Raw genomic sequence first — 69,451 nt, 5'->3', positions numbered from 1 at the left:
CATGTAGAAATAGTTTTCAACATTTGTTTAGATAAGATTTCAAATTTCAAATTTTTCTCCCTCCCCTTCCCTTCCTCCCCACCTCCCCTAGACAGCAGGTAGTCTGATATAGGTTATATATACACAATAACATCAAACACATTTCTGCATTAGTCATGATTTACGAGAAGAATCAGAGCAAAAAAGGAAAAACCTCAAAAAAGAAAAACAACAGCGCCCAAAACAAAAGAAATAGTATGATCCAATCAGCATCCATATTCCACAGTTCCTTTTTTTTCCCTGTATTTGGAGAGCCTTTTCCATCATGTGTCCTTTGGAACTTTCTTGTACTGTTGTATTGGTGAGAAGAATCTTGTCTATCACAATTGATCAACACATAATGTTGATGATACCATGTACAATGTTCTTCTCACTCATCATCAGTTCATGCAAGTCCTTCCAGGTTTCTCTGAACTCCTGCTCATCATTTCTTACAGTGCAATAGAATTCCATTGCATTCATATACTACATCTTGTTCAGCCATTCACCAATTGATGGGCAACCCCACAATTTCAAATTCCTTGCCACCACAAAAAGAGCAATTATAAATATTTTTTTACATGTGGGTCCTTTTTCCTTTCCCTCTCTTTTTTAATTTAAAAAAGTGTCAGGGATGCCAATTTGTCTCGAAAGAAGAGCCAAGAAATATACTTCCCTCCCTTCTTAGCAGAGGTGGGGGCCTATGGATGTGGAACATTGCATACCTGGTCAGTTTTGCCAAATGGCTCTTTTATCTCGTCTTTCTTTTTTAGTGTTTGTTGAAGGGAAAAGGAAGGGATACATTCAAAAGTAAAGGTGTTATAAAAACAAACTACACAGCCTCAGACACTTGACACTTACTAGCTGTGTAACTCTGGGCAAGTCACTTGCCTAAACACACACACACACACACACACACACAAAACAAAACAAAACAAAAAAACTAACTATATAAATTAAAATACATAAAAGGCTATTTTACTGCCTTTTTGTTTGTATAATCACATTCATTTCTTGATATATTCCTCTACCCTCCCCCTCCCTTGATCAGTAACAAAGGAAAAAAAATCCAGTTAACACCAAACCACACATCCATATCAGGCCATGTATGTAATATTTCACACCTATAGCCTTCCACCTCTCCCACAAAAGTACCTTCCCGTTATCCATCTGAGGTCTTTTTAGGGAGATGGTCCTTAGTCCTTTGACTTCCCTTCTCTCTGGATTCCCACACCAGAGTCTGGTAGGACCTGAAAGAGACCCACAAACATGGCGGACATGATAAAATCTGCTGAGTAGAGAGGAACCTGCCTGTCTCCTCTGAGCGGTTAATGCATACCCCACCACTCAATGACGTGGTTCTCACTCCATCTCCCTCAGAGATCAGCACCCAGATTCCCCCCTGCCCCTCTGCCCCCTTCTCCTCCAGGTCTTCTCTGAAAAATTCCCCAATGGGATGGGCTCAAGGTGCAGAAAAGAGATGCATGTTTCCAGACACAGCCAAGGTGGGGATTTGTTTCCCTTGGCTGCGTAGATCTGTTATAATAGCTTTTGGTTTTCCTTCTTTTTTTTTTTTTAAAGTGAGAGGAAGTGAGAGGGAGGGAAGAATAGTGATAGGGCTGAGAAAAATGAGGGTCATTGAAGCATTTTTTTTAAATGTGAGGAACAGAAGGCAATAAACAGGCCAGCTTTGAAAGGGACATGCTGGATTTATTGTGAAATTAAAAGGAAAACCCAGAAGGTCTAAGGGAAGCTTCACCTACAGTCCTTCTCCACCCTGCTTTCTACCTTGTATATGGAAATACTAATTTTATTTTATGTTTGTTAAGTGTGGAGTAAACATTTGTTTTTTTTTTTTAAAAGCCTCCCCTTTCTCCCTTCATCTTCCCCTCTTTTTCCAGTTTCTCAGCTGGGCTGGCTTTCTCGCTCCCATTGTTTCACAACACCTGGGGGACCTGGGGCCCAAGATTTCCTCTCTGAGCCACAGATTTCCCAAATGAGTAATACTTGTGCCAGTGCTTTCTAATGTGAGCATGGCAGCTACTGATAATTAGGGTGATGATAATAAGTGAAGACTGACGTCCGGGGCAGACACAGGGACAAATGAACTTAAACAGTGTCTGAGAATAGACAACTAAGGACATGTGAACATAAATCATAGGTGAGCCAAATGTCAACTGCCTGCTGCTCCTATATTCTGTCAGAGCTGGGAGGGCCCTTAGAACAAGGGATGTCAGAGCTGGGAGGGGCCTTAGAACAGGGGATGTCAGAGCTGGGAAACACCACAGAACAGAGACTGTCAGAACTAGGGGGATGCTCAAGATATTCCTTAATTTTTGGGGGGAGGAAACTAAGGCCCAAGAGAAGAACAGATCATTGCCTCAGGTCTCACAATTAGTGACTCCCAGTGGAGGATGCCAGTCTCTCCCCTCCCTAGATATCAGGGGACCCTTGCAGTAGGTGACGCCTGTGGACACAGGCTGGAACCCAGCACGAGGCTCTTTTCTTTGTAGAGCTTTGATTTAGAGCAGGGATTCTTCTTGGAGCAGGAGCAGGCATCTGGTGAGGCCAGGGACACCTTCTCAGAATCAGGCTTTAGATGCAAAAAAAGTACACAAGATTACAAAGGAAACCAATGATGTGAAATAGTCATCCATGCAGGTGTGTGTGTGTGTGCGCGTGTGCATGCTTCTATACTGTGTGCATGTGCTTACATGTGCATACGTGTGTGCGTGTGTGGGTGCATTGCGTGTGTGTAAATACATATAGTTCAGGTAAAGAAGCCCTGAGAGGGACCAGAGGTTGCAGGGAACAGGATGTGGAAAGGAAGGGGTCTTGCTTGTGGGACTCAGTAGGTCTATAATTGCTCTGCATTTGGAGACGACACACCCGGGACAGTTTTAGAATACAGCCTTTGTGCAGCAGCAGCTCGCTCCCCAGAATAGAGGCTTCTGATCCTGTTGGGGCCAGCCCAGCCCCAACCCCAGCTCAAATGAATGCACACCTCGCTTCCCCCTCCCCTTAGTGCTCTCCTCCTGTTGGCTTTGAGGCTCCTAAAGCTTCCTCTGCTTAATATCTCCCAGCCATGATGGATTACTGAGCTCACAGGATTCTAGCTCTCTATCTGTGGCACCTTGGGCAAGTCACTGCTGGGCCTCTGTTTCCCTTATTGTAAAATGAGGGTTGGACTAGACTGGCTTCTGAGATCCTTTCCAGGTAGCACATTTCCATCATTCTTTCCTTCACAGTTCTGCTCAGGCCTGGCTCTGAACCAGGGGGAATTTTTAGTTTTCCTATTAATTCCTTTTGGGGGGGGGCAGGGAAATAAGGGTTAAGTGACTTGCCCAGGGTCACCCCGCTAGTGTCGTGTCTGAGGCCAGATTTGAACTTAGGTCCTCCTGAATCCAGAGCCGGCATTTTATCCACTGCACCACCTAGCTGCCCTTTCCTATTAATTCCTGAGCTTGAAAGCACAATGTGCTTAGAACAAAATCAAGGCAATGAATGACCGACCATAATTCCAAAGGACTCATGGTGAAATATGGTATCCACCTACAAAGGGAGAAGAGATGGACTTATCCAGATCAAAGCATGTGTCCTTCCTTCCTTCCTTCCTTCCCTCCCTCCCTCCTTCCTTCCTTCCTCCCTTCTTTCCTTCTTCCTTCTTTCCTTCCCTCCCTCCTTCCTCTTTCTCTCTTCCTTCTCTTTCTTTCTTTCCCTCTTTCTTTCCTCCCCCTTCCTCTCTCTCTTTTTCTCTTTCTTTTTTTTGAATAAAGCTAATAAAGGAATTTCTTTTGCATGACTATACATATGTAATGAACTTTTTTTCTTTTGTTTTCTCAGTGGAGAGAGAATTTTGAGCCAAAAATAAAAATTTTAAAGAAAAAAATTGAGGAGGAAGTTTAGGTGATGTGAAAACAGAAGGTATCAATAAAAAATGTATTTTAAAAGAAGGGAAAGAATTGTATCTTGCTCCAGAGTGTTTCTGTGGTTGATCAAATGTTCTTTCAGCTGCTCAGACCTCTTCAAGTATTTCCCTCAGGTTACCAAGTAGAGTTAAGATCCCTTTGTCTCAAGTTCAAGGCTTACCACAAATTTACCCTTCCAGCATTATTTCCTATTATTCGTCTCAATACATTCTACACTCCAGCCAAACTGGACAACTCTGTCGCCAAGGATTGCATTTTCCTACCTCCCTGCTTTTGCTGAAGCTATTCCTGGAGCTTGGAGTGTCCTTGTTCCCCCTCTTGAATTTCTACCCATCCTTTAAAGTTCAACTCACATTCTACTTTCTCCAGGAAGCCTTCCTTGATTGTTCCAGCTAGCAAAGATGTTCTTTCTCAGACAGGAGGGTGTACCTTGTTTCCTGCTTCTCTGGATGTCTTCTATAGTATTTTATATTCTATTCTCTGTATATTTCTTATCCTGTTATTAGATTATAAGCTCCTTGAGGGCAGGGAATATGGCTTATTAAACCTTTTCTCTTTCTCAGTCCCTAGGATGGTACTCTATATGAAACTGAAAATTAATTAATTGAAATGAGTCCCAGCTGTCTTATTGGGGAGATGACTGGCTCTTTGGGTGGAGTTAACCAATCAATAGTCTCCTGGTGGTGTATGGTGTGGGAAGTAGTTCATGGAGAAGGTAATGTAATACACACAGTATTATACACACAGGAATACTCACAACTGGGGAACCAGGATAGGTCTCTTGAAGGAAGCAAGGGGTTCTTAAGAAGTAGAGGTGAGGAGGGAGGACATCATAGGTGTGGGGAACAGACTGTGAAAAGGCCTGGAGATGAGAAGGGTATTTGTATACATGGAATCATAAGTAGGCCAGTTTGGGGAGCCGCTAGTTCAACCCAAGGGACAGTTCTTAACTCTTGGGAACCTCATGTCCCACTTCTTGAGGGTTCTGAAAAGACCAGACAGGTAATTAAGGCAACAGAGGGCCCTCCAGGCTCACCCTTCCCACAGTAGTGAAGGCACAAATTCCAAATTCAGACTATGTTACTTGGAGGTAGTATAGGAGAGAGCTTGTGGGACTTGGGAGTCAGGAAGAGCTGAATTCAAATCCAGTCTCTGACACTGACTAGCTGTGTGACCGTGGGCAAGTCACCTTACCCTCTTTGCCTCAGTTTCTTCATCTGTCAAATGAGCTGGAGAAGGAAATGGCAAACCACTCCAGTGTCTTTGCCTAGAAAACCCCAAATGGGGTCACGAAGAGTCAGACACAACTGCAACAGCTGAACAATGACGTGCTAAATACATGGGTTTTGTTGGTTTTGTTTTGTGTTTTTTTTTTTTTTGCATGCCACAGCTCAGCACGAGAGCCAACAGCATTTCCTGGCTGTTGGCTGCAACCTTGAGCTTTAAAGCTGTCAATAGCCATCTCTTGGGACATTCCCCTATGATAGTCAGGTTGCCTCTAGAACACAGTCTAGTGCTCAGTGTCACTTTTTTAAAGACAAAATGTCCCAGAGAGGGGGACTGTGTCGATATAAAGTCCGGAAACCATAAGACCCTTGGGATATTCAGATTGGAGAAGTATCAAAGTATATGAAAGTATAAAAAGTTAGCTCCAAGGGCAAACTTCTGACTACTCTTTCTGTCCATGTATCTTTCCTTTGGATTTTCTTATTTGAACCCTTGGTGAGATCTTTGATTCTGGCCTTTCCCGCAGTTCTTAAGTTAAATCTTGTGGATTCACCATTCTAGAGAGCAATTTGGAACTATGCCCAAAGGGATATGGGACTGTGCATACCCTTTGACCCAGTAATACCACTACTAGGTCTGTATCCAAAAGAGATCATAGAAAAGGGAAAAGGACCCACATGTACAAAAATATTTATAGCAGCTCTCTTTGTGGTGGCAAAGAATTGGAAATGGAGGAAATGCCCATCAAGTGGGGAACCACTGAACAAGTTGTGGTATATGAATGTAATGGAATACTATTGTGTTGTAAGGAACGATGAGAAGGCAGATTTCAGAGAAACCTGGAAAGACTTGCATGAACTGATGATGAGTGAGATGAGCAGATCCAGGAGAACACTGTACACAGTATCAACAACATTATGTGTTGATCAACTGTGATAGACTTGATTCTTCTCACCAATGCAATGGTACAGAAGAGTTCCAGGGAACTCATGATGGAAGAGGATCTCCAAATCCAAGAAAAAAAAAGAAAGAAAGAACTGTGGAGTATAGATGCTGATTGAACCATATTTCTATTGTTTTTAGTTGTTTTTCTTTTTTGAGGTTTTTCCTTTTTGCTCTGATTCTTCTCTCATAACATGACTAATGCAGAAATATGTTTAATGTGATTGTACATATATAACCTCTATCAGATTACTTGCTGTCTTGGGGAGGGGGGAGAGAGGGGAGGGAGGAAGAAAAATTGAAATGAAATTTTATAAAAACAAATGTTGAAAACTATCTAAATGTAACTGGAAAATAGTAAAATATTTATATGGAAAAAAAAAGAAATGATGAGCAGGCAGATTTCAGAAAAACCTGGAAAGACGGCAAAGTGGACTGATGCTGAGTGAAGTGAGCAGAACCAGGAGAACATTGTCCATAGTAACAGCAACATTGTGTGATGATCAACTATGATAGACTTGTCTCTTCTCAGCAGTGCAATGACCCAAGACAATTCCAAAGAACTCATGATGGAAAATGTTCTCCACATCCAAAAAACCCTGAAGAACTGTGGATTCTGAATGCAGATTGAACCATAGTGCTTCTATTTTTTTTTGTTTTCGTTTTTAAGGTTTTCCCTTGTGTTCTGATTCTTCTTTTACAACATGACTAATGCAGAAATAAAAAATATATTATGGATTCTATCTCCATGATTTCTGTTCCATGTGTTAATTCCTTTGTAGTCCTACTGCCAATGGCTTCATCCAGATCCTCATCGTCACCACCTGTTTAGGCTCATGCAATAGCTAACAGGTTCTGCTTCCTCTACTCTTTCCTCTTTCCAACCCACCCTCTCCTCACTATCAGATTTATCTCCCTTATGTACCTCTATTGCTTGGCAATCAGAGTTTTTCATCTCACAACACTCCACCTTTCCAACTTTATTTTATATTGATTCCCCATCTATTCTATACTCCAGACAAACTGAACTGTGCAGTACCATGTAGAAAATTATTTTCTTTCTTCTTTTTTTTTAGGGTCACATTGTTTGTTTAAAAACTCATTTTCTACCTCTGTGTCTTTGCTTAGGTTGTTTTCTATGCTTGGAATGTTTTCCCTTCGCTCATCTCTGCCTTTTGAGATAAGCCAGTCATGGAATGGCTAAACAAAGTGTGGCAATAATGTAATGGAATATTACTGTATTGTAAGGAATGAGCCTAATAGTATTAGTTTAATGGATAAAAAAACCAAACTGGTTTTAGCCTGAGGAAGAAGTGGGTTCCTGTCCCACCTGTGACCCCTATTGGTAGCAAGACCCTGAGCAAGTCACTTCTCTCAGATCCAAGCAACTTCTCAAGATTATTCTCAGTTGCAGAGCTGGTGTTGATTTGCATGGGTAGGGGGAGTTCTTTACCAAGAGTCCCCTAAATTTATGAAAAACAAGTCTGGTTCAAAGGTGAAGAAATGCATCGGCTTTCTGTCTTTAAGAAGTGCCAGACTCGAGGCAGCTAGATGGCACAGTGGTAATGCACCGGCCCTGGATTCAGGAGTACCTGAGTTCAAATCCGGCCTCAGACACTTGACACTTACTAGCTGTGTGACCCTGGGCAAGTCACTTAACCCTCATTGCCCTGCAAAAGAAGAAGAAGTGCCAGACTATGTGGATAGAGCACCAGCCCTGGAGTCAGGAGGACCTGAGTTCAAATTCGGCCTCAGACATTCAACACTTACTAGCTGTGTGACCCTGGGCAAGTCACAACCTCAATTGCCTCATCCAAAAAAAAAAAAAAAAGAAGTGCCAGACTATTGGTGTGGAGCATTGCATACACTGTCAGACTTGGCTAGTGTGTCATCTGGTTTAACTGAAGTGCTCCCATTTCCCCTTTTAAATTCTTTGTTAGGAGGTGGGGGATGGGGGGGGGAAGGAAAAAGGGATGTGTTTGGAGATGATGTAAAAATGAAAGATTTTTAAACAAGAACTCTGTTTAAAAGTCCAATTCAAGTACCATCTACCCCATCAATCCCTTTAACCAGTAATCTCATTATATATAATATATATATATATCTATATATCTTGTGTATCATATTTTGGTTATATGTGCACGATTGCATTCCCCCTACACTGTGTGGCCAGGGAGCTTGTCTTCCTCTTCTGCATTGCTTTGTACATGATAGGTGACTGACTGATCAGTAAATGGGTAGACTTGTCCTGAATGACTCCAGAGGGCTCAGCTGGACCCCTTTGGCTCAGTCTAAGAAAGCTCCCCAACAGTGGAATACTCTGTCACATTATCACTGTGTAATGATTAAAAAGTTTGAGAGATGTCATTTCTGGGTAATTTAATCATTTTATTAATAAGGCCAAAAGGTTATTAATAAGGATGGTCGTTTGACTATCTCTCTTAGACCAAAGACCCCTAAGGGTGGCGTGGTCACAGTTTATATGACCTTGAAGGAGGTGTCCCCTAGGGATGCCTACTCAACTCTGATTGGTTAATCAAAGAGAAGGTTGGCTATCTTGGGGTAAGTGACTTAGGTTACTCAAATCTTGGTCAGAGATTGATGTATCATAAATTTCCATATCACCTGTCTTGATAATAGGGAGAATCAACATTTTCCCAGGACCTGTCTGAGCAAACACAATGAGCAGGAATATATCCATTAGCCCAAACTTTTCTTTTACTGTCTGATTAGATCTTGGCCTGGGTAAATTTGTTTCTTTCCAGGGAAATGGGGGTTAAATGACTTGCCCAGAGTCACACAGCTACTAAGTGTCAAGTGTTTGAGGCTGGATTTGAACTCAGGCCCCCCTGAATCCACTGCGCCACCTAGCTGCCCCCAAGCCTGGGCAAATTTATACAAGAGATTTCCTACACTAGTTCTTTTTTGGGTGAGGAAATAGAAAGGGGAAAAAACCTTGGTCCCAATACAATATTAAATATAAGAAATGTTCATTTTTCATGACTGGGACTGAAATTTGAATCAGTGAGATCATGACCTGTCAGGGATGCTATAAGAACCCACACACCAATAAGCTACTACCAGTGTTGCTTCCATGTGAAGTCCTCCCAGGCTCTCTTCTGGTCACATTCCAGTACCAGTAGAGCAGCTGGACTTTATATGGTGGTTACAAAGGACCTTATAGAGGTTGCCTTGTCTAACCACCAATCTTGTGAGGTAGAGATATGGTACAGGCATTATTATCCCCCATTACTCAAGAGGAGCCTGGGGTGGAGGTGTAATGACTCATTCAAGGTCACATAGTTTTTGAATGATGAGCCTAGATATCAACCCATCTCCTCATACCAAGCACATTGCACCGTCCAATATAGCATGACTCTCTAACCAGTTTGTATGCATCTTGGCACACGGTGCAGTAGAAAACATGCTGAACTTGGCACCCGAAGACCTGTGTTCAAATCCCAGCTCTGCAGCCTGGCACTTTTGTGACCTCAGCCAAGTAATTTAATTTCTCTGAGTCTTAGTTTCATCTACAAAATGAGGAGGTTGGACTACCTGGTGCCCCGACATCGTAATCCCATGATGCCTGCAAGAATGTAAACTTTCCAAGGTCAGAGACTGTCTCATATTGGCCTTGAATGTCCCAATACACCTAGGGTAAGACTGAGTATAGGGTAGCTACTTAATACTTAAGAATTTATACCTTCCCTTACACTTCAGAATTAGCTATGTGTATCAGATCATCAGCTAATTGGAACAAAGGTCAAAATTAGCTCTAAATTAGGATAAAGATGATAAGCTATTATCTTGCAAATAGCCCCAACTCAATCCATTTAAACAAACTGTTGATTCTGAAAAATTGGCAATGGATAGAATACATTGACTATTATGACTTCTCAGGAAATTTTAACCCATGTAAATGTCACCAGAATGCAGAGGCCCAAATGTGGAAACTATCCCAGATGACAAACTGGTTCTTGCCAAATGGAGAGCCTTGGGTGGCACTGGTTCAGAGTACAAGTTCATTTGCAGCCCTTTTGAGAGGACGATGGAAGAAGGTGAGTCGTATCACCTCACAATAGCAAGAAGCAATAAAAGAAGAGACATATTGATAAGCAGTTTGCTGTGGGAGTCAACTAAGCTAGATGATTTCAAGATACAATAGAAAGACACTAGAGGGACGTGAACTGTACCCTATTTGCCAGCTCTAAGTCTATGTACTGAGGGTAACCTTGATCCAAATGTGAGAAGGGAATAGGTTGGTGTTTAAAGAGTTTTCTATAGAAAAGTTGCACAATGAACTGCTGGAGGTATGGAAAACATTACACCCCACTGAATTTGTTACCCCCCCCCATACCCTATATCTGGTTGTATATGTATGTAAATATGGTCTGGCCTTGAGTTCTTTCAGAAAGGTATGCATAAGAGACGACCACAGGGTGTTCCTCTTTCAATGCAACCACAGAAACAGCTTCATTACCTATCAGGATCAATCGGGTCATCAATACCACACTTGCTAAAGGTGAGCCCCATTTTCATGATGCATGTGTTGCATAGAATTCAGATGAAAGAGGGATTTCCTATGGGAAGTGAGGTTCTTCAGATACTTCAGTGACATGTTCATTTCATCAAGTCCTAGACTCCTACAGGTTCATCTCAATGCACAACGTGTCCATTCAAAAGTAGTTCTGAAATGCACACAGGAAAAACGAAGTGGTCCCCTCCCCCCCCCCCCCGCCCCTCATTGGATATTGCTCTAACCATAGGAGAGTTGGAGGGGTAGTCTGCGGAGTCAACCCAATACTACATTCGCCTTAGGCAAGAACCATGCAGATATACAAGCTAGACCTGTCAGTGGAAGCAAGATTGGGTCATGGAGCATTTAGAAAACCATGCATGATTTCCAACGGCTCCAAGCTGCTCCTTGGATAAACAAGCTGACCTTTTATACAATGGAAATGCTCTCTGGCACCAAAGCAGAGGATATTACAATCTCTCAAAGCTCCATTTCAGGCTCCAACACAAAAAGTGATGGCTTAGGCTTGAGAAATGATTGGCTGTAAAAGATAATGCCCCAAAGACCCACATGCTTGGAAAGAGGCAGACTGGTAGTGGACAGACGGTGTTATAACAGATGGAAAGGCCAATGCTTTAATGACGTCCACAGACAAGGTCTACAAGATCTTCCATCATATTGAGACAATCCTCTATGGAGGTTAATGGAAGGTATGGACACGGTTGGGCTGAAAGCATGGATAGTTGCAGCTGGCCTGGTGAAGGGAATGTCCTTACTATTGGGGTCATGAAGCTGTCCTTGCATTGAAGATCGACTCCTTGTTGGCACAATCCTCATCACAGCCCCAAACCAAATGATGGCTATCCTCGGAGGGCCTCAGGGAAGTCATCCCTCATTACCATCCTGCCACTTCCCCGACTGCTCATCCCCATTGCCTCATTTTGCCTTAGTTCTACCTGCGGAATCTGAGGAGCCAGGTCCAAACTCTGGTCCTGCCATTTACTGCTTGGGTGACCCTAGGCAGGTCACCTAATCTTACTGGGGTCCACTTGCCCATGTGTAAAATGACCTTTAAATGTGAAGTAGATCTAGGAAAACACACACTGACCAAGGCAACATAAAACCATGGAAAGAACTCTTAAAAAGTAAAACAAAGGTGCATGATCTTGGCTTTGAAGAGACAGATCAGCAGGCCTGTCCTATAGATGCCACAGGAAACGACCAGGTGTGGAGTTTGCTAAATTGAAATAAAAATGTCTTTGTTACAAGAGATGGTTCCCTTGGTGGGGAAGAACTTTAAGGGGAAACTAAGGCAAAAGGAAAACAAAAGGCTTCACAAGACATTACCTTGCCACCCTCCTTGTACTCATCGCATTACCCCTGGATCGTAGTAATTGGGGTCTTAAGAGCAAGGCTGGCACCTTCCCTAGCTCTGTGTACCATGCAGTGGGCAGACCCTTAGTTTGGGCTGAGGAGGGTCTCAGAGGGAGATGAGACAGCTGCATTTAGTCTTATCTAATTCCTTCGAGATCCAGATTAACCTCAGTAGGAGGCAGGAGTCTGGGATGGCAGTTGTGGGAATTCACTGTACAGTCAAGGCTGATGGTGGTGCTCTCCAAGGTGACCAATCTGAGATGAAATGGGCTCTGAAAGGTTGTGACTGTTTTAACAACAAATGGAAAGCCCATTTCACCATGACAAAGCCCTGTGGTCTGGCCCAGCCAGTGACTTACTGTGACTGATGCAGTCAATTCCTGTCCTGGCTCCCCCCATTACCCAAGTGGGCAGGGGCTGTCTAGCACCTCAGAGCTTCACCTCATCTCCATTTTTCTCCTTCAGCACCTGTCAGGAATGGTCCATGTCCACCTTCATTCTCCATCTACTCTAGGCCCTCCCTGCTCTGGGAGTGTGTCTGCACTGCCCTCAGCCCTCATTCTTCTGTCTCATCGTCTCCAATAGTCCATAGAGTTCCCATCTCCACACTGGAGACCACGCTAAGTTGAGATTTGTGTTGTCCTCTCCCCTAGCAGCAAGAGCTGACATCTACTCAGAACTCTCAGGCATACAGATGATCTGAGGCCTCACAAACCTGGGAGAGAGGTGTGACCATGCCCCTCTTACAGATGAGGAAACAGGGAGACGGCCATGCTGCCCCTACCTTGCTCAGGATGGTGAAGGCCTTTGCCAGCTTGAAGCAAAGCCACACAAATGCCAGCCCTTATGGCCTGGAGTCTTCTTATTGCTGTGGCTGAAGAACTCTAGCTGAGTCCAACCTGGGGACGGAACTCTTTCCTCACAGCTGTGAGACGCTGGGCAAGCTCACTCTCCACTCTGTGTGTCTTATCTCCACTGGGGCAGGAGTTTCCATGTTGGCAGGCTCCTTCATGCCTGAGACCGGCCGATAGCCAAACTGCTAGCCATTTCATACCAGCGCACGCTCTACTAGCACATGGATTCTCACTCACTCACACATGCTGGCTCTGCAGAGGGTCTGAGGCTCACAGCATGGCCACTTACTGCCCACGACCTCAGACAATCTCACCCCCAGCCTCGGTTTTCTCTTCAGTGCAATGGGTGTTATCGCAGATGGCACCCCCCGCCCAGGTCCTTTCCAGCCCTCTATCTATAATTCTCGGTGGGTGACGTCTCCACCAGAGGGCTGTGTTGGAGGACAACCAGCAGGGCAGTCAGTGAGGCTGGGTCAAGAGGTCAGTAAGGGGCTGCTGGGGGAAAGACAGACAGGCAGGAGTGTGGCCTACTGGCAGAGGCTCTCCCTCTCCCTCTCTCTCTACACATATGTACACCCCCCCCCCCGCCCCATACACACATACTGCTGCTCTTCAGCAATGGTTACCTCCTGCTCCCACCCCCTACCCCCAAGACTCTCCACACAGGTGACTAGCAAACAGCAAAGGAGGGCACGGATGGCGAGCACACTCCTGGAGTCCAATGCCCCAGGCTGGACACTCAGAAGGGAGGGCTCAGGGGATGGTCCCTGGAAATGCCAGAGCCCCGTGGCAGCTCCCCAACCTCAGCAGTTCTAAAAGGGTCCAGGAAAGAACTCTTTATTATAACCCATAAATACACCACATTCAAAGCAGCACAACATCCCTCTGACCACAGGTGGACACGAGCCACCTGTGGACCCTGGGTGGCAATCCTGCAGGCCCACGGCACAAGAGGGACAGGGAAAAGGCTGCTTCTGACCCGAGCCCATCCACGGGGAAACCCCCAGGCTAGGAATGACCATTCTCCCACCAAGGTAGAATCTGGGCCTGGCCATTCCTTGCCCAGCCCAGCCCCTGGCCTAGACCCCCTCCTGCGAGCTCCTCTCAGCAATGATGCAAGGGAGACAAATGGGAAGTGGGAGACGCAAGGTGAGCAGCGGGGGTTCCTTCCCCAGCCATCCTGTCCGCCCAGACTCAAACAAAAGGAAACAAAGTCAAACCCCACACCAGAGAAGTGCAAACAGTTGGAGGTGAAAACCCCCAATTCAACCCGGTTCCTGTGGGAGATGCTAGCCCCTGCATCCCCCAACGGGGAAGGGAGAAGGGGAGGCTCTGGGCCTGTAGAACAATCCCCACTCCCTAAGGCCACCCCTGGGTTATGGCTAGTCCTTCCCATAAGGCATAAGAGAGCAGGCCGCCAGCCCTGCCCAGCTCCAGGGTCATCCTGCGGTGCCTCAGCCCGGCCCCTCCCAGGCCTGCTACGGTGGTGCTGAGGGCTCCAGGACACTCCAACCCTTCCCAAATCCCTCATGCACCTTCCTGCCCCGTCCTCGCATCTCGACAGATCCGTGCGGGACGTCCCTGGCCAAGGGATGGGACTGTTGTGTTGGGGGCAGGGGGCCCTGGCCTCGGTCTCTCCTTCTGGGTTTTAGCTCGGTGAGGGCAGAAGAGGAAGGTGGGGAGGAACCAGTCATTGGAGGGACACCAGGGAGAGCAGCACCGGACCCCAGTGTGGATGGCTGGCCCCCTGCTGTCTGCTGGGGAACGCAGGCTTCTGAGTGAAGTCCCAACCAGAAGATGGGGGGATGGGAGCAGCTGAGGCCCTGGGGGGCTGCCCCCACCCTGCAGGATGGGAGACCTTGCCTCTGGTAGCCTTCCCTTGCTCAGCCTGCTTCTAGAGGCTTCCCCAAGACTCGGGTGGGGGGAACTGGTCCACATCCCCCATCTCGTTGTAGGTCTGGTCCCCCATGGAGAAGGTGAGCTTGTACCGAAGGCGGACTTTCTCCTGAGGGAGGGGAGGAAGCGTCACGGGCCTCAACACAGGGAAGGGGCTGAGGCAGAAATCCCCGGATAAGGAAAAGGGGGCTTTGTGCAGCTGAATGGCAGGGCCAGGAGCTTGGGACAGGCTCAGGCCTTCTGCTACCAACCCTTCCCAGGTCCCCAAGGCTGCACTCTCACCTTCTGGGGGTTGGCGAGCAGCAGGACCTGGGTGATGGCCGTGGGGTGGACGATGGGGTTGAAGGCGGGCAGCTCAGTGCCTGAGGGGGGCTGCAGTTTCACTTTCATCACCTGGGAACAGACGGTGACAGGACCAGGGCCTGTGATGCCCACGTGCCACTAGGCCAGGCTACCCAGCACCAGTTTCAAGGCCTGGGTCCCCTTGCCAACCCCTCCAACCTCAGGCTGCTTCCCTGTCCATACGTACACACACACACACACACACACACACACACACACACACACACACACACACACACACAGACACAGACAGACACACACACACACACACACACACACACACACACACACACACACACACACACACACACACACACACACACACACACACGGCAAGAGACGCCAGAAGGCTCTCCCCATGTGAGCGGCAGAGCTTTCTCCCGACTTCTGGGTGAAACTCTGGGCCAACGTCCTCAGTGAGCAGCCTCAGTCTGAAGTCCCCTCCTCCCATCCCCCTCCCTGACCCTTCATCCCCGCCACGAGGAGGTCACCTTGGGGACAGCGGACTGAAACACAATGTTCCGGATAGGCTTTGGGGCTGTGCTCAGCATAGAGACCACCACGACCAGCACGTCAGGCCGGCCGGGCAGAGGGTCCCGGGCAAAGTGGAAGAGGACGCGGAAGCCATGCCGGTCATAGACAGTTACGGGCAGGATGCTGCCTGCAGCCAGGGTGGGGGAGCGGGGAGAAGAAAGAAGGGGCAGCCATTGGGGAGGGGGCCACCAGTCCCCAGGGGGGAGGGGACACAGCTTAAGCCTCCAAACCTTCACTGTCCTGTGGGGAGGGCCGGGCTATCACCACCCCAACCACCTCCCATCGTCTGGACAGCACATCACAGACCAGGGCCACAAGCACGAGAGGAGGGGATGGAGCGTCACGGCCGCCTGGGCTGGACCCCGCTGGCCCTGCCAGCTCCACCCCACAGACTGGCAGAGTCCTTCACTCACTGGGCCGGATGGACTCCAAGGGCACAGTGACGTTGGCCAGCGAGACCTCGTGCGCTGGCTCCGGGGGCCGGGGGAGCACGGGAGGCTCATAGGGGCTGCTGGGGAGTGCAGTCTGGGTGCTGGGCATGGGCGAGCCGGCGCTGCTCTTGTTCTGGAGGTCCCGCAGGGTGAGCCGAGGGGCCGGCGGCTGCTTCTCCCTTCAGGGGAAGCAGAGGGAAGTGAAGGTGTGTGTGTGTGTGTGTGTGGGGGGGGTCCTGTCTGCCTTGGCCTGAGGCCTCAGGAAGCCTCCATTCCTTCTTGCTCCCCTCGGCCCTGTGCCAGGCAGGGGCCGGCTTCTCCTTTCTCACCCCCACCCCTCCCCGGCAGCACCAGGAGAGGCTCAGCCAGTGCTGCAGGATGCCCACTAGTGCCAGGCAGTGGGACGGGCATGGAGGGGCTCGGGCCTGGTCTCTCCCCTCCCATCCTCACCACCGCACTTGCTGAGACTCTGGGGGTAGGGATTGCTGCAGCAGTGTCTTCCCTAAGAGGTCCAGGTCATCGAGCCCACTGGAGGATGACGCAGGTGTCGGGGGTGAGGGCTGGCTATCCGCTCTGGGAGCTGCGCTGGAGGTCTCTGAGCTTTCGGAGGACTGCGTGGCAAAGGCAGAGCACATGGAGGATAAAGCGGGGCTGGAGAGGAAGCCGGGCCCCTCACCCGCTCCATTCTGAGTGGTCGCTGCCCCCCTCAGCCGGGGTTGGTCCCCAAGAGGCCCGAGCTCTGAGGAGGATTTGTCCCAGACCCCCGGCCTTCCTCCGACTCCTACCTGGAAGCTATTCCATCCTCCACTGTCCAGGCCTGGGGCCGAGGGGGGTGTGGGGTCACTGAGGCCTGAGGACAAAAGGAAAGGAGAGAGGAAGAGCAGGGCCTGGCCCAGGAAGGCCGCATTGGCTCTTGGGCTTCCCGGCCCTTTCCTGTCCTCCAAAACTAGAACCTTGGTGTGGAATGGCAGCCTGGAATAGCCGATCCCACCGAAGTGGGGCGGAGGGCTGGGGGGGAAGGGTAATGACTCCGACAAAGAGATGCCTGTTTTTAATCATGTGAAGGACACGGCTGGGGAAGGGCCTCATCATGCTGGGCTCTGCCAGCCCCCAGAGCCCAGGAACAACGGACGGAGCTGCCAAGTGAAGCCTGAGGTTAGCAGGGGACGCTCAGGGAGAGCTGCCCCCTGAAGGGGCAACCAGGGGCCAAGGGAGATGTCACTGCCCCCCCCCCCCCCCCCCCGCAGTGGTAGCTGGTACACAGAGCCTTCTGCCCATGTCAGAGATGAGGCAAGAGCCTCATGAGGCATGAAGGGACTTGTTCTGAGCCACCCAGCCACAAAGCGGGGGCTGTGAGCATCCCTCAGAGGCAGGGCCCCCAGTGCTCCTCTGTGTGGGAAGGCCTGGTCGAAGCCAGAGCTCTGCAGGGGTGGGGGTGGGGGCGCTGGAAAAGGTCCCTTCTCAGCCCCTTAGGGCCCCGGAGTCACTTCACCTGTGCCTTCATTTCCTCATCTGTGAAATGGACACAATGACAGCCTCTACTGCTGGGATCCTTGCAAACCTTAGGCACCAAACAGACGCCAGCTCTTGTGGGGCTCAGTTGCTATCATTTTTCAGGCCCAGGGCTCTGCCTGCCCTAGCACCCACAGCTTCCTCCCTCCTGGCTGAGCCTCTGAGAATCCAGCTGAACCACAGACCTTCCCCTTTCTTTATTTCTACTCACCACCAACTCAAGAGCAAAAGCTGGGGGGTTGGGGCTGGGGGAGCAGAAGAGGAAGGGGAAGCAGAATGGCCGGGGTGGGGGGGGGTGCTGCCTTGGCCCTGGGCTGCAGGACAGAATCCTCCTGCAGGAATGCCACCATCTACTCCCCCTCAAGGACAGCCCAGTGCTGGGAGGCAGGACTGGGAAGGGAAGGGGGAAGGGCGGGCTAGTTTTTCACTGGCTCAGAGCAGAGCTGGGCCCTGAAGGTCTGGAGCCTCCCTCCTCCCTGGACAGATATAGCAAGGCCCGGCCGGGCCCGTCCCGTCCTAGCCCAGCTCTGCTCCACCAGCTGCACCAGGTCTCCAGCCCTGTTCAGTCCTGAGCATGTGAATCTCATTTAGAACTGAAGGATGGACTCAGGTCTGACTCCCCCTCTGCAGGCCTTGGTTTCCTGACCTGTAAATCACCAGAGCTGAACCTGACAAGCTCTGCCTGCAGGTCCTTGACAGAGCTTTCTCCCCCTTCTCAGGCCAGGGGGCCAGGCCCAGGGTCCTGTCCACAGGGAGTGGGCAGGCAGAGAGGAGAGCCCAGGAGACAGGCCTGCCCCTGCCCACACTGTCCGTGGCACCTGCCCCACAGCTTCCTAAGCACAGGCCCCCCTGTTCCTTACCCCGCCTCCAGCGGGAAGGCCTGGCCTGGCTCTGCCCCCTCTGGTCGGGGGGTGGGCATGTAGGTCCCTTCCCCCAGGCTGGCCTCAGAGCTCACGGTGGGGAGTGAGGGGCGGCCGTCAGGCCCCCCTCTCTTCTGGTTGCTGCCCCCAAGCCGGAAGCCTTTCCTGAAGAGGAGCAGTTTGGGGGAAACTTTCCCGTGGGCTCCTCAAAGCCCCCGGGGGCTTGTTCCAGACCAGGCTGGGGGGCTGCAGCTCCGCCGCTAGCGTCCCAGGAGGCAGCTCCCCTGGCCCTGGCTCCCCCCTCAGTGCCTGAAGCCTGAAGGGGGCCCAGTCTCCTTTCCCACTCAAACCCTCCTCCCAAGTCCTCTCAGGGCCTCTGTGAGCGGCTGCTCTAGCTCTGAGGCGCAGCACCACACGGGTGGGGCTGAGTTCTGGGGTGCAGCCCCGAGGCACCCCCCATCCTTACCTAGAGACATGAGCTCATCGTCAAGCAGGGAGAGTGAGGTGGGCTGCTCTGGCCTGGCCAGGCTGGTCGAGCCTGCCGGAGGCACGTCCAGTCCAGAGAGGTCTAAAAGAGCCGAGGTGCTACCTGGGGGAGGAGGGAGGAGAAGCAGGGCCCTGAGCAGGGAAGCTGTGTGTCCTAAGAGAGTGAGTATGGGCAGGAACAGAGTCCGGGAAAGCCTCGGAGATCTCAGGCCGTCCCCCCCTGCTGCCCCCTCTCCCCCAGCTGTTTGCTCTGAGCTGTCTCCTCTCCCCTCCTCTTGCCCTGGCTCAGCCCCTGGCCCCTGGCCCGGCTCACCTGGGCCCGCCCCTCACCTGGCAGGGGGCCGGAGGCCGTGTCCCCATTGGCCTCTTCTCCCTTCACCAGCTGCTGGTAGAGGTTGATCACCTGGGTGAGGTTGTCATTGGCCTGCAGGATCTCGGCTGGGATTGGGCGAGAGGGAAGGAGATGAGTAAGAAAGCCAGGGCTAGCTGCTGATGGGGGTCCCCGGCTCCCTCCCCTCCAGCATACAGGGCCATGCTCTGCACGCGGTAGGTGCTTGGATGTCTGCTGACCTGGACAGGAGTGTCCAGGCCCCCCGCCGGGAGAGCTGGGGCTGACAAAGGCCCAAGGCCCCGGGCTTCACACCCTAGTTTCTCACAGTGGGGTCAGCAGTCAGTGCTGTTTGGGCACACCCTCCAAACTTGTCTTTGCCACCCGTGTCCCCCTCATGATGACGACGTACGCCACAGAAGGCACAGGAAGTGGACTCCGAAGGGAGTCCTAGGACCCTGCCGCAGCCCCCTCGGCCCCCAAAGGCAGGTGGCAGGTGGCAGGTGGGAAGGGCACCCCTGGTGGCCGCTCTCCGGCAGGGCGGGGCTCACCCAGGGCCTCGTCGTTGTCCTCGGTGTCGCTGGCCAGTCGGAAGAGCATGGGCCTCATCCGCTCACAGCGCTGGTACAGCTCCTGGGGCAGGGGGGGAAGCAGAGACTGAGAGGAGGCCCCCCCCATTCCCCTGTGGGTTGCCCAGTGGCCCGGGGCGGGGCTTCACCTTCATGAGCTCGTCATTGCTGACCGAGGTCCCCCCCTGGCTGTGGCTGGTCACCATCTCGGTCAGCAGCCTCACATTGTCATTCACCTCCTCTATGGCGCTCACTCGCTTGGAGATCTTCTCCATCCGCTTCTGGTCCTGGGGATGGGCCGGACAAAGGGTGGAGGGGTGTATGCCTGGGGGCCTCTGAGCTCCCACATCCCTCCTCTGTCGGTCCCATTGGGGTGGCCTCTCGGCCAACGCCGGGGGCTCAGGGTCACTCGGGCTGGGGGTCTGGGCCACAGGGCCTGGGTTCAAATCCTGGCCTCTACATTTTCTCTGTGGAACCGCAAGCAAGTCCCTTCTCTCTGGGCCTCAGTTTCCCGATGTGTAAAGTAAGTGTGGTAGAGATGGGAAGTATGGCAAGGCTCTGAGCGCTGGGGCTGAGACGGGGGAGGGCATGGCCGAGGCAGGATGCCAGGCTGGCCCTTAGGGAGCCCAAGGCCTCTCGTTCCCCGTGGACTCTCTTCCAGCCCTGCCCCATCTGTGGAAGCCATGCGCACCTCCTGGACCATCTCCTTGATCAGCTTGTTGGCAGCTCGCAGGTCCTCGGGGTGGGAGCTCTTCAGCAGCCGGGCCAGCATCTGGGGACACAGCACGAGGGGGTGGGGGCAGGGCAAACCCCAGAGGACCACAGAGTCTGGAGACCCAAAGGAGCCTCAGCCAATAGCAGCTGAGAAGGGGGCGGCTGGGGAGGGGGCTGCCACATGCTGAGCACTCCCCCCCCCCCAGGCCTCATGCTCTGACAAGCCCCGGGAGTCCCGTCCACGGCCTGGGCAAACCCTTCCCACCTTGGACTTCTCCTCATCTTCAAAGATCCCATTCTTGGGCCGCGTAGGGGGTGCTGAGAAGGGGATGTCGTCAGGAAGTTTGGGATCGAGCTTCACAATCCCTGTGGGGGCAGCAGAGATGGTGGCTGTCCCTGGGCTCAGGCTGGGTGGTCCCCAGGCCCTGCCTAGGGACGAGCGTCATCCTGCCCACCCAAGAGGGTTTCAAGCTATCGGCCCAGGAAGGGAAGGATGGAGGACGGGAGGGCCGCGCACCCTGCTTCTTTAGCATCTGGTAGGCCTCGGCGATCTTCACCTCCTGCGGCAGTCCCAGGGTCCAGGTATAGAGCAGCTCCAGAATCTTGTCCTTCACCTTCTCTGGGGTGCGGGTGCCCAGGTACTGCCCAGGGAGGAGGAAGAAGAGCAGCCCTGAGTCCTCGGGCCCCGGCCCAGCCCCAGCCCCCGACCCCAGACCTGGTCTCTGCCCCCAGAGGGCAGGAGCCCCGTGGTCCTCGGATTTGGCTCATCCCTCAGGGCCATTCCTTCTCCCAAGACGAAGGAGAGAAAGGAGGGAGCTGGAGGTGCTTAGGTCATCTCTGCTGATGTGTGGCAGGCCCGGGGGACCCAGGGTAGGCACACAGAGGGAATACGCGGGATTGGGGCAACAGAGTGACAAAGACAGGAAGGCAGGGGAGGGAGGGAAGAGAAACAAGGTCCCGTCTCAGCGCTGGTTCCCGTGCACCAGGCTGTCATCAGCAAGCAGGTGTGTGCACGGGGGGGCGCCTGCTGGGGGGCGGCCCACCCCACGGGGCTGGGCCGGGGCTTCCCCCCAGGGCCCCGTGGCTCTGGAAGGACAACCAGGGCACCCCAGCCCGGGGGACAGATGTGGAGAGTTGCCCAGGTCCCCGGGGACGGGGGAGGGAGGGGGCCCACACCTGCCTCCTGGAGCCCACCTTTGGCGACACCACCTTGATGAGCTCGTTGAGAAAGCGGAACTTGCCGACCTCGTCATGAAAACGCTTGCCACAGTTCTTCATGCACGTCTCCAGGACCTGAAGATGGGTCAGGGTCAGAAGCTGCCCCCACCCCTCCCATCGGAGCATTGAGGCATCAAGGGTGGTGGGCGCCTCATGGCCAGGCTCCAGAAGCCCCTCCAGGCAGGGCGGGGGTCCCAGGGGAAGGGGGGGGGCACCTTCTTTCCTCTCCTCTACCTCTGGGCTTCCAGCCCAAGGGGCAGCAAACTTCAGGGCTTGTGAGCTTGGGACAAAACAGAGAAGAGGAGAGGTGGGAGAGGCGGGGGCTTGGGGTGCGGTCACTGGGCCGGCTCACTCGGCTCCACTGTTTTTGTCTTTTTAAGTCTCTGTCATGAAAGAAGGGGTACAGGGTTGGGAGGAGATAGGATCTCTCTTGATGATTGTGACGTGAAAAGAAAGGCTCTGCTTGTTCTCCTCACCCCATTGGGGGGCTGTCCCCTAACTTTTCTCAGAGCTTAGCCCCTACCTCCTGCCCCCTTCACTATCACACTCAGAGGCCGGCCGCTCTGGCTCTGGCCCCAAGCCCCAGGTCTGGCCAGGGGTCAGTGGTGGGGGAGGGTGGCAGGACCTCCCTTTCCCTGGCCCCCCTCACCGTCAGGGCCTGGGTAGCTTCCCATTCTTGTGGAGATTGGATCTTGTGGGCCAGCAGCCGGGTGGCCAGTGGTGGCCTGAAGAAGAGAGAAGGCGTCAGGGCTGCCTGCATCCCACAGGGGGTGGGCCCCAGCACTTCCTCAGCTCTGCGGCGGAAGGTGAGAAGCCTTGGAGCCCAGCATGTTGGGGGCCCTAGTGGGAGGAGCCCTTCTCTCCTCCTAGCCCCAGCCTCGGCCCGCTATCTGGGGGTCTCTTACCCTTCCAGCTCCTTATTCAGCTGCTCGCAGAAGGCATCGATGCTGTCCCAGTCCAGCTCCTTGTTTAGCGGGTTGGTAGCTCTGTCTGCAGCCCGGGGAAGAATCAGAGGGGCTTAGTCAGAGACGAGGATCTCCCCAGGGCCCCCTACACAGAGGAGGGGCAGTGAAGACTGGCCCCTGCCACAGCCCTGGGGGCCTTGTCATGCTCCCCCTCCCAGACTGGCAGGGCCTGGGTAGCAGAAACATCTGGGCAACGGAACGTTCAAGAAAATGGTCATGAGTTGAGAGCCCTGAGCCGGAGCCCATGTGGCCCTGGGTAAGTCCCCTGACTTCTCCTTGTGGATAAGACCTGACACTGCCTGATTAGTGAGACTTGGGAGCTTCAAGGATCTTTATCAGGAGGGCCTGGCTCCAAGCTGGTGAGGCCAAAAGGGTTATTCCTTTGGGGTGGTCAGCCATGCAGTGACCAGCTCAGCCTCAGCAAGAAGGAGCTACAAAGATGGACACAGAGAGAGGGGGTGGAGGCCATGCCCCCCACGGAGGTGGAGCCGGGCCTCAGGAGCCAGCCCCGGCCCCCCGCTGAGCCTCAGGTCCCTCTCATCTATAAAATGGTGAGGGTGACCTTTGCCCCAGGACCTCGGAGGGGAGAAGAGAGGCATGGTTTACTCCTCTAGAAACAGGAGCTGCTCCCCTCAGCTCATTCAGGCTCAGCCCTGAGGCAGGGGCTGCGAGGAATGCTGGGATGGGGGGGGGCGCTCTTGAGGCCTTGCCCTGTTCTGCCCAGACAAGGTACAGGGGCACAGGGTGGGAGAAGCCACCCAGGCCATCAATCCGGGCTGGCCAGTGCAGAGCAAGGAGCAGCTTCTTTGCACCCCCCTCCCCCATGAGGAAGGCAGATCCCGGGAAGGGGGAGGGCTAGCCCATTCCAGAATGGGCCAGCCCAAGCCCAGACCCCAGGAGGAGACAGGTAGCCAAGGCAGAGCGGGCAGTGAGGTCTTCTCTTGGTCTCCAGCCCACAGGGCAGGGAGTGTGGCATGTGGACACGTGCTTCAGGGGGTGGGGAAGGGAGAGACACAAAGATTATGTCACCTGCTCTGGAACGAAGGGACAGAAATGGGGACAGCAGCTGCCGGGGCCCATAAGGAGGGGGGAAGCTCCAAGTCCTGGGGGATGTGGCTAAGTTGTAGATTTGGGGGATTGGTCACAAGGAAAGTGGCTGGGGCACAACTCAGAGGGTATAAATGGGGGGGGTGAGGGGAAAGGTCAGACCCAGGCCTTTCCCCAAACTTTCATTTGGCCCAGTCTACCCCTGCACAAGGGCTCCCTTGGTACCCCTCATGCCTGTCAATCTAGCCCACCTCCATCTCCCCCCAAATGCTTCCCTTGAAAAAATACTTGGGGGTCTTCCCCAATCTATTCTCCATATGCCTCAGCTTCCCAGGCCCATCCCCACTAATTATGGGGCCCCCTTGCCCAAACAAGCCAAGACCTCTCTGGGTCAGGAACTCCCCCAAACCTATCTTCTCCCCATTGCGGAGATGCAGACAGTGTCCGGTGCACAAGCACCTGGCAGAGGTTGGGTTGGGGACTGGGGGGCACAGAGGAAGATGTCATGGTTTCTCAGGGAGCCACAGAACAATTTAGAGGGGAGGAGGAATTTGGGGGGGAGCCTGGAAGCCGATTTTGGCAGGAGGGGTGTGGGAAGGGTGTGGACCCAGGGAAGGTGGCAGAGTTTGAGGCAACAGCAATTTAGGGAGCATTGTGTGTGTGTGTGTGTGGGGGGGAATGAGGGTGTTTTGGGGTGGCCAGAGGAAATCTGGGGCAGATAGGGGGTACCTTTTATGGAAGATTTGTGATGTGTCTGAGGGAGATGGTGAATTTTGTGGGGATAAGTGAATTTTGGGGAAGATTTGGGGACACAGAATTAGAATATCATTTGAGGGGCGGGTTATAGGGACGGCCTCAGGGTTGCAAGGGGAGCATTAGAGGTGGACTTGGAGGAGGGAGACAGGTTTTTTTCCGGGGAGCAGCCCCCCAGCTAGGGATTTCTGAGGGTGGGGGCGCATTCAGAGCACTTGGGGGCAGATTTCTGGGGGAGATTTAAGAGGGTGGGCTGGGATCCCCGGAGGGGCTGGGAGGGTGACCTTGGAGATTGGGGGGGAGGGGGCAGAGGTGTCAGATGGGGAATTTCGGGCGTTTCTGGGAGTTGAACCGAGGTCAGGGGCCAGCTGTGTCAGGAGGGGGATGGGCTGCGATCTTACTTTAGGACGGCCCTAGAGGCAGAGTTGGGGGGTCCTGGGGGACACGTTTAGGGGGGAAGACTGAGGGTATCGGGATAGGTTGGGAGCAGTCACGGGGCACATTTGAGGGGGCAGACTTGGGGGTGGTCTGGGGTCCCGGGGTCAGGTTTAGGAGGCTCGATAGGCGCTTCTGGAGGACAGCTTGGGGGGTCTGGGGACGGATGGGGGAGCACTTGGGGGCGTTCTGGAGGCAGGCTGAGGGGAGGGGACTGCGTATTTCTGGGGGCACCTTTGGGGGCTGGCACGGAGAACTTAGGGGATCCTGGAAGCAGTCTAAGGAGGAGCTTCCCTGGGGTGTCAGGAGAGGGTTGGGGAGGGGTCCTAGGGCCGTCTCAGGGACCCGCCCAAGGGGTGGGTGGGGGAGGGGCACGCCCCTCGGTTCCGGTTCCGCTTCCGGCCCGGCCCGCGCGCCCGCCCCCCAGGGGGGGTCACTCACTGATCCTCGACTCTAGACTCTCCGGCTCCATCTCGGGCTCCGTCCGCCGTGGGAGAACGCGCCCGCCCCCTCCAGGCTCTCGCGAGACTGCCCCGGCCCCGCCCCCGGCGGATTAACAGAGCATAGAGCACCCCGGGCGACCCATGAGAGCGCGGGCCTGCCTGCCTAGAGCGCCGCCCGCGCGGCCATCGAGGCGTGCCGGAAGCAGCTCAGAGCGTCGCACTCCAAACGGCGCCCGCCGCCTCTCAACGGCTTCCCCTCCCACCCGGTGGCCCGGGCCTGACAGGAAGCGGAGGTTCCGGGGGTCGACACGGGCACCATGGACAGCCGCTGTGGAAAACCACTAAAGCGTCGGGAGTGGACAGTACCCCTGAGACCCCCGGCTGCCGCTTCCGGAAGAGCGGCCGGCAGCCATGTTGGATGGGGGTCTTTTTCAGGCGCACTTCCGGCCGCGGGTGAATCGCAAGTTCCGGTCGGATAACACGGGGGGCGGGGCCTAGGGGCGGGGCTTCTTAAGGAGGCCATGACGTCGCCACCAAGGTCCTCTGATGTATGTTTTCTTAGAAAGATCGGGACTTGGGATACCTGGAGCTGGAAGGGCCCCCGGGAGGTCGATCATCCGGTCCAGCCCCTTCCTCTTACAGCTGGGGAAACTGAAGGCCAGGGAGGCTAACTGACCTCCCCCAAGTAACACAGCGGTCAGCACTCTCCCCTACTGCCTGTCAGTCCTACACCATCATTCCGCGCATTGGCTTCAGCTGTTAGCAAGAGTGCCGGTGTCAGGGGAGGGGGTGCTGGGCGTGGATTCAGGAAGACCCGGGTTCAGATTCGGCCTCAGACCCTGAATAGCTGTGTGACCCTGGTTAGGGCCCTTCACCACTGGCTGCCTCAGTGTCGTCACATGTCAAATGGAGATGATCCTAGCAGCACCTTCCTAGGGTTGTTGTAAGGGTCAAACGAGATAAAATTTGTAAAGGGCTTCGCAAACCTGAAAGTGCTATAGAGATGATGATGGTGGTGGTGGTGGTGAAGGAGGAAGAGGAGAGAGACTGGCAAAGGAGAAGAAGAAAGAGAGATTGGCAAACATCAGCAGGAACATGGCAGGAAGACTCAATCTCTGGTTGTTTTGCCATAGCAGCCTCCCTCTTGGGGCTGGAGCTGGGATCAGTCTTTTTCTGCTCCCCTTCCATGGGGAAGCTCCCACTCTCCATTGCTGCCTCTTGGCGGGGCTGTTTCACAGGTGCCTCCTCTTCCACTCCTCCCTTCCAGGTTTCTCCTCCCCTCTCTCCTCTGGCATGCTTACACCTCTTTTCTCCAATGTGCCCAGCAGTGGCTTCTGCCATTCTTTGGAGGAGAGTGACACTGGAGAAATTTCATTCCTGTTTTGCAGGCAGCCAGATCTCCTTTTCAACTCCAAGGGCTATTGCATGTAAATTAATGGGGCCATGCTCAAACATTTTTAACTTGGATAGCCTCCAGGGTAGAAAGAAGATTCTCTGGGCTGGCAAGCAGGTGAGGGAGAGCAGGAACTGACTGAGGCTCAGGACTGCTGGGTCTGGGGCAGAAACTTCTCCAGGGCAGAGAATTTAAGGTGTGTTTAAGAGAAGAACCCAACTTGAGGAGGGGGCAGAGCTATGTTGAGTCAACCCAAACCAAACTAGAAGACTAAGCAGTTGGGCATCCCTACCCCCAAAGTGGGCATAGCTGAGTGCAGAAAGGCAGCCAGCTATGAAAACCCAGCTTTTGACCCTGAGAGCCCCCTGGCGTTGAGTGATGCACATCGCCAGATGGCCTGGCTAGCATTGCTCCACAGGCCCTGCAGACTTTTGTAAATCTTAGTGTGCAGTGGAAACGAGCAGTTATTACCTTTTAACTGCTTTGGCCTGACGAGGCCTGGAGGCAGCTCCGAACACTTCCCCCAGACCCACCTGGGGATTCTAGCAAGATTTAGAGGGCTGATATTTAGTTGGGATTGTGTCCTGCCTCCCACACACACTGGGACCCCAGCCAGGCTGAGGACACCTGCACACCTGAAGGTGCAAAAGGTGCAAATGGCTGCTCTGATGGAGTGGTCCAAAGTGGTCTAAAGTGGTCTGTTCTCTTTCTGTCTGAGCCTTAAGAAAACTCCATTTGGGATAAAGAGGACAAAGGAGATGCCCTTGGCAACAATTCAAGGCAAAGGTAAGGGCCATTGTGGTAGAGGGACCTTTTAAAATAGAATTTCAAAGTATCTGTCCAAAACCCAAAGTAAGCATCCTATGCTGTGGGAATAGACAAGGAGATGGGTAACCTGGGAGATAGAATGCTACACTTGTAGCCAGGAGTCCCGCTTCAGACTCCTATGAACCAAGGCAGCTAGGTGGCACAGTGGATAAAGCACCGGCCCTGGATTCAGAAGGACCTGAGTTCAAATCCAGCCTCAGACACTTGACACTTACTAGCTGTGTGACCCTGGGCAAGTCACTTAACCCCCATTGCCCTACAAAAACAAAACAAAAAAACCCCAAAACAGACACTTATGAGCTGTGGGGCCCTTGGCAAGTCACTTCACATCTCTCAGACTCAGTTTCTTTATCTGTAAAATGGGGGTAACAGTAGCACCTACCTCCCAGGGTTGTTGTAAGAATCAAAAGAGTTAAGATGTATAAAGTGTGCTATAAGCCTTAAAGCCCTCAAAAATGCTATTAGTGGTATATGCTTTCCTGGTAAGAAGACAGTAAACAAAAAAAAAGATGCCTTTTCTCCTTGTTTTTATTTGCAGTATTGTAGAAATGCTAGCAGTAGCAATAAAAAAGAAAGAAATTAAAGGCATAAAACAAAGAGAAGACAAAACTATCCCTTTTGCTCATGACATGATGACTTATATAGAAAATCCCCGGGGATCAATAAAGATATTCATTGAGACAGTTAATAACTTCAGCAAGGATGCAGGCTATAATATAAACCCACAAACACCAGCAGCTTTTCTATATAATAACAAAATCCAAGAGGCAGTAACAGAATACCTACAGAATACATAAAATATTTGAGGGACAACTAACTAAGGCATACAAAAAACTTTTATAGCTTCAATTATAAAATGTTTCATAAAGAAATAAAGAACAATTTACATAGCTGGAGGAATATTCAGTGCTCATGGCAGGGCTGTGCCAATATAATTTTTAAAATGTCAATGCCCAGTTCTGAAATCCTTCTGTTACAGCCTCATGAAAGGTCCAGTCCCTTTCTAAAGGCTAACAGTCTAAGTTCAGGGAGGAATGCCGATCTGGTGGTGACCAGACAGGGGTCCAACATCTTTAGTTTCATTCACTTAAGAGCTTTACTGTTTCTCCACAAAAACCTGAATCTGATGGGTTTAGCAAAGAGATTCTTCAGGGTTTTCCAAGTTAAGCTCCTTTAATTTTGTCCAAACAACTCAAATTCTTCAACCTCAACTTTGTAACCTTATTTAATTTTAACTTTAGAATTTTGTCTTTGTCTCTTGAGTTCTAGAAGTTGTTAATAGACATGTATTGGATCAGAGAGATTTAGTTAACTGGGAAACTGTGTTTCTCCCTCTCTAAGCAGAGATGGTTGAATTTAGATCATGTGGACAAGGGGCCAAATGAGCAGAATACTGAGGGTTTTTTCCTACATCCTTAAAAGAAGCCGACTGAACTAAGAGGTGCCTAGGCCCCTAGTTTGAGAGCTAGCAGGGACCTCAGAGGCCACGAGGATGCCATTGTTATTTGTTGGTGTTCATGCATTTTTCAACCACGTCCAACTCTTGGTGACCCCATTTGGGATTTTCTTGGCAAAGATACTGGCGTGGTTTACCATTTCCTTCTCCAGATTATTTTACAGATGAGGAAACTGAGGCAAACAGGATTAAGTGATTTACCCAGAGTCACCCAGCTAGTAAGCGCCTGAGGCTGGATTTGAACTCAGGTCTTCCAGGCCTGGCACTGTACCACTTAGTTTCTGTGCCGGATGTTAACAAAGATGCTAAACAGTTATCCCTATTTTTAGAGAGTTATAAACAGCTTCAGCAAAGGAGCAGGAGATAAAATAAATCTATGGAAATCATTTGGTTCTGAAATGTCCTAAGACTAAGGAGAAATTAGAAATGCCTCTGTAAAATACCTATCTAACGTATACACTATCTGGAGCTGACCTACCTAGACATGCGGGACTTCTCTAAAAACTAAGTGTTTTTCCTAAGAATAATGGATTGCAAGGATTCAGTGGGGGTTCAGCTGATCTAGTGAAAAATAGGATATAAATTACAGGCTTGGTGCTGAATCACAACCACCCAAAATTTATAAGACTATACCCCTTCCCTCCAATACACACAGTCCATTTGGAGGAATAAAAAAGTATGGAATCGGGGCAGCTAGATGGCAGTGGTTAAAGCACCAGCCCTGGATTCAGGAGGACCTGAGTTCAAATCCGGCCTCAGACACTTGACACTCACTAGTTGTGTGACCCTGGGCAAGTCACTTAACCCCCTATTGCCTGCAAAAAAACCAAAAAAACAAAACAAAAAAACAACAAAAAAAGTATGGAATCTCAGAAATAAGGGGAACAAGTATTAGTGAAGGAGGCCTAGGAAGCTAAACTACATTAAAAAAGAAACAGGAAAGTGGATCCGTGGAACAGATAAGATAAATGAGTAACAGAAACCAGGGGATCTAGTGACCCAGGAACACACAGTGGGGGTGGAGAGGTCTGGAAGATTCCTTATTTGTCAAGCTCAGCTTTGAAAACTGTAAAGCAACTGAGCAGAAATTAGATTGAGATCTCATCTTATACTATATGCCACAGTAAACTCACCATGGCTGTTAACCTGAATGGGAGAGACTGTGATATCCAAAAGCTAGTGGGTGTTTTATGAGAGCTACAGTGTGCAACAGGGGCAAGGATTCTTTGCCAAAGAAGGGGTACAGGACATTCCAAAAGATAAGAGGTGGTTGTGATGACATCAGATTGGCAGAGTTTTGAATGGATAAACTGGAGGGAGGGAGGGAGGGAGAGAGAGAGAGAGAGAGAGAGAGAGAGAGAGAGAGAGAGAGAGAGAGAGAGGGAGGGAGAGAAGAAAAGAGGGAAGGAGGAAGAAGAAGAGAGAAAGGGACGGAGGGAAAAGAGGGAAGGGGAGAGAAAGGGAGGGAAGGAGGGAAAAGGGAAAGAGAGATGCTTTATTAAGCATTTACTATGTGCTGTCACTGTGATGATTAGTCATATATGAATAAAAACATTTTTAAAAATAATTGCAAACTACTAACAAGTATGTGAAAGATTGCTTCAAATCTCTAAGAAAAGAAATGCAAATAAAGACAACTGAGTTTGTACCTCATACCCAACACACTGATTGGTTGGTTGTTGTCCTTCCTTCTCAAACAGGACCAAAATGACATCCCTCTGTTAGAGTCAAGTTACAATGCGTCCAAATGTGGCTGACCAAAAGATCAGAAGGCTCCACCACAGGTTGGGCACAAATGGTCCATGTGGACATTTGGGGTGGATTCTCTAAATTTGTGCATCTCATGTCTCTTTTGAGCTACTCCATTTCTGTTTTGCTTACAGATCAAAGCACCTTCTCTGATGAGAACGCCCCATGCTGGGCAGTCCTTTGCCAGTGTTTCCCTTGTCATGCAATCAATTCCAAAGTTCTTAATTGAGACCTGGAAAGTGTCCTTATCTTGCCTTTTATTGTTGATAGAGCTGCAATGGCAGAATCATTCTGGAAAACAATATGGAATTAGGTGAAAAAAGTTACTAAAGTGTCCTTACCCTGTGGCCTATAGATCCTTACTGTAGCCATTGAAAATAAGGGAAACTGAGGCAAAAAGCTTCGAGCATGATCAGTTTATTAACAATGGCTCACAGTTTGCCGATAAAGTGAGTCCAAAACCACCTTAGTTAGTACAAGGACCTTGAGCTAAGTTTACAGAGCATTCTTCTAGCCATAAATGAAGAACATCAGAATGGGGAACAAATGGAATAAATGAGGGGTAGCTAGGTGGCATAGTGGATAAAGCACAGGCCCTGAATTCAGGAGGACCTGAGTTCAAGTTTGGCCTCAGACACTTGACACTTACTAGCTGTGTGACCCTGGGCAAGTCACTTAACCCTCATTGCCCTGCAAAAAAAAAAATAGATAGGAATAAATGAGGAGTATTGATCCCAAATCGGGGAATATGATATTGATTCTCATGGGAGTTCCCGCTTTCTGATGGGTTGGGGTATTTTTGGACTTTTCATTGTCTTCACGGAAAGCTGTCCTGTGTCAAGAACAGGGAACTTCCACAGGATTAGGGAACTTTGACAGGTGAGTGGCATTTAGGGTGTGGAGGTTTTCCAGGCCTGGGTCACCAAAGTCACTCTGACCCATGAGCTACAGCTTTTTTTTTTTTTTTTTTTGCGGGGTCATGGGGGTTAAGTGACTTGCCCAGGGTCACATAGCTAGCAAGTGTCAAGTGTCTGAGGTGTGATTTGAACTCAGGTCCTCCTGAATCCAGGGCCAGTGCTCTATCCACTGCACCACCTAGCTGCCCTGAGCTACAGCTTTGATTTGAGTAGAAATGAGGAACTTCTCCTGGTGGCTGAGCCATGCTGGAGCCAAGGTCCTGTCAGCCTGCATACTTCTTAACCAACTGTGATTTATGAGAACCAAACTATGTATGTAATTAAAGAGTGTGATTAAAAATAAATGATGGAAGGGCAGCTAGGTGGTGCAGTGGAAAGAGCACTGGCCTTGGATTCAGGAGGACCTGAGTTCAAATCCGGCCTCAGACACTTAACACTAGCTGTGTGACCCTGGGCAAGTCACTTAACCCCAATTGCCTCACCAAAAATAAATAAATAAATGATGGATTCATAATTTATTAATATTTCACATTACTGCGAGGCAAAGATTGAAGAGGGCAGAGACACACAGGAGGACCCCACGGATGGCAGAATGTTCAGAGCATCACTCTCTGTGGTAACAAAGAATGGGAAACTGAGTAGGTACTTAGGCACCAGAGAAGGAACTAAACAAAACTGTGTGATGCTTAAGTGACACGGCTAAGAACTCTGCTGTGGGAAAGGAATATGCAGGATTACATAAATGATTTTAGAATGAAGAAAACAGAATCACCAGCAACATGCCCAACAACTACAGTGTACATGGAATCAGTCAAGATTTGCCCTGGGGTAAGAGTGAGAAGAGCATACTTTTCCCCTTCATTGTAGGGGGAGGAGGGGAGTGGGAACCACAGGTGTGGAGTTTTAGTCATATTGCCAGATGTCATCCATATGTTGGTTTTGCTGAAACATTCCCTTTCCTATACACACTTTCGTTTTAAAAACTTTTGTGAAAAGAGAAGTGGAGGGAGATATTCAGAAATAAATGTGATATTAAAACAAAGGCATCAATAAATACAAGACAAGATTTTAATTTATGTAGCTATCTAATTTCTTTAATTATATATTATAAATTATATTTATATTATATTGAATTATGTTTATATTATAAACATAAATTATAGTTGCATAATAAATATAAATTGAATTAATATATTAAATTTATATTATAAGTATATTATACTTATATTTATTAAGTTATGTATAATTTAAATTTAAGGAAAATCAGCATTTTACAGCTTAAAAACTAAGTTCAGAAGGAATAGAAACGATGACATCATTTAAAAAAAAAAGTTAGGAGAAAGGAAGGAGGTACTGTTCATGACTATGGTTCTGAGAAGGATTCTTAACCAGCCATATAGAAGATCCTAAAATATGGCTTTGATTATCAAAAATCTAGAAGCTTCTACATGGAAAAAAAAATCGAGGCAACTAAGAGCTCTCTAGAAGAGAAAATTCCCTGATAAAAGGCTCATAACTATGACCTATAGGAAACAGAAATCGATGAGGCTGAGAGCCTAGTGGTCAAAGGATGTGAACAGTTTCCAAAAGGAATGCATGTGATAAAGAACATGAAAAAAAATGTTCCAAATCACTAACAGTAAAGATAAATAGAAACTTTAAAAAAATGAACTTTCTAATCTCATGCATATCAAATTGGCAAAGTTAAGAAGATACAAAGAACTAGCTGTAGCAGCTTTGAGGCCTACTGGGTACATGGTGGAGCTGTCCAGGGTTTCTGGAAAGTGATTTGGTGTTATGAGAAATCTAAACCCTTGATACCCTCTAGCCTAGCAATCTGACTCTTGGGCATATATGGTAAGAAAGTCATTGACAGAAAAGCCTCATATGGTGTAGATCAACACTTGGGCATGCCTCCCCACTGGGGGCGGGGGAGGGTCTACCCAAATAAGCTGGTAGCCTTCCTTGTTTTCCTTTAGTATCATGAGCTACTCGTGAATCCTTCGGGCTGTCTCCTGCCAACCCCTTATTCTCAACCCTTAATAGGCTTTTCCCCCACCCCTATTTCTTTGATGAACTCCTTTCCTCTGCTTCTCATTACCAATCCCTTGTTTGTGATCTGGTGCAGTCCTCTCACACACCTACTCCTTCACCTGTCAGGTGAGACTAGTTTTCATTTCCTCGGAGATTCTAGTGTCCAGTGACTTGTAATCACTTGCAACCAACCTCTCAAAAGATATGGGCATTTAAAGACATGGCCTTTTGTTTTAGGGAGATGCTTAGCGTTAAGCCAATAATCATTTATTAAACACTTGTGTGCTAAATGCTGGGGATACAGAGTCCTTAAAAGGTCTTGACAATTTCCTGATGGCAGTTTGATTCGATATCCATTTGCCGTCTCTGCTCAAGCTAAAGGTATTTCTGGAGGAGCTCGAAAGGTGCATAGCCCAGCTAACTGCCTTCTGTGTCTGGCCAACAGCCATTTTTCATCTTGCTGATGCCGTGTGGGGATAGAAAGTCCAAACTCTCTGCACCATTATTGGCTCTGTTAGAGGGCTCTGCAGTAGTCTGAGCATTGCTGCTTCTGGGACCATGTTGTCTATAATCAGGGGCACATGTTCCCATGGGGAACATGCTCTCAGGTTCCATGTTGGATCTTCTCCCATGCGTAGTACCCCTCCCTCTATCACCCTGCCGATGCCACTTATTCTCAGGGGGTCAAACAAGGCTTTTGACTGGTCTTTCAGAGGATTTTGCATGATCCAGGAGGGGAGACTCTATGGTAACATTTTGGTCAACAAATCAATGCTATGGAAAAAAAAAGCCCAAATGCCCCAATGTCACATCTGAGAAACAAAAAGAAAGACATCAAAATTGAAAAAGTAGTCCATGGGTCCTTAACCTTTTTGTGTCATGGACCTCTCCGGCAGCTGGGGAAGCCTATGGGCACTTTCTCAGAATCACGGCTTTAAACATTTAAAAGAAATGCTAAGTTTTGATTAAAGGTTAATGAAAATAAAGATGTGTTTTTGCCCATCTAAGTTCAGACCGCCCCCCCCCACCAGAAATCAGCTTAAGAACCCCTGAACTAGGCAAAGTGTCTGCATTCCTTCTCAAGTGAGTCTCAAATTTGCGCTCTAAACAAAGGAAAATCTCCCAACTTTATCTGCTATCTTTTCCCTCCTGCCTTCTCCTTCCCTCTTGACAGATACACCAATGATGAGGCCAAACTTTAGCCTCCCTTTTCTCTCCCCAAAGCACTGCCTCCATTCTACTTCCCTTTGTGCCTTCTCTCTCCTGGCTTGAGCCAAGAGCCAGGCTTTTCCAGAGAGTTCCACTATGGGAAAATTATGAATATAATGAATGAACAAATGAATGAATGAAAAAGCATTTCATATGTGCTTACAGTGTACAAAAGCTCCCTCTTACTATTTTAGTTTGGCTTAAGCTAGAATTCTATAAGGGGTACATGACTTTGGATGGGAAGATGAATGGATGGATGGATGGACAGACAGACAGATCAATCCTTTAACTGAAAGTGTGAATTTCTTTTCATTATAATGTAGGCACAAGCATGATTCTGAGAAGGGGTCTCTAGATTTGACTAGACTGCCAGAGGGAGCCCATGACACCCACAAGGTTAAGAACCCTTTGCTTAGTGATTAGTAGGGCCATAAAATTTGTAGTGGGCTTTTTTTTTTTGCGGGGTAATGGGGGTTAAGTGACTTGCCCAGGGTCACACAGCTAGTAAGTGTCAAGTGTCTGAGGCCATATTTGAACTCAGGTACTCCTGAATCCAGGGCCGGTGCTTTATCCACTGCACCACCTAGCCACCCCCCCTGTAGTGGGCTTTTAAGAGTCCGAAGAGGATGCAAAAAAAGCCATTGGCCCCTCCAATACCCCTTTTTCTTCTACTATGAGAGCAACTCTCATTCCATGAGATCCAGTCTGCCCTCCTCCTTCTCTGTTCATTGTTGGTCTAGGTTTCTAGCCTGATGGGGCTCCTTGCTACCTGTGGGTCCTGAGTAGGTCATATAACCTCTATGACTTAATTTCTATATCTCTGCTCATGGTTAGGCAACAGCTTCCTCTCCACATGCCCATTTCTCTAAGGGGAAGGTAGGAGCTGAGCCCAGGGGGGAGGGCAAGATCATTGAGGAAGGGAACTAAGTCCATGCTGCACTCAGGGGTTGTACATTCGAGAAAGGAACGGTTTAAATGTGGGTGATGCTGGTTGGTCACTTTAACACCCCATGAAGACAACCAGGAAATAGCATCAGAAATAGCAGGTGGTCTTGGATTTATACCAGAAAGCCTTGGCAGATAGGCAAAAGGTACCAGCTATGATGAGAAATACCATTTCTGCTGATGGCCCAGACACTACCGCATCTAATAATCTTAAAAAGACCTTAACTACCTTCCAAGAGGAATTAGAGAATTGGTCAGGAAGTTCATTTCTCTGTTGTCAAATGATCTTTATTTTTTAAAAAGCTCTAAAGGGACAAACATGATTACTGTGACCAGCCCATTTGATACAGTAGAACGGATTGATAGTTGGTGAGGTAGAGACTGGACCTGCACTCTTTGATTATACACACATATGCACATATACACACATGCATATGTATATGTATGTTTACACACATATATGTTGTTCAGTTGTGTCCAACTCTTTATGACCCTGTGGGCCATAGCATGTGAATACTGTCCCATGGGGTTTTCTTAGCAAAGATACTGAAGCTGTTTGCCATTTCCTTCTCCAGTGGATTAAGACAAACAGAGGCTAAGTGGCTTTTCCAGGATCACACAAGCTAGTAAATATCTGAGGCTGGATTTGAACTCGGGTCTTCCTAACTCCAGGCTTGCTTTATCCACTGAGCCCCTAGCTACCTCCATTTATGTGTGTGTATGTATGTGTGTTTGTGTGTTTCTGTATGTATGTGTAATGAAATTATATGCCAGGCCTCAAATTGAATACCCCTCATCCTCCTCTGCCCCCCACTACCCTACCTGCTCTCTTGGCATCAACAGTGCCTCTCTCCCCACCCTTCAGCACTCTCTAACCTTCTCTTCCTCAACCCTCCAGGGTCCTGGGACCCTGAGTTCAAGTTACATAGGAGTGGAGGGGCGGAGGGGCGGAGGGGAAGGATCCATTCGAGTTTGGGAGGAACTGAAGGCATCCACACTTCCTTCAGGAAATTGCTCTCTGCTCAGCCTGCCCAGCCTGTGCTAGGAGAGCTAGCAAGAGGAAGTTCCTAGACCCTGCTAGACTTCCCTTGTTCCCTCGATAAGGACCCATTCTAAGGGGCAGATCAACTGCATCAGGCAACCAGATGAGGCGTAAGTTGTGATCTTGTCAGAGCGTTTGTTTTTTTGTTTTGTTTTGGTTTTTTGTTTGTTTTTTTAGGGGTTTGTTTTTTTTGTTTTTTTGTTTTTTTGTTTTTAGTGAGGCAATTGGGGTTAAGTGACTTGCCCAGGGTCACACAGCTAGTAAGTGTTAAGTGTCTGAGGCCGGATTTGAACTCAGGTCCTCCTGACTCCAGGGCCGGTGCTCTATCCACTGTGCCACCTAGCCGCCCCTTTGTCAGAGCGTTTGTAAAGCACTGAGCACAAAGTGCTTAGAGGATATTGGTCCTTTGCCATCCCTCCCTAGAAAAGGTCGAGGGCACTTCATTGCCACTACTGCTCCTCTCACTTCTCACCCCTTTGTGATCTGGCTTCTGATCTCGTCACTCAACGGAAAGCTCTCTCTCCAAGACGCCACTGATCTCTCGGTCCCCAAATATGGTGGCTTATTCGTAATTTTCTTCTTCCTTATATGCCATCCACCTCCAGACAGAGAGATAGTGGGCTCAGGAAACAGATTGCAACATTTTTTTTTTGATGTGGCTAATGGGGGAGTGTTTTGTTTGTCTCTACATGTTTATAACAAGGGTTTTTTTCTCCAATAGGGAGGGGAGAGGTAAGAGGGAGAGAAAATAGATCTTTGTTAAATAAAAAATAATAATAATTTAAAAATTCTCATCTATTTCAACCTCTGCAGCATTTAATTGCACCTCCTGAGTATTCTCCTTGCTTCCTTTCTGGTGAATACCAGTCTCTCCTGTTTTCCTCCTACTTCTTTGATGGCTCGTTTTACTTATTTGCTGGAGGCAGCTAGGTGGCGCAGTGGATAGAGCACCGGCCCTGGATTCAGGAAGACCTGAGTTCAAATCCAGCCTCAAACGCTTGACACTTACTAGCTGTGTGACCCTGGGCAAGTCACTTGACCCTCATTGCTCTGCCAAAAACACAACAAAACAAAAAAAATCAAACTTATTTGCTGGATCCATCGCCCATGTCCTGCTCCCTAGGGGTGGGCCACCCCAGGGCTCTGTCCTGGGGCCTCTCCTATTGTTCTATTCTCTAAATGATCTCAGTTTTCAGGGCTTCAAATCTCACCTCCATAGAGATGACTCCCAGATATCTATGTTTGGTGCTAGTCTCTTTCGAGGCTCTCTCCCCATGTCATCAGCCTACACCTCAAATACATCCAAAATAGAACTCTTTATCTCTACCCCTCCACAAATTCTGACCTCTTCCTAACCCCCATACTTCTTTTGAGATTACCGCCACCTCAGAGTCATCTTCAACTCTTTCCTCTGCCTTATCCTGGGGCGCTTGGGGCAAGGCACTTAATCTCTCCAGGGCTTAGTTTATTTATCTATGAAATGGGTATAAGAATCCTTGCACTGAGAACTCTGGATCTAGAGTCTGATCATCTGAGTTCCTGTTTGTTCCTGATGTTGCCTTTGGGGTTTATAAAATGTAAAGTGAAAAGGACACTGGGTTGATTGTCAGAGAGGCTGAAACCTCAGTCCTGCCACTTATTAAGAGAGGAATAGCTTCCAAGAGTAAGCACTTGGTGCCTCTGGCTTCTGCCCCAGTTGGAGAGCTCTCATTTGGAGTGTTGTGTTCAATTCTGGGCCCCACAAAAGGTGCACAAAGGAAACCAAGGAGCTGGACAACATTCAGAGAAAAGCTCCCAGCATGGTGAAGGACCTTGTCATATGAGTCTGGTTGAAGTGATTGGGAAATGATTTTTCCCATTCTGGTGTTAGAAAGGAAAGGGGCTTGTTCTCTTCATCCCCTAAGGCAAGACCATAAGCAATAGGGGCAGCTAGGTGGCACAGTGTTATCCACTGTGCCCTGGATTCAGGAGGACCTGAGTTCAAATCCAGCCTCAGACACTTGAAACTTACGAGCTGTGTGACCCTGGGCAAGTCACTTAACCCCCATTGCCCCCCCCCCCAAAAAAGACTATAAGCAATAAGCGGACACTGAGGAGGACAATTTGGGCTCAAAGCTAGGACAAAACTGCTTATAATTAGGGCTGTTCCAAAGTGGAATGAGCAGCCTCAGGAGGGGTGGTGTTCCTCCTCATTGGAGGCCTTCAAGATGCAGATGGATGACTGTTTGACAAGCATATTATAGTGGGGTCACCCTCCCATAGTGTGGTTTAGGCTAAATGGCCACTGGGGCCCCTTCTTTCTCTCAAAGCCTATACTTCTCTGACACCCCTTCCCTTCTCTGGACCTCAGTTTCCCCATCTGAATTGTCTTTCCTTTTAATGAAAGGAAAATTACTGGAGTGCTAGTCCACACCGCAGTCTTTGACCTTACTCCTGCATACCACAATGGAGAAACAAAGTGCTTCATCATGTTTGGAGATTGTACTTTGCAAGGGCTTTGAATTGTGAGCACAGATGCATGATGGGATGTTTCAAAGCAGGCAGTAAAAAACCATGAGCTCAGGACTAAGAAAGTGGGAGCTGGGGCAAGTGGGGGTGGGGCAGGAAGAGTGAAGTCAGAAGGAGAAAGGTTAGAGATAAAGACAATGTAAAGGCATGCCCCCCACCAAACAAAGGCGAACTGCTCTTTATATATGTATATATACACATGCCATATATGATGTCTATATGTACACATATATGCCCTATCTATATCCATCCATGCATCCAATCTTTCTATGTGTTGGCACTGAGGGGCGCCTAGAGAAATTGAGCAGGGTACATTACCAGCATAGACCACCAGGTGGTGCTACAGGCCCGAGCTGCCAGCACCTGTGCGTATATGAGCGGTCCTCAGCCTCACAGGTCTTGCGCAATCGGGTCGCCACCAACTGAGCATGCTCAGAACGCCCCGCCAACGCCCCCCCCCCCCCGCCCCTTCTCGCGCTGCTTACGTTTCTTGCCTTCTTACGTAGACAGGGGTCATAAATGGTCCCTTGGAAGGAATCTTGGCTCTAGAGTCAGGGCTTGAATGCCACCTCTCTTACTACCTGTGTGACCTTGGCCTCAGTTTCCTCTTCTGTAAAAGGAGGGGCTTGAGCTAGCTGGCCCTTTCAGCTTAAGACCTTGGCTCTCCTGGGAGGTGGGGGCCGACAGCCCCGCACATATGGATTAAAGCCCTGGCTTGAGTAAGCCATAGATCCGTGTGTTGGAGTCTGGCTCCCCAGCTTCCCTCGTGTCCTGCTATATTCAGCCTTTAGCTGTTAACACCTCGACAAACAATTATCGGCAGCAGCTCCCGCCTGCCTGATCTCCAGGATTTTTCTGGTTTCAAAGGATTCAGGGCAATCTCTCTCAGCTCATCCCCATCGGCTCCCAGTTCTTGGGCAGGCTACCCCATATCCCTAGGGGGCAATTAATTATGTGATATTTCCATCTTCCCTCTTCCATTTGTCTCTTCCTAACCTCCTTCCTCTACCCCAATCCATCCATCCACAAGCACTGTGTGATGGGTATTTTATTTTCCTAGAACTGCAAATCCACCACATGGAAACAGCTGGGGGGGGGGGGGGAGAGGGAATGACAACTGCTCCAGATGTTGCATCAGGAGGAGGCTGTCAGCACTGACCCAGAATTGACCATAAATAACAATAATGGACCAGAATCCCAGGGTATTTGCTTTCAGCTGCTGGACTGTGGCTGCTTGTCTCACCTATAAATCAAACTTTCTCTTATCCATTAGAAGATTTGAGAACAGGGAAGAGAAAATTCTGTCTGATAAATACAACTGTGTTATTTCAACAGAAGCATGATCTCCTTAATCTGGACATGCCTGCTGGTGATGACAGTAGGTCTTATCCTGTATGACTGAACCTTTTCCTCTTTTCTGTTCTCCATGGTGCAGGGGAGGCCCAACTTACCAGGTGCCTCACTCTAGATTGTATGCATGGATCAGTTTTATGGGTTACCCAGACAATTTCATCATAGAGAGTGCTAGACTTGGTGTCAGGAAGATTTGAGTTCAAATCCTGCCCCTGGCACTGACTTTGGGATGATGAGACAATTGTTTAAACTCTCTGAGCCTCAGTGGTCCCATTCTCCATTGAGAATGAGAACTGTAATAATACCAACTATAATTATATTCCAAGGCAGCTAGGTGATGGGCCTGGAGTCAGGAAGATCCGAGTTCCAATCCAGCCTCAGACATTTATTAACTTAGTGACCCTGGCCAAGTCACTTAACCTCCTTTGCCTGTTTCCTCACCTGTAAAAATGGGGATAATAACAGCACCTATCTTCCAGGGCTGTTGTGAGGATCAGAAGAGATAATGTTTGTAAAGCACATAGCACAGCACCTGGCCTAGAGTAGGCCTATACGAATGCTTATGCCCCTCTCTAATAAACCAAGGATGTGTATAGTGCTTATCTTACAAGGTGGCTGTTTATCACAAGGATCAAATAAAATAATGTATAAAGGGTTTGGCAAACCTGAAAATTTCTATAGAAATGTCACTGTTGTAATTGTATGTAATGATATTATATCATGGTGTTGACAGTGGTTTTTCTTCTTTGGCTTGTTTCCAAAGTGTTGGCAATGAGGAAGAGGAAAGAGAGGTTTACCTCCCAGGAAGCAAACTGTGTACCTCAGAGGTATCACTGAGACTTGGTAGAATGAGATCCAAGCCCGGATGGCTGTGGATGAGGAAACATTATTCAGAAGAAGCAAGATTGACAAAAGGGGTGTGTGTGTGTGTGTGTGTGTGTGTGTGACTCCCAGAAGGGAAGACTGCTCCAGACTAGGGCACAGTGTAGCATCCCTATCACTCCTTAGTCCAAGAAGTCAGGTTTTTTTGTCTCCACATTACACTACTGAGTCTCATTGAGCTCAACACCATTTACAAGACTGTGCCAGACTCTTCTATTTGTCCTCTTTTACCTGCCCTTGCTTCTACCTTCTAAACATACTTTGTTGTTGTTGTTTTTTTTTAAGGTAATGGGGGTTAAATGACTTGCCCAGGGTCACACAGCTAGTAAGTGTCAAGTGTCTGAGAGCAGATTTGAACTCAGGTCCTCCTGAATCCAGGGCCAGTGCTTTATCCACTGCTCCATCTAGCTGCCCCTAAACATCCTTTTATAAAATCTAAGTGAGTGGTCTTTCTCTGTCACAAACTCTTAGTGAGTGACCATCTCCCCTGAAGGTTCCTGTCAGGTCCACCTCAGCACCCCCTTATTTCCAGTTAATGAGAATCAAATCCAATGCCAAATTTTACTTTGTTGGTTCCTCCACCTTTTTTTTTTTGGGTGAGGCAATTGAGGTTAAGTGACTTGCCCAGGGTCACACAGCTAGTTAGTGTTAGGTGTCTGAGACCAGATTTGAACTCAGGTACTCCTAACTCCAGGGCTGGTGCTCTATCCACTATGCCACCTAGCTGCCCCGGGCAGCTAGGAGTTAGGAGTACCTGAGTTCAAATCCGGTCTCAGACACCTAACACTAACTAGCTGTGTGACCCTGGGCAAGTCACTTAACCTCAATTGCCTCACACACACAAAAAAAGTGTTTAAGAAATGATCTGCTTTGCTTTTGGCACAGAGTTCTCGATCCAGAAGAGTTCTGGATATTTAGAAGGTAGAAGCAAGGGCAGGTAACAGAGGACAAATAGAAGAGTCTGGCACAGTCTTGTAAATGGTGTTGAGCTCAATGAGACTCAGTAGTGTAATGTGGTGACAAAAAAAGCTGACTTCTTGAGTCAGAGAGGTGAAGGCCCAAGGTCACACAGGCAGGAAGTGGCAGAGTCAGGATTCCCACTCACAACCTCAGACTCCAATTCCAGCATCCTCTCCTTCGTAGCTCCTACCTGTCTCCCATGTACCGGTCTGTCTCCAAATAGTTGGGACTGTTCCGAGTGCTTATGGATAGCATTCAGGTGACTCTGCTGTGTTTTGGGACTTTCAAAAATATAAAATGAAAGAAATTGGCCCCGGGAGGTGAACTTTCCAAGTGTTTTCACTGCAAAATTTGATACACTTTAAAAATGTATCCACCATCAACCAAGGAAACAAATGTCTAGAACGTTAATCTCTCCTCTGCGTCTCTGCCTCAAGGCCAGGAAGCGACCAAGGACAAACAAAGGGTTATTACACTGTGAGTCCTGAGCCTGTGGGCTGCAAGAGCTGGTGGGAGGGGGGGGGGTTGCTCCTGTGAGCAGGAGGGGGAGTCAGGGAGTGAGCCCACAGGGACCCTGCCTGCTGCTGAATCCTGGGCTTAGGAGCTGGGAGTGCCGGTGCTAGATGACTGATAAATGATATCTTTTAGGAGGTTTGTCATGCGGAAGAAGGGACAAATATTGTTCTGTGTGACACCAGAGAGAAAAATTGAGAACAGTGGGTGAGATTTGTAAAGGGGGGCTCAATAGAAGGAAAATATTGTGTGTGTGTGTGTGTGTGTGTGTGTGTACCTCTCTCACCCCTTGAGCTCTCCAAAAGCGGAATAGGCTACTTTCTAAGGTAGCGAGTTCCTGTTACTGCAGGAATCAAAGTATTAAGTGGCTTGGTAAATGGTCTGGATGGTCACTTGGCAGGGATCGCTCAGAGAGCAGTCCTTTCTAGGTTGGCCCAAATGGCTTTCCTTTTAGAGGTGTCTTCTAGGTCTCAAATTCTTCCGGCCACTTAAGTCCTGCCTTCAGTTATGGAAGGAGGGGCAATTCCTCTTCCTCCTATCTCTTCTATCTCCCTTCTCCTCCCTTGGCTCTCTTTCTCCTTCCTTTCTTCTCCTTTCTTCCATCCTTGCTCCTTTCTCCTCTTCTTCCTCCCTTGTTCCTTCTCTTCTTTCTCCTTTTCTCTGAGTCCCCAATGCTAAAGTTGGGAGGGATCCCAGGACATGTGGGTGGAGGGAGGTGGCCAGTAGGAGCCTCTCTGGTCTTCTTCCCAGTCTCCCTGTTGGTCCTGCCTCCTGTCCCTCAAAACTTCAGTTTGGGGCAGCTAGATGGCACAGTGGATAGAGCACCGGCCCTGGAGTCAGGAGGACCTGAGTTCAAATCCAGACTCAGACACTTAACACTTACTAGCTGTGTGACCCTGGGCAAGTCACTTAACCCCAATTGCCTCACTAAAAAAACCCCCAAAAACCAAAAAACTTCAGTTTGGCCTGGGTCTGTGAGAGGCAGGCAGAGATAGGCAAGGATGCTCGGAGGCCACAGGAGAGGTGGCCAAAAGGGAAGGAAGGAAGTGAGATGAAGTACCTGAGAGTCCCTGACTATTGGCTGGCACATCTCAGCTGCCTGAACCTTTTCTCTCTGCAACACCATCTCCCACAAGAGGTGTCCGGGAAGCTTCCTGGATGAAGAGGAATTGTTCCCCTCTCCCACCACTCTATGTCCCCCTTCCTCCATCCCCTTATCTACTCCTCATTCAAGGGACTGGGGCATTTGGAGCTTCCATTCCCACTTTCAAGGCCTCTCCTCCGGGAATGGGACCTTGGATTCTTTGGAAACTCTATGAGCTAGGGCAAATCTCTCCCTATTTTGGACTCAGTTTCTTCCCCTGTATAATATTGGGGTAGGATTCTAACCCTCTGTATTTTATTTCATTCCTTTGAAAACCACAATTGTGAGACAGGATCCCTAGGCCTCACTGGACTGCCCTAGGGGTCAGGAACACAAGTTTAGGATCCTCTGCCTTAGTCGACCTCATTTCAACCCTGGCATCCCAGCGAGCCTGTGAATCATCAAGTGCTTTTGGGTATCTGCATTATGACAAAGGGAAGGAAGAGCACCCGGCTCTTTCCCTCACCCAGTCCAGAATCCCTTAGGGAGGCCAGGCCTGGAGTTAGGAAGAACTGGCTTCACATCTTGCCTCAGCTACTTACTGGCTAGGTGACGGTGGACAAATCACTTCATTTCTCTGTGCCTTAGTTTCCCCATCTGAAAAATGAAGGACTTGGAGTCACTGGTCAGGAAGACCCTGCTCAGCTCCAAATCTATTATCCCGGGGCAGCTAGGTGGTACAGTGGGTAGAGCACTGGCCCTGGAGTCAGGAGGACCTGAGGTCAAATTCGGCCTCAGACACTTAACACTTACTAGCTGTGTGACCCTGGGCAAGTCACTTAACTCCAATTGCCTCACCAAAAAAAAAAAAAATAAGTGCAGACCAAATCTATTATCCCATGACCTAGCTATATGACTAACACCCAGATTCTTCCAAGGATGCTCTAGAATTTCAATTCAGTCCAAGCAGTTATCAAGCAGCTAGTTTGGGCTAGATGTTAGAGACACAAAAATAAGAATGAAATCGTCCCTGTCACGAAAGAGCTTCCATTCTACTGGGGGAGGGAGGGAACAATGCCAGCAGATAAGCCTGAAATTCATACAGAGCAATTTGGAAGGGCTGAGCCTTTAAGGGAGGTTGGAATGCCAAGACTTGGAGGTAAGAAATGATGGTGTTTCAGGGCCCAGGGACAAAGGCCCAGAGCAGAGACTGGAGATGAAATGTGGGGTGTGTGTGTGTGTGTGTGTGTGTGTGTGTGTGTGTGTGTGTGTGTGAGGGTGTGAGGGTGTCTGTGTGTGGTGGGGTGGGGTATGCAGTAAGTGTATAAGAATAATTGGAATGTAGACTATGTGAGTGGATGGGAAATAAGTCTTGAACAGCAGGTTGGGGATGGGTTGTGATGGTTAAATGCCACAGGCCATAGGGAGCTCTAGAGCTTCTTGAGGTGGGGCGTGATCTAGTCAGATGTGCAAGAGCTTTGGCAGCTGGAAACAGGATGTGCTGGAACAGGGAGAGAGCAGGCAGGAATACCAGGTCAAAGGTTCCTTCAGTAGCCTGGGGGAGAGGGGATAAGGGCTGAATGAGGGTGGTGGCTATGCAGGAGTGAGAAGGGGTTGGATGCAGAAGGTAAAATCAGAGAGACTTAGTAACCAGATGTTTGTAGAACTATGGCCATCTGGCAAAGGGTGGGAACTGGGTGCAGCCTGTGCCCAGGGAGGCCATTACAAGGAGGGGTGTGAAGGGTATCCTCAGAAAAGTGTAGGATGGGAAGAGAAGATGGGAGGGAGCCCTGGGCTTCCACTGATAGTCACATTATATCATTAAGGAAGGTTCCCAGAACTTTGGGTGGACCCTCTGTGGCAAATTCATGGGAGGACCATCGATGAGAGTTGTGGGCATGAATGGGTTGCAATCTCCCTGGTGGAGGGAGACTTCAGAGCACTGCAGTCTCCCAGGACCTAGCACAGTGCCCTGCATATCCTTGCCTCCACCAAGGGAGGCTTAGTGTAGAAGCTGGCTTGTTTGTCCTTCATTCTCCAAGAGGAGCATGACATCAGGAAGGTGATGTCTTGACTCACACTGAATTGGATTTAAGTGAGGGAGGGCTGTGTAAGGTCACCAACCTCACTCTCTCCTCTGGAGCCATCTGGGTCCAGTGGCAAGATATACATCAGAACGACTGGAGATGGCCCCAGTTAAGACAATTGGGGTTGGGGGCAGCTAGGTGGCGCAGTGGATAAAACTTCAGCCCTGGATTCAGGAGGACCTGAGTTCAAATCTGATCTCAGACACTTGACACTAGCTCTGTGACCTTGGGCAGGTCATTTAACCCTCATTGCCCCGCACCCCCCAAAAAAACCCCAACCAAACAAAGACAATTGGGGTTAAGTGACTTGCCCAGGGTAACACAGCTATTAAGTCTCTGAGGTGAGATTTTAACTCAAGTCCTCTTGACTCCCGGGCCAGTGCTCTATCCACTGTGCCACCTAGCTTCTGGCTTAGGTCTCAGAGGGCTGGGGGTCAAGACTCAGCTCTGGTGTTTGCTGTGTGACCATGGCCAATTCATTCCCATCTCGGACTTCCTCCCTAAAGTGAAGGTACTGACCTGGAAGACCTCCATGGTCTCTTCCAGTTTATAATCCTACAAGGTACCAGAGTCCACTTTGTGGAGCTCGGCGGGCACCACCCACCTTTCTGCTTGGCGAGGCTCCAGGTGCCAGGCAGCAAAGAAGGGAAGCCTCTGACTCTTCTTATCTCTGATCATCTTTGGTTAATTCTTGGGCAGCCTTTCCATGGGGAAACAGCTTGCCACCATTTATCATCCAGGGAGGTGGCTGACCAGTGCTCCTGCCCCACCCAAAGGGCATGTTTTCTCCAAATCTCCTCTAGTCTTTTTTTTTTTTTTTTTGGCAGGGCAGTGAGGGTTAAGTGACTTGCCCAGGGTCACACAGCTAGTAAGTGTCAAGTTACTGAGGCTGGATTTGAACTCATCCTTCTGAATCCAGGGCTGGTGCTTTATCTACTGTGCCACCTAGCTGCCCCCTCCTCTAGTCTTCAAGGCCCAGCCCAATCCCACCTTCTCCCAGAAGCCTTCTGGGATTCTCCCCCCACCAAACTCCCCTCCATGATTGGTTCCTCCACACCACTTCCTGTAGCCCTCGCAGTCAGTGACTCTCTGCATGCTGCTCATTTCCTCTCCAGTGGTTGAATGTCGGGGTCTCCTCTCCCCAAAAGCCTTGCTTATTTCCAGGTCTTGTGCTTCTCTGTTATCTCCCCCCCATTGGGGCTTAGCAAAGTGTCAGGGCCACAGTACATGCTCAGTCATTAATCATTGAACTCAGCAAAGGCTTTCACATAAGGTAGTCATTGAAATTGGTCAGTACTTGCTCCCAAACCCAATTATGGCCTACAATGGGTATTTTTTAGGGAACATCTCTCTGTCTCTGCCTCTCTCTCTGTCTCTGTCTCTTTCTCTCTCCCTCTGTCTCTCTGCCCCTGCCTTCTCTCTCCTTCTCTCTCTGTCTCTGTGTCTCTCTCCTTTCCTCTGTCTTTTCTTTCCCCCCTTTTCTCTCTCTGTCTCTCTCTCTTTCTCTGTCTCTCTGTCTCTTTCCCTGTCTCTCTGCACCTCTATACACCCACCCATTGTGTGTATATATATGCATATATGTACATTGCCTTTTATTTCTATTTAAAGAGTCACTCTTTCTGACATTTCTCTGAACCTCTGTTTTCTCCTCTGTCAAATGAGGAGATTGGGCTAGGTGACCTCTAAGATACCTTCTACATCTTATAAGACCTGAGTTCAAATCCAGATTCCAACACTTCCTAGCTGGGTGACCCTGGATAAGTCACTTATCCTCTGTTTGCCTCAGTTTCCTTAACTGTTAAATGGGGATAATAATAGCACCTCCCTCCCAGGGTGACTGTGTGGATCAAATGAGATAATAATTGTAAAGCTCTCAGCACAGTGCCTGCCACATAGTAGGTGTTATATAAATAGTAGCTGTTGGGCAGCTAGGTGGTGCAGTGGATAGAGCACCAGCCCTGGAGTCAGGAAGACCTGAGTTCAAATCCAGCCTCAGACCTTTGACACTATAGCTGTGTGATCCTGGGCAAGTCACTTAACCCTCATTGCCCCACCACAAAAAAAAAAGAAGAAGAAGAAGAAGAAGAAGAAGAATTCCTTCAAGAACTCAAAAATAAATGCTAGCTGTTGTTCTGTTAGGAGCCTGTGAGATCTCATTTTAAAAACGAGGAGCAGCTGGGAAGCCAGGTGCCCTGAACCCAGTGTGTGGAGGAGGGGAATAAGGTATAAGAAGGTAGCAGGGGGTTTTGAAAACCAAATCAAGTCGGTCCTCAGCTTCTGGGTTACAGCCATAGAAGGACCAGTGAATGACTTTTTTGGAGGGGAGAGGACTATGAGCCAGGCTGGCCTGGGAGGTCATTCTAACCCCAAAGAAGTCTGATGAGGCAGGAGTCCTCCCTAACCTTCCCATATCGTTGGTAAAGACAGGTGGGTTCTGAAGGTGACCTCATTGCCTCTTGCCTTTCCTTTGGTCTTTCTAGTGCCCTACAACTCATTAAATATTTTTTGATGATTATTACCCAGGATCTGCTTCCAGTCAAAGGAATCATCCATCCCTTCCCCCTCCTCTGCTGAAATCCCCTGAAGAGGCTCTTCCTCAGTTTAAGGACCTGCCAAGTCCTTGGCTGCCATCTTGGTTAGAACCTTGGGGCCCTTGACACCTCTCGCCCTATTGGCACTGCCCTGCATGATGCCTGGAAAACTCTTTCCTTCAGCTGCTCCACTTCTGGATTTGGGAACACCTTCTCCCTAGGCATGCCCTCCCCCTTTCCTCTCCTTCCTCTCCCCACACTGCTTTCTCTCTAGCCCCCTCCTCTGTCCCTATTCTTTTCTGCCCTCCCTTAATTTTCTGATGAAGTGAACACATACCTTCCAAATTGTGTCATGTCCACCTCTATGTGAGAATCTCAGCAAAGGTGATGGAGCGGTTTGCCATTTTGTCCTCATTTTACAAATGAGGAGCTGAGATAAAGGAGTGAAGTGACTTGCCCAGGGTCACACAGCTTGTAAGTGTCTGAGGCTAGATTTGAACTCAGATCCTCCTGACTCTAGGTCTAATGCTCTATCCACTGTACCCCCTAGCTATCCCACCTTCGGCATACTGTAGTGGAAAGAATGTTGGGTTTTAGAGGCAGACGGTGTGGGTTCAAATTCTGACCTTTCTACTTACTGTCTGATCCTGGGCAAGTCAGGTAACCTATCTGAGCCTCAGTTTCTTAATTTGTAAATCAAGGGGCTTGGGTTTGATGAGCTCTAGGTTCCGACCAGATCTAGGGGTGAGATTCTGTGATTTTAGATCTCTTCCTCTAACATTCCTCCCATGCTTGGATGCTCAGGGCAGCTCAGCTTTCCCCTGAAGATTCTAATTCCCTCTGTTGCTAGCGACCTCCACTTTAGGGACTCTACTCTGTATAGATCTTGGATCTGCCTGCTTATTTCTATATTGTCCCTTCCCTTAGACTGTAAGCTTCTTGAGGGCAGGGACAGTGCTTTTGCCTTTCATTGTATCCCTAGCACATAGGGCATATATAGTAAGTGCTTAATAAATGCTTGTTGACTGATTGACATTCTTGGCTCCTGCTTTAAGGCACATCTATGACACAGGATGAGAAACTGGCATCTTCCTCACTCCATACAACCACTCTCGGACCCTCCCTCTGACACCATCTTTCAGGAATCCCCCTCCCCTGTGGTACAGTGGGTAGAGAGCTGTCCTGGAAACTGTGGGCGGGTCACTTCACTTCTGGGTGCCCTAGGCAGAGGAGGTGCCTATCCGCACTGGTGGAGGGACTTCTCATGCCTGGGTGTTCCCAGTGCCAATGAAGAAGCAGGTTCAGTCCCTTTCCCTTCTCTCCCCATCCTTGTAGCTGTAAGCCTTCTCCATGAAGTACCTGGTATAATGTCTCCCACCTCCAGCCCTGCCTCATTCCAACGCCCTGGTCTACAAGTTCCTCAAAGCTCATGAGTTGCAGTCTGCCATCTACATCAACCCTGCACAGGAATGTTCATCTTCTAGACACTTCCCATCGGCCCCTTCCCCACAGAATTGGCCCCAGATGCCCAAAGTTCTGTTCTCAGGGCTGCCAGGCAGATGGGGGGCAGAAGGGGCCCTGCCCAGGCTCACAGGGGAAGGAAGAGGCAAAGGTAACGTGTCCATTCTTCAGTAGAGGAAGATGGGAAGAGGAGATACCTGGGAGAGCTCAGACATCTTGAGCAAAGTCCCTAGGTGTGTAACCTTCCCAGAGTTAATGTGTAACCTTCCACCTGGACAGCTGGGAGCTATAAGATCCTTGATCCTCCTGGCACTCAGAGCAGATCTCTCCAAGCTACCACAAACAGCGTGCACCAGTCACTACATCATCTGTAAGAAAGATGCCGGAGGTAACCTCAAAGCTGGGGCGGTGGGGGTGGGGGTGGGGTCCTCCTACTCTGCCTCTGCCTCATTTATCTGTCTTCCTTTGAGTCCCCCATCCTCCTCCTGCCTGACCGATGCTCGGAGGACGAGATCTCAGAGGGGATCCTGGATTAGGCATCCGGATACCTGCCTGCCAGTCCTCGTCCCTCCCTGATGTCATCTTGCCCAGGAGATGAGTTGCAGAGCTCTTCCTTATATGGAGACCGCTGCTCACATGCTAGCCTGTCTCTGAGATAGGGTTGTGAGGGTCCAATGAGAGAGTGGAGGGGAAGGTGGCCCTTATCCTAGGCGATCATTGATTTACAGCTGGACTCGTCGTCCCTGGGTCCAATCCCCACCCGCCATTTAACAGATGAAGAAACTGAGGCCCAGAGAGGGAAAGCAACTTGGCCAAGGGGTTAAATAGCAAGGAAGACTCTTCAAGGGTTCCCTCTTCATCCCTGCTTATTACAACCTCTACATTGCGTGTGAGGCCTTTTCTGATCCTCCCCGCCCCGCCACCAACTGCTAATGCCTTCCCCTCAGTCACTGTTGTTCAGTTGTTTTCAGTCATGTCTGACTCTCCCCGACCCCGTTTGGGATTTTCTTGACAAAGACACTGCAGTGGTTTGCCTGTTCCTTCTCCAGCTCATTTTACAGACGAAAAAACTGAGGCAAACAAGGTTAAGTGACTTGTCCAGGGTCACATAGCGAGTAAATTTAAGTAATTACTTTTCAATGACTTTGTCCTGACATTTTATTTTTTTTTGGGGGGGGGGAGGCAATTGGGGTTAAGTGACTTGCCCAGAGTCACATGGCTAGTAATTGTTAAGTGTCTGAAGCCAGATTTGAACTCAGGTCCTCCTGAATCCAGGGCTGGTGCTCTATCCACTGTGCTACCTAGCTGTCCCTTTTCAATGACTTTGTATACATTTTCTTTTTTTTTTCCTTTTTTTTTTTAGTGAGGCAATTGGGGTTAAGTGACTTGCCCAGGGTCACACAGCTAGTAAGTTATAAATTTTCTACAGGGCTGGATGTGTACATGTGGTTTCTCCTGATAGATTGTAAGTAACTTTGTGTCCTTAGTGCTTAGCACATATATGCCTTTGCTTATGCCAAGTGTTAAATAAATTCTCATTGATTATTAATTTTCCTGCTTTCATCTCTCCAAATTGCCATTGAATAAATCCCTTGAGACCTTAGCTGGGGACTGTAGCCCCTCCCCCCCAATTCTCTATTTCCACTACAAGCACAATTCTATGGACTCTCTGGTTCCTTCTAACTCTCAAATTCTGTGAGTGTGCGTGAGTGTGCGTGAGTGTGTGTGTGTGTGTGTGTGTGTGTGTGTGTGTGTGTGTGTGTGTGTGTGTGTGTGTGTGAGCAGAGGGGACTCACATGATGTGGCTGTAGACCCAGAAGGGTCCTTTAAGGTCAACCAGTCCACCCCCCTTCTCATTCACAAATGATGTGAGGGCTGCTGAGGCCTTTTCAAGGCTTCCTACCAACCTTTGGGGTCTACCTGGCACTCAACCCTCACCTGCGGCCCTAAGAAGCTGGAGCTTGCGCAGCGGCCACACCCCAGTAAAACTGTCTCAGCAAACCCACAGACCTCAAACCCTTCAGTGAGTTATGCTGAGTCTACCCCAAGCATGTGAAGACTTCCCCTGGTGCAAGGGGCTGATGAGAAGAATTTGTTCCAAGGCCTTGAAGGAGGCTGAAGCAGGTTCTGTGGAGGGCTTAGAACTGGGGTCATCCACTGCATCTGGGGCCATCACCGGTCATCTTGACTTTTGTCCTGGAGGAGAGAGTGAGGCTTACAGCTTTGCACAGCTCTGCTTCCCTTAAACCCAATTCATACACAAGTTAATGCTGTGTGACCTTGGGCAAGTCACTTAACCCCCATTGCCCTGCCAAAAAAAGAAAGACAGACAGACAGACAGAAAGACAGACAGACAGACGGAAAGAAAGAAAGAAAGAAAGAAAGAAAGAAAGAAAGAAAGAAAGAAAGAAAGAAAGAAAGAAAGAAAGAAAGAAAGAAAATGAATGATGCCGGGCAGCTAGGTGGCACAGTGGATAAGGCACTGGCCCTGGATTCAGGAGGACCTGAGTTCAAATCTGGCCTCAGACACTTGATACTTACTAACTGTGTGACCCTGGGCAAGTCACTTAACCCCAATTGCCTCACAAAAAAACAAAAAGAAAATGAAAATGAATTATGAATGATGAACAAGAACTTGGACACATTGAAAGGCAAAAGACAGCACCTGCCTTCAAGGAGCTTACAGTCTAATGGGGGAAACAAGCCAAGAGCTATGTACAAACAAGATGTAGACAGGAGAAATCAGAAATAATCAACAGAGAGAAGGCATTGGCATTAAGGGGGAGTTGGGAAAGGCCCCTTAATGGATGCTAAGTAGCCAGTAGGAGTGTTATTATATCCATTTTGAGGATGAGAAAAACCAAGATTCAGAAGGTTAAGGGCTGCCCCAGCTTACCCAGTTTGAAAATATCTGAATGGGGAGACCCATTCTCTCAGCACTGGCTGCCAGCAGGGCCTTTGAGGGTGAAAATGGAGCCAAGGGCAATGAGAGGAGCAGAGGAGATGGTGGAAAACAAGCCTGGTACTAGATTGGCCCCTGATATCTTCTTTGTCCCCTGAGATTGGGGGGGAGGGGGATAGTGACATGTTGGGGGCAAGTAAAGATGATAGATCAGCGCAAACCTCTTCTTTTTGGGGGCAGGATAAAATGGAGATTTACCACATGGAACTGAAGAAGGGCATGGCGCTGAAGCTCAAGGGGAAAATTAATGATGACACAAGTCGGTAAGGCTAGGGGCTGGGGCTGGGGCTGGGGCTGAGGCTGGGGCTAGGGCTGGGGCTGGGGCTGGGGCTGAGGCTGGGGCTAGGGGCTGGGGCTGGGGCTGGGGCTGGGGCTGAGACTGAGACTGAGACTGAGACTGAGGCTGGGGCTAGGGGCTAGGGCTGGGGCTGGGGCTAGGGCTGAGGCTAGGGCTGAGGCTGGGGCTGGGGCGGAGGATGTGAGCCTTCTCTGGAGCTGGGAATTATCTGGGAACTCTCTGAGGGCACACCCAACCCCTGCCAAGGAGGCTCCTCAGTTTGGGTGGCCAATAGAATCATGGCATGTCCCAAATGTTAGACATGCTAGAATTCTAAGTGACAGAATAGTGGTATGTTTGACTATTGGAATACCTTGGAGCAGAGCACGAGGACATCTCAGAATAGAGTGTTTTCTGTTTTCCCTGCAAAGGAGGGGAAAATGGCATGAGAACAGAACAGGATGTTTATGCCCAAGATAAGTCAGGGAGCACCCAGGTGCCCTTGGTGAATTTTAGTCTTGGTGAATTTCCTCTTTGGACCCTGAGAGAACTGGAAGATGGGATGATGGAGCCACTGTCAGAGATGTTGGAAAAGTCATGGGCAATAGGGAAAAGACACGCTCAGAGGAGGACAAAGCTTGTCCTCATTTTCAAAAAAGAGAACAGAGTTTGCAAACTCCAGCCCAGCTGAGCCTGGATGCCTGAGAAGATCCTAGAAGAGACCATTAAGGAGCTGGTTAGCAAACATCGGGAAAGGAAAGTGGTGGTTACAAAGAACCAGCAGGATTAGGGTTAGTGTTTATTGGGACTAGGTCGTGCCAAACTAAGCTCATTGCCTTAAAACTTTTTTTCTTTTTGGCTAAGCTGGTGCAATGCTGTTAATATTGTTTGTTGTTGTGAAGTCACTTCTGTCATATCTAGAGTACCTTGCCATTTCCTTCTCCAGCTCATTTTACAGATGAGGAAACCAGGCAAACAAGGTCACATAGCTCGTGTCTAAGGCCAAGATTTGAACTCAGCGAGATGAGAATCTTGTTTACTTAAATTTTAGCCAAGTGTTTTTTTTATTTAAATAACTCATTCTTCTTGTGGAGAAAGTGGAGAGAGATGGATTAGACAGTGGTCAGATGGATTCAGCTCTGGTTGGATGGCAAGCCTTAAGGAGTAATTATTAGAGGAGCAGCTAGGTGGTGCAGTAGATAAAGCACCAGCCCTGGATTCAGGAGGACCTGAGTTCAAATCCTGCCTCAGACACTTGACACTTACTAGCTGTGTGACCTTGGGCAAGTCACTTAACCCTCATTGCCCTGCCAAAAAAAAAAAGTAATTGTTAGAGATCAGTGCCAACATGACAGGAAGTCTCTAGTGGAGGACCCAACAGTTCTGTGCTGTTTGTTTGATTTTGTTTTTAATCAACGAGTTGGATAAAGATATAGACTACATGTTCATCAGTTCTGCAGATGACACACAGCTGAAGAGATAGCTGACAGAGTGAAGGCTCAAAAGGATCCTTATAGACCAGAGCACTGGGCTGAATGTAATCAGGTTCAATTCAATGGAGATAAATGCAAAGTCTTGTGCTTAGGTAAAAAACCAACTTCAGAAGTATAAGGTGGGGATGGCATGGTTAGACAATAGTTTGAAAAGGACCCAGGGGTGTGAGTGAACTGCAAGCTCTCTCAGAGTTAGCAATGTGATATAGCTGCCCCCAAAGCTAATGAAGCAGTAGGGGGTACAGTGGATAGAGCACCGGGCCTGAAACCAGGAAGATCTGAGCTCAAATCCAGCCTCAGACACTTGCTAGGCTATGTGACTCTGGGCAAGTCACTTAACCCTGTTTGCCTCAGTTCCTCATCTGTAAAATTAGGACATATCGGAGAAGGAAATGGTAAATCACTCCAGTATCTTTGCCAAGAAAAACACAGGGACTTTGTCCATGGGGTGATGTAGAGTCAGACGTGACTGAGCAACAACAAAAGCTCATGAAGCCTTGGGCTGTTTCATCAGTGGGGCCAGTTTCTGGGAGTGGGGAGGCGGCAGCCCGGCCCCACCGTTCGCTGCCTCATCAGACCTCCTCAGGAAGATCAGATCACTTCTGGGCACCACTGTTTAAGAAGGACATTGATCAACTACTGAGTGTCCAGAGAAGTTTAGTGGGGATAAGATGGGAGGGGAGGACAGGTTGGCTGTCTTCAGTCACTAACATTTCACTAATGCTTTAAGGTTTGCAAAACTCTTTATAGATGTTCTCCTTGGATCCTCACAAAAGCCCTGGGAGGTAAGGGCTGTTATTACCCTCCCCCCCCAGTTTCTACAAATGAGGAAACTGAGGCAGAGATTAAGTGACTTGCCTGGGTCATGGAGCTAATGAGTATCTGAGACTAGATTTGAACTCAGGTCTTCCTGACTCCAGATAACAACAACAAAACAATAATGCTAATAATACCTAATAATATTTATATAGCACCTACTATGTGTTAGGTACTATGCTAAGCACCATATAGGTATTCTCTCATTTGATCCTCACAACAACCCTATGAGGTTGGTGCTATTATTACCCCCATTTTACATTTGAGGAAACGGAGGCAGATAGAAGTGAAGTGATTTGTCCAGGGTCACACATTTGATACATATTTGAGCTCAAATTTGTACTCAGTTCTTGCTGGCTCCAGGCCCAGCACCACTTAGCTGCCTTTTCAAGTATCTGAAGGAGGAATTAGACTTGTTTCGTTTGGCCCCAAAGGATAGAACCAGGCACAATGGGTAGAGATTTCAAAGTAATAAATTTAGGCTCAAAGGCAGGAGAAACTTCTTCACCTTGAGTACTGAGCTGCCCCAAAGTGGAATGATTCAGGAGGCAGTGGGTTCTCCCTCCTTGGAGGTTTTTGGACCATTGGATGACCATTGGTCTGGTTTGTTGGAATGATTCCATTGAGGTCACCTTCCAGCTAAAAATGATAAAAAACAAAACAATAATAAAAAAGAATGTTAGAATTTTGGAACTGAGCAATCAACAAACCAACAAGCAAGTATAAAATAGATATATGAACAGACAGAGGTGCTAGATATCACCTCCCATGAGCCAGGCTCTAGGTGTGTGCCTGTGAGCTTGGGTTGTGGCCCCCAAAGACAAAACCGAAAACTTCTCCCTTCAAAGAAGTTACATTCTTTTTAAATTTTTTTTTATTTAGAAATTTTATTTTGCCAAATTACATGTAAAAACAAATTTTTACATCAAGTTTTTAAAACTTTGTGTTCCAAATTCTTTTCCTCCCTCCTTCCATACCCCACCAGGAATTCAAGCAGTTCAATATAAGTTATACATGAGCAGTCATGCAAAACATTTCCACATTAGCCAGGTTGTGAAGGAAAACAGAAAAAACAAAACTTCAGATAAAGGAACTAACAAAAAATTATGCTTTAATCTATATTCAGATACCATCAGTTCTTTCTCTGTAGATGGATTGCATTTTTCATAAGTCCTTCAGAGTTGTCTCAGATCATTGCATTGCTGAAAATAACCAAGTCATTCACGGCAGATCATCTCACAATATTGCTGGTTTTCTTGTATACAGTACATTTCACCCTGTATCAGCTCATGTAGGTCTTTCCAGGTTTTTCTTATAGCATGAAAGAGGCTACATTCTAGTGCGGGGAGGAAGAGGGAACAACAACATGTACATGTAAAGGGCTAGAGCTGTTATTAAGTGCTTACTGTGTGCCAGTTAGTATTATGTTAAGTGCTGGGGGTATAAGGAATGGCCAAAATTCCCAACACTGGATCTTATCTGGCTCTTGAAAGAACACCAAGGCAGCTAAAAGGTTCAAGCTCTGGGGGACAGCTAGTCGAGGGCCTGGGAGACGAGTGCAATATGTGAGAAGCAGCGAGGAGGCAAAAGAAGCTCCATCTTTGGGTGTTTGGAGGGAGTGAGAAGACCAGAAAGGCAGGGAGGGGCCAGGAAAGGTGTTTCAAGGCCACGTCGAGATTTGTTTGATCCTAGAGGGAGCTGATGACCACTGAAGGCTGAGCAGGGTCATGGCCTGGTCCCACCTGGGCTTTAGGAAAACCATGACCAAGTGGAGGATGGATTAGAGAGGCAAGATGCGAGGCAGATGGGCCAAGTAGAAGACAATGCACCAAAGCTGGGGAGAGAAGTACTGAGGGCGCGACTATGGGAGAGATTTGTGAAAATGGAAGAAGAAAGATCTGGCCACACCTTTGGATATGACACCAATGAGGCGTCAAGGTGGCCCCAAGGTGACGAACCTGAGGGAGAGGACATCTGTTTTGTACATCTGTGTGCTTGGCTCTTACCCCTGATAGAGAAGGGGCTCTTTGAGGACAGAGCCTCCAGCATCACTCAGCTCCTAGCACTGGCTCTTCCTGAAGGCTAGTGAGAGTGGCCTGCGTGACCCTGTATCCTCTGGCTCTTGGCTTATGCCCACCAGTGTGGGTCAACTGTCCTACCTCAGCTCATTGCTTTCTCTCTCCCCAAAGAAAGAAAACAAACTCCATCCAGCTAATTCATGATACTGAAGGTCTCCTTTCTAGAGCCCTTGAAGGCAGAACTGGCCTCCGAGGTCTGGGTTCAAGTCCTGCCTTTGATGACATTTACTGGCTGTGTGATATTGGGCAAATCTTCACCTGGAGTCTCCTTTCTCAGAGAAATCCCAAGCTCCTTTAAGGTTCAGGAAGCACTTTCCACATGCCAACCCTGACAGGTAGGGAGGACAAGTGCAAATATGGAAACTGAGGCTCAGAGAGGTGAAGGAATTTGTTCAAGGTCACACAGCTAGCAAGTGTCCATGCCTCATCACTCCAAGTCCAGTATCACACACACACACACGCACACACACTCACAAATATAGTTTGCAATGTCCTTGGACTTTCCATTTTCAGTTTTTAGTAAAAGGTAAATCTCTCTAGGATTTCCCTCCTTCGCCAAAGACCATTTAGTTCTCCCAAGTCAGAGAACCCCTCTGGTCAGTGCCAAGCCTTTCAAGATATAAGCCTTCCCGGGGAGATTTGGAGTCAGAGGGCCTGAGTTCAAATCCCACCTTGGCATGGCTTGAGGAAAGCTTCCTAACCTGTCTGGGCCAGTTTCTTCCTCTGTAAAATGAGGCAGTTGGATTAGTCTCTTTCCACTCTTAAATCTATACTCCTATGACCTTGGATGAGTCTCTGGGCCTCAGTTTCCCAATACGTAAATGAATGGCTGTCACTCGGCCTTCAAGGCCCCTTTAAGCTTTGACTCTTTGGGATCCCTTGAGGACAAACTCCTCCCATCCTACTCTTCTGGCCAGGACTGATCGCTCACTCCCTGTTCTTCCACCTTGGCAGTTTCACTATCGATCTGGGCCAGGATCCTGGAAATATAGCACTGCATTTCAACCCCAGATTTGATGAGAATGTCATTGTCTGCAACTCCCAAAATGGCGGCCACTGGGAGCAAGAGCATCGTGATGATCACATGTGCTTTAGGCCAGGGACGGAGATAAAGGTGAGAACATGGGATGGGGGTGGAAGGGTGTCGAGGGTCTTGGGCTCCAATCCCACCCCTGGGACTGTCTGGGTGACCTTAGGTATTTCACTTTTCTCCTTTGTAAAACAGGAAGGGTAATTCCTATGGTACCTGTGGAAGAGGGTCTAAAAGAGCGTGTGGGAACCCTCTGCACCCCTTCAAGTGCTAACAAGCCCTATTTCTGATAGGATTGTCAAAGACCAAAGTCAGGTGACAGTGTGGAAAGAGCCCAACTCAGCCTCCATCATTTACTTGCTGTGTGACCTCAGGCAAATGGCTTCACCTCTCTGAGTTAATTCCCTTTTCAGTAAGATGCTGGGGTGTTGGATTAGCTGCATGCACATTTTTCCTGGGTAGAATGTAAGTTCTCTGAGGGTAGGGACCACTCCCCCAGCATGGTGTTCCACACAGAATAAGTGCTTGTGGATGAAGAGGAGACAACAAAAATCTAAAGAGCTATTAGGACCCCAGTCCTTAGAGTTGGAAGGGAGCTTGGACATCATTGTCCCCTCCCCTTATTTTACAGGTGAGAGAAATGAGGCCCAGACAGGCTAAGGGACCTCCCTGATGTCACATAGCCAGTTAGGGCAGAGCTGAGGCGCATCGCCTAGGTCTAAGTCCAACACTAATCCCGTTAGAATCATGCTGCCTCTATTTGTTATTTTGTTTTGTCTGGCTCTGTGACCCCATTTGGGGTTTTCCTGGCAGGGGTTTGTCTTCTCCTTCTCCAGTTCATTTTACAGATCAGGAACCTGAGGCAGACAGGGTGAAGTGACTTGCCCAGGGCCACACATCTAGGAAGTGTCTGAGGCCAGATTGGAACTCAGGAAGATGGGGCAGCTAGGTGGCACAGTGGATAGAGCACCAGCCCTGGATTCAGGAGGACCTGAGTTCCAATCTGGCCTCAGACACTTGACACTTCTAGCTGTGTGACCCTGGGCAAGTCACTTAACTCTCATTGCCCTACCAAAAAAGAAAATAAAATAAAAAATAGGAACTCAGGAAGGTGACTCTTCCTCTACTATTTAGCTACAGTCTCATCTCCCAGTCCCCACGGTGGACAGGACATAGGTCCTGGAGAGGGAGCAGGTTGCTCTGTGTGTCTGTCAATGAATGGATTGGGCTGGGCTAGCCCCCTTCCTGCTTCTGGACTCACGATCCACCTGTGGTCATTCCCTTGATTGCACTTCTTGGATAACCCGCCTGGCTTTCTCTCCTTCTCCCCCCTCCACAGCTGACAGTGACCTTTGAGGAAGATGAATTTCAGGTGAAGCTTCCTGATGGTCACCAGGTGCAGTTCCCCAACCGTGGGAAGTGCAGCCACCTCCCTTACCTCTGCGTGAAGGGCATCAGCCTCACCTCCTTCAAACTGGACTGAGGATTTGGGAGCACTGCCCCTGAGCGGCTGCCCCTCCCCCTTCCCCCTCCCCATAAAGCCCCAATAAAGGCCTCTCCCCTGCTTCCTTCTCACTGCCAGGCTCCGCTGTTTCTTGGGGTTCTGGCAATCTGCCTTTCCAACCCTCACCACGGGTGGAGGGTGACTGAGCTGCTCTTCTGCCTCTTTTCCACCCCCTACACTATGACAGCTGGCAATGAACTCAGAGGGTGCATCCAGTGTCAGGGTTGGGAGGGGCCTGAGAACAGGGGATGCCAGAGCTAGTAGGACCCTTAGAACTCACTTAGAACTGCCTTCTCATGATCACAAGTGACCACAAAGGTGAACCACCAAGGCTGGAGCCAGGACTAGAACTGGGCCTCTCACCTCTAAAGTTGCCCCTGGGACTGGCTGGGGGCCGGGAGGAGAGTGGGCAAAGCTGAAGAAGAGGCCCACTACTGGCAAGGGAGTGTGGGGGGGGGTCTGTGATCTTGGGTGAGTCACCTCTGGGCCTTGGTTCCCCCCCCGCCCCCCCCCCGCCTGCCTCCCAGGGCTATTGTGCTTTGTGAGCCTTGCAGTTCCCCAGAAATGTGAGCTGCTGTTGTTTCTGGCAGCGCCCCGTGCCAGGCACCTGGGGGCAGGCAGGGGAGGGTCTAAGCCCCGTGTTCCCGGAAAGGGAGATAAGGCTCGTTCTCCCATCTCCTGCACACAGGCACACACCTGCACCTTTATCAGCCAGGACATTCCAGCCCTGTTATTCATTACCTCTAGGTCCCCCTGCCCAATGGCCACAGCTAGGGAGGCCAGGGGGCCGGTCGCCCTTCCCCTCAGCCCATGACATCCATCTCACAGGTTGGGGGAAAGAGTGGGTGTCCCACCACTCTCTCTGGAGCAGAGCTGGGCTCCAGGGTGGCTGGCGGTGAGCAAGACAGACAACAATAGACAGTTTCTCTGCGTTACCTGGAGGGTCGAGTTTGTATTTAAAAAAAAAAATCAAACCAAAAAACACCCCCCCATCTCTTTTAAACAGGCCGGATAGAGATCTCCGGGTGGCCAGAAGGCCAAGGCCGGGCATTCTTCCTGGCTGAGGTCATGGGGACCTTTGGGATGGCTTCTAGAACAGTCTAGAAGAGATGGGAGCAGGTGGTAGTCGTGTCAGAGAAGGAATCAGGAGGGCCCATCATCCCAGGTCAACAGCAAAGGGTGGGGAGCCCCACTCCAGGGAGCCCTAATGGGAGGCAAGACCCCCCCCCAGCCCAGAATGGACCCTCTGGGGGCTGGGCAGCAAAGTGGTGGTGGTGAAGACAATGATGTCCTGTGCTGCCCTCCCCTAGTCACAAAGGCTGCATTGTGTGGCCCCAGCTAGGCTGTGGGTGTGGCATGGGGGGAAGCTGGGCATCTGGTGCCCAAGGCTGTGGGGGGTCAGAGCAGGCTGTCAGCCACTCTGGGCTGACTGTTCCCAGAACAAATCCCTCTCAGCTGTTCCTCTTTCAGCATCCATCCACCCACCCTCCTGTGTAGGAAGCCTCATCTGACCAGGGAGGGCCAGGGGACAAGCCTGTCCTTCTCCCCCCTCCCCCTCTGAAGGCTATGTGTGTGTGTGTGTGTGTATGTGGGGGGGAATGCAATGGGCAGGGAGGAAGATTCCTGCCAAGGTTCTGGAAGCACCAGGGACTGCCTCCCCCCACTCTGGTTTGGCCTGTCGAGGATGAAGTGTTGGGACAGAGCCTGGGGGCAGGGGGTGAGATTTGAGGCAATGCCAGTTCCTTTCTTGTCCCTCCCCTGCTCTCCAGCTCCTTGCAGCTCCCAGCTTTGCTGCTGATCCTGTTGGGTGAAGCAGATCACCCCCTTCCACCCCAAATCTTCTGCCCTCCAAGATAGGGTGGGAGGAAGAACTTCAATAGAGGCCCCAGTGCCAGGCCCCTGGGCCTAGCAGGGCTACCCTCACATATTCACCTCATCATCCTCATCGGCAAATTGGAATGCCATTGCCTGAACTGTGCTGGGGACTGGGACCCTCACTGGCTCCCTCTCGGAGCTGCCCCTCGCCCAGCAAGGGGAGACGCCCAGTCCCTCATCCTGGCTCTCCCACGAGGCCCGGCTCTGAGGTAACACTCCAGCCAGCTCTTGCCGGGCAGTTGCCTCGCTATAGTGGGGCCTAGGGCCCCAGCTGCCCACCCAGTGTCCCCTGGCTGGGGTCAGGCTGACGGCCGCCCTCGGCTTCTCCCCAGTGGGGCTCTTTGACACTGACACCCCGTTGGGACAGTGTCCCTGAGGTCGGGGCTCTGGGGCCGGGAGCTGGGGCTCCGGGGCTGGGCTGGGCTCTTTCCCGGACCCCTCAGACAGGCTCATGGCATTGAGGAGCTCACTGAGGAGGGAGGGACCCAGGTCCAGGCGGAAGGAGAGCATGGAGTCGGAGCGATGCAGCTCGGGTTCGGAGTCTGAGCGGGGCAGGGAGTTGGAGCCAGGCAGGTCAGACTCTGAAGGGAAGGAGCTATCCTTGTCCAGGGGCCTCTCGGGGCCTAAAAGGCGGGGAATGGTGCAGAATCCAGAATCCAGGCCTGGAAGGGAGAAAGGAGCCAGGCTGAGTGAACTCCAGGCCCAAGCCTGGCCCCTCACCGTCACCCACCACACCCATCTACCCAGGGCCGGGCCCTCCTCCATGTGTCTGTCTCTTCCCTCAGCTACAATCCAGGCACCTTGGGAGCAGGCAGCAGAATGCCTGGGCTCTAGGAAGAGAAGCTCCATTCTGGTCATGATCCATATGGATCATGGATTCAGAGCTGAGGGAACCTAGAACCAACCTGGCTTCAGTGAAGCCGAGTCTTAGAGCTCATCCAGTCCAACCCTTCATTTTACAGATTTAGAAACTGAGGTCCAGAGAGTAAAAATGACTTATCCAAGGTCACTCAGCAAGGTGAGGACAAAGGAACAAAGAGGGCCTTTTCTTGAGAGGATTACGGGTGATAACCAAATTTAACTGGAAATCTTGTCTTTCTGGTCCCGAAAGGATTTGGTTATTGACCCAACTCTCCAGAAGTGATGAATAATCTGCACCACTTTTCTCCTTTGACAAAGGATTCTGTTATCAGTGGAAGGCAAAGGTTGCCTTTGTTTAACTCCCAGAGGGAGGAGGAGTGAGATTATGACTCGGTTGCTCAATTCTGGAATGTTAGTTAACCCAAGAGGAATTTTAAGATTCAACATTCCCACAATTTCAGGTAACACTGAAATCTTGGGGCAGAGTCATGTTGGATGACACGGGGCGACTAGGACTCTCTCTAAGCTACAAGTGGTTTGGACAGAGATTAATGTCAGAATAATCTGGGCGCCTAGAATTTGAGGTCCAAAAGAGAACCTCCAGCCCAATCCCTCATTTTAATACATGACTTCCCCAAGGTCACACAGGGTAGCAAGCTTCACAAGACCTGAACCTAGATCCTCTGATACCAACTTCCACTGAGCCTGTGGATGAGCCTAACATCAGTCATAGGCCGCCTCACTTTTCAGCCTCCCCTGAAGGCCGGCTTCAGTGTATGGGCAAAGGCCCTGTCCAAAGAACCCAGACGGATGTCAAATGGGCCAGGGAAGGTGCCCCTGCAGGAAGAGGTACCCAGGCCTTGTGCTCTTTGTGATACCCAGTGAGAGTGAGAGCAGGGCTGGGCTGAGAGTCAAGGAGGCCCAGGTTTGAATGGATGAAGAAGCATTTATGAAGGACTTGCCATGTGGCCCAAACTTCTACTTCCCAGCCTTTCTGAGCCTCACTCTGCCCATCTGTTAAAATGGGCACACTGCCTATCCCACAAGGTAGTTGTGGGGAAAGCCCTTTGTGAACCTTAAAAGCTTAGAGATTCAGGTCTATTATTATCATTCATACCAATGAATTCAGAGTTCTATAGAAGCTAATCAACTGACATTAAGGGCCTACTATGTGCCAGGTGGGCATCTGGGTGGTGCCACAGTGCACAACAGTCTGGACCTGGTGTCAGGAAGACCTGAATTCAAATCCAGCCTCAGACACTTAACTTGCTGTGTGACCCTGGGCAAGTCACTTCACCCTGTTTGCCTCAGTTTCCTCTTCTGTGAAATGAGTTGGAGAAGGAAATGGCAAACTGCTCCAGTGGGGTCACGAAGAGTTGGGCATGACTCAGAATGACTGAAGAACAGGTGGGCCAGGCACTGCAGGCAGAGACAATTCCTGCCCTCAAGGGGCTCATAGTCTAACTCTGGTGTTCGGGGGTCTCAGGAAATGTGGGCCTTTAACTGAGCCATGGGAGGAAGAAAAGGGAGCCAGGAGGGGAAGATGAGGAGGGAGAGTTGTAGGTATGGGGCTCAGCCGCAGAAGAGGAATGGAGTCCAGAGATGATGCACCTAATCTCATCTGACACCCCCAGTGAGGCAGATGCAATGTCCATGCAAAGCCACATTTTGTAAACAAAGGAACCAAGGCTCTGAGGTGACATATTTCCCAGAGATCACATAGCTATTAAGTAGAGAGGTAAGACTTGAACCCAGGTCCCCGTGACTCCTAGTCCATTCCTTCCCACCCACCTCCTGTTTAGACCACACCATGGTTTCATTAAATGGCTCAGGAAGAATTTCCTCTCTGCTAATGAAGACTCATATGACTCTTCTCTGCAACTTAAAAGTCTGGGATATGGGTCCTGGGCACAAAGGGAATTGACTTGACCAAGTTCATCCAGTCAGAATCAGAACTTGAACCCAGAACTTCCTGACTCAAGAGGCTGATGCCCCACCCCCTATATATCATGATGCCTCTCTCTCTCTCACTATAGTACATGTATGTTCATGTGTGTTCTCCTTTGACCTTCACAACAACCCGGAGAGGGAGGTGCTGTTATTAGTCCCACTTTTTTTGTTTTCTGTTTGTTTCAATCATGTCCAACTCTTCATGACCCCATTTAGGGTTTTCCTGGCAGAGATACTGGAGGGGTTTGCCATTTCCTTCTCCAGCTCATTTGACAGATGAGAAAACCAAGGCAAACAAGGTGAAGTGACTTGCTCCAGGTCACACAGCTAGTAAACACCTAAGGCTGGATTTGAAGCAGCTAAGTGGTGCAGTAGATAAAGTCAGGAAGACTCATCTTCAAATGGATTTCATTCAGTACTTAATTGAGGACTCCTGACCCAGTGCTCTTTCCACTGAACCACCTGCTGCCAGCCAGTGTGTTGTCCTATCTGCTTACAGATTGATGATCTAAGCATTAAATATTTACTCAACAGGGCAGCTAGGTGGCACAGTGGATAGAGCACTGGCCTTGGAGTCAGGAGGACCTGAGTTCAAATCCGACCTCAGACACTTAACATTTACTAACTGTGTGACCCTGGGCAAGTCATTTAACCCCAATTGTCTCACCAAAAAAATAAAAAAAAATATTTACTCAACAAGTCTTCAGTAAGCACCTACTATGTGAGAGGAACTAGAGATACAAAATTTACTTTAAAAAGTAGGCCTTAAAAAAAAAAGGGGCGGCTAGGTGGCGCAGTGGATAAAGCACCGGCCCTGGATTCAGGAGTACCTGAGTTCAAATCTGGTCTCAGACACTTGACACTTACTAGCTGTGTGACCCTGGGCAAGTCACTTAACCCCCATTGCCCCGCAAAAAAAAAAAATAGGCCTTGCTAGTCGATAAAGCACCAGCCCTGGATTCAGGAGTACCTGAGTTTAAATTCGATTTGATACTTACTAGCTGTGTGACCCTGGGCAAGTCACTTAACCCCCATTGCACCGCAAAAAAAAAAAAAAGTAGGCCTTGCCCTACTTATCATTGCATGGTCTGACCACTTAGCAAGCCAAAGGGGCTGAAGGTCACTCAAGGTCACCAGAGCCATGACTTACCCCATGCTAAATTGAACTGAATCCACCAGAGCCATAGGGAGTGCATTTTCTAAAGAAGGAGAAACCAGGGAGCAGTGTCCTTGGTTAGGTCAGGCCATCGGGCCTAGATTCCAAGGTCTCTCTGCCTGGTACTTTGCAAAGACCATTGGCTCTCAAGGAAGGGGGTCTGTGTGTAAATACCACCCCTGTGTGCCTATGAGACTTTGGACAAATGCTTCACCCATTAGGCCTCAGTTTCCTCACCTGTAAAATGAGGGAATTGGACCAAAAAAAAAATTGCTTTCAAGCTCTCTAGAGGGATGAGCCTAATTTCTCTGGGCTTACATTACTTTTTGCCACAAGGTGGCAGCATTGCTCCATGACTGCATCCAGTCCAGGCAAGCCCCTGACTCCCCAGTCCCCCTCTCCCCAAGGCCGGAAGCCTGTTCCCTTAAGCTTTGGAATATTGCCTGAAGACATCCCAGAAGCAGAGCGCTGAGCCCGAATGGGTGTTTGACATCCCACACAGGCTGCTGGGAGAGCTAGGTCCAGATTCCCCCTCCAACACCAGTGGGAAGACCTTGGGCTGGTCCCTTAACTTGGACCTCGGTTTACTGCTCTATAACATGGGAATGCCTGTAATATCTACCTCCTGGGGAGGGGGAAGCTCAAACCCTTGGAAAACTTTAAAAATAAGATACAAAACATCAGTCATCATGGAGCCCAACCTGGCTTTCACAGATGAGCCCCAGCCTGATTTTGGAGAGGGAAAAAAACAGGTCCAGAAGTGACCGGAAGGTCACCCAGCTAGACAAAAGCAAAGCTGGCATCTGAACCTGGGTCTTGGGGGACCAAACCCAGGGTCCTTTAGCATCATTGTTCGCCCTCCCCTCAAAGAAACAGATTCAGCCCTCCGGTAGGCTAGTCTGGAGCCTCACAGAGAGGCTGAGGAGAGCTGGGGGTCATGGAGGAAGTCAGCAGGGGACGGGCTGGGCAGAATTCACTCACCATAGCCATGGTGTCCGTCAGGGGACCCCCGGGGGCTGTCTCGGAAGCTCAGCTTGCCCACCACCATGTTGTCATAGCCGGCCTGGTGGAGCTGGGGCAGGGAAACGGCATTCTTGATGATGGGGGAGATGGCAGGCGGTTCAGGGGAGGAGGCCGAGGAGGTAGATCCTCGGGAGGGAGGGCCTCCCCGGCGGACCTGCTGCAGGGTCCGGAGCAGGAAGCTTCTGGGGGAGCGGCCGCCCCCTCGGCCCGCCCCACCATGGTTGCTGAGGAAGGAGGTGTCCCCAAAGACGTCCCCGCCTCGGCCCACGTGCATGGTGTGGCGGAAGTCGCCCAGGGGTGGGCTGATCATGTCTGCCGTCAGTTCGGCTTTCAGGGGTCTCCTCTTTCTATGTGAACCGGACATCCAGCCTAGCGCTGGCCCCGCTGCCTTGGGCTGCTCAATCCTCCTCATGTCCATGCCAACTTGCTTCTTAGAAGGGGATGGACGGTGGTCAAGGGCTAATGGTCCACCCAGGCCTCACCTTCTCCCCTGCCAGGAGCTGTCCTGGTCAGTCAGCCCCCCAGAGGAGGGTCCTCTTTTCTTCTCCTCACCCTTTCCTGTGCTCTTAGGGCACAGGTGCTGCCCCGGAGGGTGTGGCCTGTGGGGGAGCCATGGCCTTGGAAGGACTTGGGATGGAGCTCTCCCGGATGTAGCTGGAGCAGGTCTGACTGGCTGGACTAGACCCCGCTGGCTGAGCGGACAGGGGGGATTAGCAGGCTAGTCTGCCAGCTCCCTTCTTCCTGGGGGGGTTGGCTGGGGACAAGCTGGCCAAGTCCAGTGGGTGGAGACCTGAAGGAGAACAGGGAGGAAAATGAAGACAAAGCTCAGAGAACTCATCAAGGCTGGCCTGCTTCCCTCAGAGAAGGTAGCCACTTGCCTCAGGTCACCCAGCGAGTGAGAACAGGAATGGTAGCACTGGGAGGAGCCTCAGAACGGGGATTGGCGGGGTATGAGAACCCAGGTCCTCACACTCCAAATCTCTGCTTGCAAGGCTCCGTCCGCATCTAGAGCTACAGTCCCATGAATTCCAAGGGCCCCTGGCTCAGTCACTCATCTCTTAGAGCCTCAGTTTTTCTCAAATGAGGAGATTAACAGCACACACCTCACCTCATTTCAAGGATATGGTGAGCTAATCTATACAGAATGCCAGAAAATGTTATTCTTAAGGATTCTGAGATGATAGACTTAGGGCTAGATGGGTCATTAGTCCAGTGCCCACCCCTCCAGTTTTTTTTTACACTCTTATAAAGTCACCCCTCCAGTTTTACAGGTAGGGAAACTGAGGCAGAAGGCAGTTGATGTATGATTTAGAGTCCGAAGGGAACTTGGAAATCATCTAACTGCTTCATTTTACAGATAAGGCAACTGAGACCCAGAAAACTGATGTGCTTTGCCCAAGGTCACACAGGCAGAAGCAGGGGAAATATAGGCAGGATTCAAACCCAGGTCATCTGATTCTACAATGCTTTCAATCCACTGTTTCAGAGTGGATATTCTTGAAGTCATCCCCTGTCCTTCCCACACAGTGGGAAGAACCCACAGCCCCTGGAGTCAGGCAGCTGGGGCAACTAGGTGGTGAGGTGGATATATGGATGGGTGTGGGGCTCAAGAAGTCCTGAGTACATGTGACCTTGGATACTTACTAGCTGGGTGACCCTGGGCAAATCACTCAATCTGTTTGCTTCAAGTAAAGTGGAGATAATACTACTTCCTCTGGCTCATTATAAAGTGCTTTATACATGTCAGCTATTAATACCTACCTCTGACACCTATTGGCTGTGTGACCTTGGGCAAATCATTTCTCAGTGCCCCAAACAATTGTCTAAGGCTCTTTCTAAAAGGCCTTCCACAGCCTTGTGACTTCCCACAGTGAAGGGCCAGCTCCCCTCCTCTCTGGCTATATAAACCCTAACTCTTCTTCAGGAGTCCTTGTGGTATAATGGTTAGAGAGCTTGTCTCAGAATCTACCTTGGATATGTAAGATCAGTGATGGGGAGCCAAGAAGCAAAACTGGCCAAGCCCAGGGCTTCCTAGGCCAAGTGACTTCTCTCTGAACCTCAGTTTGCTCATCTGTTAAATG

General features: G+C 49.6%; 3 protein-coding genes across 6 annotated transcripts; 1 reads left to right on the top strand and 2 right to left on the bottom strand.

Moving 5' to 3' along the window:
- Positions 1-13,681: 13,681 nt before the first annotated feature.
- Positions 13,682-25,825, bottom strand: GGA1 (golgi associated, gamma adaptin ear containing, ARF binding protein 1). Of its 2 annotated transcripts, none has more exons than XM_043967409.1 (17): positions 25,392-25,825; positions 22,656-22,740; positions 22,400-22,475; positions 21,709-21,825; positions 21,050-21,173; positions 20,798-20,898; positions 20,510-20,590; positions 19,968-20,105; positions 19,801-19,882; positions 19,252-19,359; positions 18,902-19,024; positions 16,849-16,913; positions 16,514-16,674; positions 16,046-16,242; positions 15,590-15,759; positions 15,039-15,149; positions 13,682-14,865 (listed from the first exon to the last, which is right to left on the bottom strand). In XM_043967409.1, exons 1-17 carry the CDS (start codon positions 25,420-25,422, stop codon positions 14,755-14,757), a joined length of 1,881 nt encoding a protein of 626 aa, XP_043823344.1. In that variant the 5' UTR covers positions 25,423-25,825; the 3' UTR covers positions 13,682-14,754. The 2 variants fall into 2 exon arrangements, with proteins under 2 accessions (XP_043823344.1, XP_043823345.1); XM_043967410.1 differs by having other exon boundaries at positions 21,727-21,825.
- Positions 25,826-36,944: 11,119 nt separating this feature from the next.
- Positions 36,945-60,560, top strand: LGALS2 (galectin 2). Of its 3 annotated transcripts, XM_043968029.1 has the most exons (5): positions 50,691-50,733; positions 51,709-51,752; positions 53,488-53,570; positions 58,926-59,085; positions 60,341-60,560. In XM_043968029.1, exons 3-5 carry the CDS (start codon positions 53,494-53,496, stop codon positions 60,482-60,484), a joined length of 381 nt encoding a protein of 126 aa, XP_043823964.1. In that variant the 5' UTR covers positions 50,691-50,733; positions 51,709-51,752; positions 53,488-53,493; the 3' UTR covers positions 60,485-60,560. The 3 variants fall into 3 exon arrangements, with proteins under 3 accessions (XP_043823963.1, XP_043823962.1, XP_043823964.1); XM_043968028.1 differs by lacking the exons at positions 50,691-50,733; positions 51,709-51,752 and adding an exon at positions 36,945-37,076; XM_043968027.1 differs by lacking the exon at positions 51,709-51,752 and having other exon boundaries at positions 50,678-50,733.
- Positions 60,515-68,156, bottom strand: CDC42EP1 (CDC42 effector protein 1). Its single transcript, XM_043968026.1, has 2 exons — positions 67,329-68,156; positions 60,515-63,042 (listed from the first exon to the last, which is right to left on the bottom strand). Exons 1-2 carry the CDS (start codon positions 67,786-67,788, stop codon positions 62,426-62,428), a joined length of 1,077 nt encoding a protein of 358 aa, XP_043823961.1. The 5' UTR covers positions 67,789-68,156; the 3' UTR covers positions 60,515-62,425.
- Between the last annotated feature and the right edge of the window lie 1,295 nt (positions 68,157-69,451).

The sequence above is a fragment of the Dromiciops gliroides genome, chromosome 5 (assembly GCF_019393635.1).
Source record: "Dromiciops gliroides isolate mDroGli1 chromosome 5, mDroGli1.pri, whole genome shotgun sequence".
Lineage (NCBI taxonomy): Eukaryota > Metazoa > Chordata > Mammalia > Microbiotheria > Microbiotheriidae > Dromiciops > Dromiciops gliroides.
Note: the sequence above shows the minus strand (reverse complement) of the source record. Positions and strands in the feature narration are given on the sequence as shown.

Bases quoted from the DNA above. Each gene is read 5' to 3' on its own strand.
- GGA1 (XM_043967409.1), bottom strand. From the start codon at position 25,422: ATGGAGCCGGAGAGTCTAGAGTCGAGGATCA. The intron at 15,760-16,045 runs GTGAGTGAAGGA...CCCTGGCTGCAG, and splicing joins CTTGGAGTCCATCCGGCCCA to GCAGCATCCTGCCCGTAACT. The intron at 14,866-15,038 runs GTGAGAGTGCAG...CCCCTCCCTCAG, and splicing joins TGCTCGCCAACCCCCAGAAG to GAGAAAGTCCGCCTTCGGTA.
- LGALS2 (XM_043968027.1), top strand. The intron at 53,571-58,925 runs GTAAGGCTAGGG...CCACCTTGGCAG, and splicing joins ATTAATGATGACACAAGTCG to TTTCACTATCGATCTGGGCC. The intron at 59,086-60,340 runs GTGAGAACATGG...CCCCCTCCACAG, and splicing joins GGCCAGGGACGGAGATAAAG to CTGACAGTGACCTTTGAGGA.
- CDC42EP1 (XM_043968026.1), bottom strand. From the start codon at position 67,788: ATGGACATGAGGAGGATTGAGCAGCCCAAGGCAGCGGGGCCAGCGCTA. The intron at 63,043-67,328 runs GTGAGTGAATTC...TCTCCCTTCCAG, and splicing joins TGACGGACACCATGGCTATG to GCCTGGATTCTGGATTCTGC.